This window comes from Thunnus albacares, chromosome 20 (assembly GCF_914725855.1).
Source record: "Thunnus albacares chromosome 20, fThuAlb1.1, whole genome shotgun sequence".
In the NCBI taxonomy this organism is placed as follows: Eukaryota; Metazoa; Chordata; class Actinopteri; order Scombriformes; family Scombridae; genus Thunnus; species Thunnus albacares.
Genome location: NC_058125.1, coordinates 3856858 through 3926497, shown reverse-complemented (window position 1 = coordinate 3926497; position 69640 = coordinate 3856858). Strand labels below are relative to the sequence as shown.

The window sequence follows — 69640 nt, the reverse complement described above, 5'->3', positions numbered from 1 at the left end:
TGGCCCGTGGCAGCTTTTAATTAATGAGCCTGACCATTTCTACTCACCTTCACAGTTCTGCATTATTTTAGCCGTCAGTTTGCTTGTAACCGGGTGGCAAGCCAGACACCCTTTGGGCCAAAAGGCGCAATTGCATTTTAATGGAACTCAGCAGTGCTTATTGATCCGCTGGAATGGAGTGCGGTAGGTATAAGGAAGTAGGCCTCCTCCAAATGCAGGGATCATATATAAGTCTGCCCTATGCACAGGCCCTCCATCCACCAGTTCCAGGTAGTTAATTTTAATAGGCCACAGCCTTGTTCTCTTATTATCTGACCTGACTAATGATCAAGAGATATGGAACTGTGTGAAATGGTGTGGTCAAAAGAACAAACACCTCATACTGAACAATGAAGCTGCACTCTTAACTGTAACTTTACTGTGTTACATTGGAGACAAAGGGGCACTGAGAGCAGGGCGGTATCAGGACACTAATCTCCTCTGTGTTCCTGAGAATTTATTCTTGTCGTAGTTTACAAGAAATAAACATACTTCATCATTTTATACTAGCAGAAAATACATATATGATACATGCACTGTCTGATGTTAAACAGATGGTGGATGTAGAATGCCACTGGAAAAGCAAAATTTTTTTCGGAACATTTAATACTTATTTTTTGTTATCCACAATTCTCCAAATTATTTAATGTCCCCCTCCACTCAAAAATGTGTATGTGAAGTACTGCTAGATAACTACTGTAAATTAGTTAGCCAGGCAGCGGTTTGCAGCTTACGTACGAACAAACAATACCTCAGGCTTTGACTGTTTATCTATATAGCCATCATGTGAATATTTAAAGTCCACCTTCACTCAAAAGTGTTTTTCTTCTTGTTCCTTCCATTGGATGTTTGAGTTTCACTATGCAGAGTGATGTTTGTGCAGAGTTTGACACTAGAAGGCTGTTTTCACATTCATCTGTTGAATTTAAGTGCACCTACGAGTGTGATTTGTGACGTCACTAGAATTTTGCAGGCCAATCATGATACATCCCATGATTTTTCAGTAAAGCATTTGAAATTGAAAATACTACATATTGATAGATTCTGGATTTTCCCATAATGGAGAAGTCATTTTAATGACTTTAATTAGGTAATTGGACTTTTCAAGTGGAAAAAACACATTAGACACAACTTTCTATTCAAAGCAGAGTATATATCTTAAAACAAGGCTGGAGGGGATCTTTTTTTTGCAACTGTAAGTTGCTCCACTGGATGGTGGGAGAATAGTGTACATTAACAGCACACTTATTATCGAGCACATCAAACATTACTTTGTATGCATACTGACTTTAGAGTATACTTAATTTTGTCATTTTCCCCACTATAAACACTCTACATACTCAAAACCTGCCTAGAATTGGTATGCAGTATATAGAATTAGGACACAGCTAACGTTTCAGAGCCTGTTTTTGGTTGGTCAGTACCGCAGTATTTATAAAATCTCAGCTACTTACTTACTGACAGCACATAATGTTAAGGGTTTTATCACTGGACAGGTCTCCAATGAACACAGGCCTCCACCTAAGGACAATATTGAAATTGTAGCGGCATTTGAGATGTTTATCACTTAGATTTGACAGTGGCTTGCATGGATTAATGTTGGAACAGTGAACAAAATGCTCAGGTGTTAAGCAAACACAAATTTCCTAACATGCATTAAATGGTGCTATTAACCATTGGGTAACATGGAGACAGATTAGCTTGACGGTTAAGTGATGATAGTCTTATTTGCACATGTATTCATGTTGTTGTGTAATGTCAATATAAGATTGTTAGCCGGTAATGATGGGTAGACTACTTACTGTAATGTTTCAATGCAGTTCAAATGTGAAGGAGGAAAATGTTAAAGGAAATGATTCGACATTTTGGGAAATGTATTTATTTGCTTGATTTATGAGAGTGAAATAAGAAGATTGATACCACACTTGCATCTGTGCGTGAAGTATGGAGCTGGAGTCAGTACATGGTTAGCCTAGCTTAGCATGAAAACTGAAAGCAGGGGAAAATACATTGTCATTTGTCAAGAAATAGACAGTTAATACCTCCCCCTAAAACTGGAAGACCTGGAAGACTAAGAATCTTCTACATTTGTTTTTGTACAGTTTAAACAAATCTTTAGAGTTGTTGGTAGGTGTATTTTTGAACTTTTGAAAGAGCTAGACTAGCCATTAACATTACATAAAGACAAAATCTCAACAGCACTTGGCAATTATGATTTTTTTTATTCAGCCTTTTTTTTTTTTTATTTATAAATAAAAACCAGTTTATAACCAATTTATAACCAGAGCTGAAACAAGAGTTGAGCAACAGAAAATCAATCAGCAACTACTAAAAATTGATCTTTAGACTTTCTGTATTTCTAGCCTCTCAATTGTGAGGATTTGCTGCATTTCTTTATCTCATGTGACAGTAAACGTAATAACTTTGGATTTCTGATTCTGATTTCAGCAACAAGCATTTTGAAGATGTTACCATGGGCTACCATTGGACATTTGTGATAGACAGTTTTTCCTTATATTCTGACATCTTATAGCCTCAAGATGAATTGATTAATTGAGAAAATAATGGGTAGATTAATCAATTATGAAAAATAATTGTTGAAGCCCTACGGAAGACACAACATTGGTTCTTTTGCGTTCAGATTTTCACTCATTGTTTAAAGGAGCTTACTCTGGTTTATGTGCTAATGCAGAATTGTTTAAAACGCAGTTTTCACTAAGACAATGTCTTCATACACTTTAATGTTCTTTAATCAATCCTTACTTCCCATACTGAAGCATAGTAGCCTATGGTTCAGTACATTTTCTACAACCTGAAAATATCCTCCCACAAAAAGATTTTGTTATAGTTGCATAAATCTGCTTCTTTATTTCAGGGATCTCAACTTGTTTATGTTATTGATGTTTTCCAATGATTTACTTTTATAAACACCATACAATTCAGAGAGGAAAATCCAATATCTCATAATTTCATGTAGTCTTTATCCTCCAAGCACATTACAAGAGCTGATTTTTAATCAGATACAGGGAAATGAATGGAATTACATCTTCCTGTAAGTCCTACAGAGCATATTAAAAAATACTTTAATCTCTGTTTTAATAATTGAGTTTTTCCTCTCCCTTATCAGTGATACCCATTGTTATTTGTGTGTCATTTGTTTTTAAACCTGTGCAAATAAGTTAAACCCTTTCTCTCTCTTCTTATTCTTTGCAGGTGAAGTCTGACTCTCTGGTTTGAAGGACGGGTGCTGCTTTCCAAAACTTCCAAAAGACTGAAAACCTTGAGCTAAAGTCACTTTTTTTTGAAAGACAATTTCTTAATCAGGGAAAAGCCCTGCATCCACTGTGGGCAGAAGGGCTGTGCACAGAGGAAGAAAAAGTCTTAAACATGTACATAGCAAATTTCTATTTTTATGTGTTGATTTTGTGGCAGATGTAAATTATTTTTCTTGGAATAAAATTTACAGATATTTGGACGTGGTGGTTGTTTGACTGTATTTGAGGGTGTGCCTGCACATACATTATAACTGATACTGTTTGATGCTAGATAACAACCCCACCTACAATACTGTCCTTCCATCCCTTTCCAGGAGATTTAACAACCGTTCACATTTGAGCTCATGTGAAAACTCTAATGACTGTCATTTACACTCGGCCTCACTCGGCATTCGTTACAACAGCCAGGAGCACTAATGAACCAAGTGGTATCATTGACCTTACCTGGGACTCCCCACCAGTCAGTTAGAACTGAAGAAGCCTCTTGAATAAGAGGCGTAACATCTTCAAGGATTTACAACCAAGTACAGTTGCCCTCGATTTGACCCTTCTTAGATAACCATGAACTGGATGACTAAGAATCTTCACAGATAACAACACCGTAACGCCCGTAAAATGAGTTGCGCAAGGGACAGTTTTCCTTCTCTTCCTTGTCTGGGTTCTACCTTTGTTGATATAGCTTTTATACACGACACAGGAAGTAGATTTTTCTCTCATCATCACTTTATAATGTCCATTTTTGTAGAGTGTACATAGCACCCTCCCACTGTATTATACCAAATCATGCAAAGAGGCCAAAATACAAGGCCAATATTTCTAGAAAATATTCCAAATCCACCTGTGGGCCTGAGATAAGGCCTGGATCTGTGGTTGCTGGAATGTAATATGTTAATGAAATGAAACCGTGTCAAAACACATCCAACGTCAGAGGCGGGAAAATCTCGAGTCATCATTAAGGAAACATATTTCTCCTCTGTCAGATGGTGTCGTGAAAAAAATGTGAGATGTAGATATAGAAAGGAATGTGACCTGAGTGTTTAAACTCTTCCTTGTCATCATCTCAGACTCGCAGGCAGCACCGAGAGGAGCAGGAGCGTTTTCTTCTGAATTTATTTCAACTCTGAATTATTTCAATTATTTCAACTATCATTTTTCATATGTACAGATAAAGTAAAAAGGTGGTGAATAATTGCTTAAACCTTAAGCACAGTCAACCACTCCTATCATGGATTATACTGCTTATCTGGGACGCTGCCTGCTGTTTTTCTTCATCGCAATCTTCCTGGATGCAGCAGGCCTCATCCTCTTCTTCGTGGGCGTCTTCGCTCCTATCAACTTCTGGGATTTCTTAGTCCTCACGGGACCCCTCCTCATCTTCTTCAGCCTGGTGTTCTGGATCTTCTGGTATCTGGGAAACCTGGAGGTGCCAGTGGAGGAGTTCCTCCCCAAATGAGACTTGTGGCTTCTTCATTTGCAGAACAAAGAACTTTTCTGACAACTAGTACTGGAAAGTGAAACCAAAGCTGCAGCAACAGGTGCAGATCTTTAATTTGAAATCATTAAAGTTGAGAGATTTTGTTTTTGATCATGTTTTCCTTTAACAAAGCTCTGTACTTTTCCCTTAAAGGTGATCATTCTCAGCTTCTGCTGGATCTCTCTGGTGAAGGATGACTGTATATTTGCTTCACCACCCAAAGAGACATGGTACTTGAATCTGATGGGCACCTGCACACTAAACACCTCAGACTGCTTTGTCATGATGATTCCATTCTGGGAATTTTGTGTGAAGATATATTAGAAGATATATTGTTATTTTGTCACCAAGTCATGTGAATTCTGGACATTTTCCCTGATCTGTTTTGTCACATTTTTTCCTTTCTTTATATTGGTTTTCTTCTAAGGTCGTTGTTCCCAATCAACAGTTTCTGTGGTGATTTTCCTGTTGTGAAATCTGAGTATTGCTCGTTCAGGCCATTCAGCAGAAAACCAGTTAAACTGGGTCCATTAGCTACTGGGACAGGGAATGCTCTCATTTTACAAGAATGGGTTAGTGTGAAGATGAAGGGAAAAAATGTTTCCCATCCATGAAACATCATAACGACATAAAAATATGGCGGTATCCAACTTTTGGAGGTTGTTTGTACAGATTTAGTCGTGATGCACGCGTATGTGTCTTGTGTATAATCTTAACATCAAGTATGTGGTGCAGCTGGTTTCTGTTACTGAAGCAGACACACCTTATTGACAGTGTGGCTGATATTTAAACTTTACACAATAATCCTCAGGCTGAACAATACCGACCACTAGAATAGATCTTCAACAAGATGAGAAACAAGGATACAATGGCGACAACAAAAAAAACAAACCATTTTCTAGAAAAAGTTTGACTTTTGATTGCTTTGAATTTACTAATACATATGCTTGAGATGGTGTGCAATGTTTGTTTTAAGGAGATAATTGATTTCAAAATGTAGTTACAGTGTCACTACCCTCATAAATGTCTTTGCCCAGTCCATATTTACTCTTGCTCTTCAGTTTCTGTTTCAAAAGCTCATGTGTTCTCAAGGAGTAGGCCCACAGATCCATTTAGCCTTGCACAAGACGAGTATTTGGAAATGTGTCAGCCGTACATTACTAATTCATAACTGCGTCCCCGCTGCTCAAACATCTCCACAAGAATTACTTGGTCGACATGTGATTCTGAGGTGTCACAATCCCTGTGCCTGGCTGTCTGTCTCCAGGGTTTCAGTTTCCACCTCACACCCAACTTGTCTTTCCATTACCTGTTGCCAGCCTGCTGTACAGTGCACGACCAACACGCACACATAAACACACCCACACCTGCCCTGGGTCAACTGAACATGACACTGTTCCACTCTGCGCTGCGGTGACAAAGGGGACAGGGATTAAGTTCTGTGAGACATGTCAGTGCAGTGTTTGGTTGTTGTGGTTCCTGCCAGCACTTCACACTACACACAACACAGGTCTGGTCTGATATTTGATGTGATGGTATTTCAGTCCAATGGTGGAAGAAATGCTGAAATATTTTACTTAAGTAAAAGCAGTGATACCACAGTAAGAATAATACTCCAATATTACAAGTCCTGCACAAAGTTGTAAAACTTAAAAACTTAAGTAAAATTACAGAAGTATTATGAGCAAAATTTACTTACTGTAAGCATCAAAAGTGCAATTATTCATAATGCAAAAAGGCTCCTTTCACAGTGTTAAATGTATCATATACTGTATATAATTGGAATTGTATTACTGATGCAGTAACATGTAATTTTGACTACTTTATACTCTGTTAGGTAGTTTAATCTGTAACAATGCATCATGTTACATTTGCTTATCATGTTTTGGATAAAAATCAGTTTGTCAGATAAATGTAGTGTAAAAAGTACAATATTTTATAAATATATTATGAAATTCTCAGATGGATTAAAAAAAAAGATGTTCAAGGCCTAAACAGGTGAAATTATCCAATATTAAACATAAAAGGTAAACATAAGAGGAAAGTAAAGGTTTGTGTAGCAAAATTCTGTTTTTTCCTCTCCCAGTAATCATCTCATGATCCTTCAGATTTATCTTGTGACTGTTTATGTTTGACCATGAGGTAGATAACCAGCTACAACAGACACACATCAATGCCTCCATATTAACAAACTAATCATATAACAGATACACATAATATATGTGTCACAGGTGACATTTTACTTTTAAGTTCATTTTGCTGAAAATACTTTTGTAGTTTTACTTAAGTACAACTGTGAACACAGGGCTTGTAATGGAGTATTTTTACATGAATGTATATACTTTTACTTAAGTAAAGGATCTGAATACATCTTTCACTACTGCCCTCTGAAATGTAGTGCAGTAGAAAAATAAAGTATATGGAAATACTTAGGTGAGGTACAAGTACCTCAAAAAGGTGCTTAAGTATAGAACTTGAGTAATGTACTCAATTACTTTCCAACAATCATAAAATCTAAATCTTTTCTCAGCCACACTGAGCAGCTAAAACAGGTTCAAAGGGACGTTAGCAGGCCTGTTGTGGTGAGTAAACCCACATTACTATTCAGGATCAGTCTTCTTAGACAGGTTTTGTTCTTTGAAATATCAGGTATCAGTTCTGCCAGTTTTGTCACCTGGTTCCACCCTCATCACAGCCACATCCAGTCTGTAAACCTGATATGGAAGTCTATTTTCTCTCCACATTCAAAATTCATTACTGAATTGTTCAGTTGTGTTTCCTGTAAATTAGCTCCTCATTTAATGATCTCATTTATCCACAGTTTCCCTTCCACTGAAGAGGTGCGAGGTTCTCAGTGGCTTAATGAGCTGCTAACTGGCCTAAAAGAATTTCATTAGTCTGGTTTCAATGGAGAGTTGTTGCGTGCTGTGCTGTTTTAGAGAAATATGTGCCGGAGGTCCACATGGATCCAAGAAAACCCCAGACTTTACATAAGTGTAGACCAGTGACGATCATTAAAACCACAATGAAAAGTTGTTGTTGTTTTTTTTACTTTGTATGATGATGCATGTTTACAATATAAATGATCTGACTTCAAATTTAGTTGAGAAGAAGTTGTCCTATTCTTACATAGATCAAATATCAGTATATTCCCTCCAGGGCAAGAGGACTGACTGTCATGCAGTTTGCAATACACATTGTCTGTTTACATAACCTTATATGATATGGGACCTGGAAATAATGCACCTGCTGTGTTTTGTTTTTTTAAGAGTTCATTGCTGATAGCAAAAATGAAGCCTCAGACATCCCTGCATCACAATATAAAAACAGCAGGTGGCAGCATTGGTCTGATGTTTCACTGCTGCCAAGAGCAACTCATGTAACACTTATACTCTTGTTATTTCTCCTACTATTACTCCTCCTTACAATAATAATAATCATAATAATAATACATCAGAGAAAGAGAAAGTTAGAATCCCAAAGATGATGGATACTTACTGAAATGACAAACATGCTGCCAATGTAAAGTATCTACATGAACACTTTGCACTGCACATCTGTCTGAGCTCACAGTTACATTTGACCCACATCAGTTGAAGAGTTATATATACAGAGGTTAAACCCTTAGTAATCTCTATCTGATGATGTCATATATCTTCCTCGTTGGAGATTTACCAGTCAATAGTAATATGAGAAGACTTTTATGTTTAATAGATCAGATGGAAGCTCTGTTTAAATATGTACATAATAATAGTTGGAATGTATTGTTTCCATCAGTCAATCGTTATACTATCCATATTTTAATGTGGTATGATTGGGATGAAATAATGTAATAAAATAATAAATGAAATAAATAGTTTTCCTTTATTTTGTTTGATAAAGTTTAAAGATGTAAACCATCATAAACCATCACACTGAACAGTATACAATACTGACAATATTACTATATATTATCTAAGATATATTTAATACATTGTATCTGTAATATTTATTATGTTATTTTATGTTATATTACATATAATCTCATATTGGCCTATATTTTATGGTATCAACTGAGCAAACTCCATTCCATGATGAGAGCCATGAAATGAGGTTGAAAGGTCTGAAAAAAATCTAGTAAATGGACCTTGAGTTAAGATTACTTAGCTAAAATTGAATTGTTTCACTCAAGTTTCACTACAGAAATATCACTCCACTCAGATGAAATTGAGAAAGAAAGAAAGAAAGAAAGAAAGAAAGAACGAAAGAAGCAAAACTTTGAAACACGTCGTTGTATATCTACTAAATCCGTGTGTGTTTCTGTGGAAGCAGCTGCACACGATCCATAACCATCATGTACACTGCATTAGTCCTGAATGTAGCTCAGTTAGATATGATGAAGTCACCGGCAGGGAGCACGTGTGACATGGCGCATGGGCTCTCTCAGTGCAGCACGTTTTGTGGAACATGGACGCTCGCTTGGTGAACACGCGCGCGCTGGCAGGAGAACACTGACAGCTTGTGGCGCCGCAGCACTGTGGCCATGTCAACACAGTCTGAGTGTTTTATATCCATTATTTAACACGACCTACACAAACACACACACACACACACACACACACACATACATATACACACACACACACACACACACACACACTCTGCGTTCACAGCGTGGTGGCTGCTGTACTACAGTTAGTAAACTAACCCGCTGCACAGAAACCCCGGCTGGACCTTTGAGGGGAGCAGGATTCATGTCAATATGAGTATCATATATCATTATTCTAACTACATTTTAACTACATAGAACAAATGTATAAAATCCATATTTCAAATTTAATACATTCGGATATAGGTACAACTATTTATTATACTTTTTTTTCATTTAGCAGAGAGGCTTTTGACCAAAGCTTCATATACAGTAGTTAATGAAGCACAGTCTTAGCCAAGTTCCATGTTCCACCTGCCACATGATGGCAGTCAGGAGAATGAAGTAACAAATAAGTGCCTAATATATTCTATTATCAATTGTATATTTTGATCTCTGTAACCTCTGTACAGGTAGTGGACATCTGCTTATTCTATACACTATATTCAGATCCTCTATTTAAGTAAAAGTAGCAATGCTACATGTAAAAATACTTTTAATTACAAGTAAAGGTCCTGCATTTAAAATCCTACTTAAGTAAAAGTACTGAATTATCAGTTAATTTACTTGAAGTAATATAAAGTACTCATGCAGAAAAATAAATACATTGAATGAAGTACAGTACATTATTAATGCTGATGTGTCAATAATAAATCAAATGTAAGCAGCATATAACTGTTGTAGCTGCTGGCGGTGGAGCTAGTTTAAACTACTATATATAGCCTACAGTTAGGTAGTGTAGTCCATGTGGTTCCCAACGTAAGGGCTGGGCCCCTCCCAAAGGTCACAAGATAAATCTGAGCCAAGAAGACAAAGTCCTGATGTACTCATTTGTATTTTCATTTTATGGACTTTTTTTTTTTTTCATCTGTTTTTTTGTGACCAGTCATTTATTTGAGACCATGTGAGAAGTTTAAATGGGATTGTTTTTGTTGAACTGTTAAGAACTTGTAAACATCTGAAACATGAGAATGAGCCCCAGCAGGCACTGAGTTTTTTGTAACGGGTCACAAGTCAGAAAGGTTGTGAATCACTGGTTTAATGTTAAACAATACAGTTTAATTTATAAACTCATCATATGATATTTCATTTAAAATTTCAACCTGAAATGTAACTAGTAACTAAAGCTGTCAAATAAATGTAGTGGAGTTTAAAGTACAATATTTCCCTCTTAAATTCAGCAGAATATAAGTATCAAGTAACATAAAATGGGAACAAGTACCTCTAAATTGTACTTAAGTATATGATATTAAGTACTTAAGTTAATAAACTTAGTTCCAACACTGGCGAAACATGTAAAATATGTTTTCACATGTTTTATGGATATTTCACTTGTGTTAGATGATGTTGCTTTTCACATATGCTTTTCAGATATTCCTCATGTGAGACATTACACATTAAAAAAACAAATTCTCATGTAATATCTCATTGTGAGACAGTATTTCAGGTTGGATAAATTCACATATAGGCAAATGTGGTATTTGAACATTTCTCATGTGAAATGCCATATTGATCATTTGAATGTGGTGTCATATGATATTTCACACATTTTGTAAGCTTTTCAAATTTGTATATTTAATTTTTCTTTGTTCTTTGGCTTTTTGTTGATATGTTGATATGTGAGATCACATACCATATCATGTCATATAATATATCATATATCATATCATAAATATACTGTATGTTTTATTTTTGTGGTTTAGTTTGTTTTAGTCTGCACTGTAAAAGCATCTTTGAAAGCTCTAGCATAGGTGGGTTAGTTCATTATGTTGACACATGTTGACCAAAGAGACCCATAACTACCACTGAGGACACTGAGGTCTCCACAATTAAAAACTTACATATGGTGGGTAGTTTATAAGCTGATTCCAGTACTTTTAGAATCAGTATGTTTATATTCGACCATTTTAGGCCAAATGAATAGTAAATAAATAAAGACTTCTATATTTTCTCACTAGAATGTCAGTCCTGACAGTGTTGAGAAAGCTTTGAAATAGTATTTAGACCTTCATGTTGGTAAATAAAATTTACAGAAAGTATAATCTCAATAAATAAAATATGAAAAATCATTAGAGGCCTTCTTTTTGGTTCCTGGTCAAACATTAACTGAGTGTGGTGGTGGTGGTGTGGGAGACTCATCACCTAAGAATGTCTGAAAAAATCCTGGTTACGACCATACATGGAACCTCGTCAAGGATTCCAGTTTGGGGACCAGTGATCAGTTCAACTGTCACATCACTTGTTCTGCTGTTGCCCCGTAAAATGAGACCTTTTCATTGGTACTGACAAAATGACAGAGTATGCTGTTCAGCCAGTAGTGTATATATTTGCTGTGGTGTTTAGCTTGCTGTTTTAGCTGTAGGTGTTCTGTATGTATATCTTACATTTGTATGCTGTTGCTGTTTGCTGCTGCTAGTCATCTATCTATTGTTGTTGTTGTTGTTGTTGCAGTTGCTGTTCTGCTTCTCTGTGCCCCACCCCACCCTCTTCCCTCTCTCTCTCAACCCAACCGGTCAGGACAGACGGCCACCTACCTAGAGCCGGGTTCTGCTTGAGGTTTCTTCCCGTTAAAGGGGAGTTTTTCCTTACCGTTGTCGCCAAGTGCTTGCTCATGGGGGAATTGTTGGGTCTCTCTCTCTGTAAATGAAAGAGTATGGTCTAGACTTGCTCCATGTGAAAAGTGCCCTGAGATGACTTTTGTTGTGATTTGGCGCTATATAAATAAAACTGAATTGAATTGAATTGAATTGTATGTGAGTACACTGAGAGCCACTTGAAATTGGAGTCAAATTTCTCGTGTTTTCAGACAATATTCTAATAAAGTCGATTCTGATTCTTAACTCTATTGGAGGGATGAACTGCATTTTTCTTAAAGATATTCCCTCATTTGGCGGTTTGATGATGGTGGTGAGAGCACTGCCAATCATGTCGCTCCAAAATTTGCCATAGGTGTTCAGTTGAGTTGAGCTCTGGTGACTGTGAAAAATCAATTTCCTAACCATCAAACCATTCCACCTGTATGGATGCATCTCCTTTCATTAACTTCTCATTGATTCAGATTTTTGCTGTCACCTGTCTGTATGACTCTTTACCTCTAAGACAGCTGTTTAATTAATTAAGTGTGTTTAAGTTAGCTGGCAGTTAAAAGGCCACTTGCCTGTATGGTCAAAGCTGTGTTGTGGGATTTACTCTGGGTTTCATGTTCAGGTCGGGTTTATGTCTTAGCCAGAAGTTATGAAAATGGGCTAAGACAGACGGGTTTCAAGGAGCTTTAATTCACTATGAATTATCACAAATCATCAAATCAATAATAAAAACATTTCTCATATCACTGTGGCAAAATCTGATCAAACACCAGCTTTTTATTAATGTTAGATGAATGTGTGCTGTATTCAATAAAATGCATTTAAATACTGACCCAGTTTGTCTGTTGTCACCTGATCCTAATATACAAAATCAACTCATCATTTATAGTCTGCTGTTTGGCCTGGAATTCACTTGTAAATTTGGAAATATATGTGGAGGGCACACAGAGCCGGTCCTGACTATGTTGGTGCACTAGGCAAGATTTTAGATTGGAGCCCCCAGTAAAGTGCAACAATAGTACCTGCAGTCCAGACAAAATCCTCCCAGTTCACCAGTCAAAAAGGCAAGTGGGGGTCAAGGTGCCATTTAGTGTTTAGTGACACTGCCTGAGATAGTTTGGTGGTTGTCGGGCAAAAACTGGCTGACCAGTACGGCTTTGAAAAACAAACCAGACAAAAGCCTGTGCAAGTCAGTGGGGAAAAAAGAGAGGATGTTCAGAAGGGTGAACAAGTGTGTATTTCCAAAAGCTGTATACAAGCATAAAAAAATGAAAAAGTCCCCCTCATTTGGTGCCCTAGATGACCACCTTTGCCTGGGTCCAGACCTTTGAATCTGCCCACTCCACTGAGTCAAGTTGACTGATTCTGGTCTGGCATCATGGCATGAAACAGCAATTTCTCGGTTGAAAAGGCGATCGATCCAGTGAGTGCCACGGGGGGGGGACTAATAATTAGCCAATCAGTGCCACGAGCGGGACTAACACCATTGTCAAGCTGTTGTCAAGCATTTGTCAAGCTGTGCGCTGGAACCAAGGAGGAGTAAAACTAGGCAGTGCTGATCAAATATGAGTCAAGATTGTGTTACTGCATTACCTATTTCTTGCCTCAGATGTTTTCAGAAACATATTTTAGTGTACTGTTTAGCTGTAATATGAGAGAGTTTGTGACCCGGCTGCCATGTTGAAAACAGACGAGCCAAAACCAAGCATCGCCCAACTCGCAGTTCATCACCCACCACGTTACCACCAGCCGGAGCATTTAGTGGTGATTGAATCGAATCCCCCTCCCCCACGGAAATCAGTTAGAGTGGAGGCAATGTCAGACTGAAGATGGAAACGCAGTGTAATGAGTTGACAATTCTGTCTGATACCAGGCAATGACTGCCTATGTGGCCTATGCCACGGGCCACCCCTGAAGGCACAGGCATTAAATCTATTAAAGAATTTCCAATTTTAAAATGCAAAAGAAGTTTAAAGAGAACTGTGACAACAAGTAGCAAAATGTGACAATCTCTGTTGCATTCTCTTTTGCAGCACCTATGGCGATAAGCAGTAATTGCAGGTGTGTTTTTGGACCTCATTTCCCAGAGATCCACACAGTGTCACTTGTGTGATGTCAGTCAGACACTTCACACACAAGTGAGATGAAGAGCGAGTCCCTCCCTGGTGGACCAACCACTGCTGGGTGATGGAAAATGTGTCACTAACTATGCACTGCTTGTGATTTTTCCAGGGAATGTCGCCACTGACAACCAGTTTGTAATACTCATGATACTGCAAATGCAAGGGCTTTCATCAGTGGGCCATACGATCAATCACCATTCTGTTACCTCTTTCAGTTATAGATAGTGACTTAACAGACATTTATTTAAATGAAAATCTTTGAGATAGCTCATTGCTGCCCAGCTACAGCGTGTTGCTCCCTGGCCACAGCTCATTGCTGCCCAGCCACAGCGTGTTGCTCCCTGGCCACAGCTCATTGCTGCCCAGCCACAGCGCATTGCTCCTCGACCACAGCTCATTGCTGCCCAGCCACAGCGTGTTGCTCCCTGACCACAGCTCATTGCTGCCCAGCCACAGCGTGTTGCTCTCTGGCCACAGCTCATTGCTGCCCAGCCATAGCTCATTGCTGCCCAGCCACAGCACATTGCTCCTTGACCACAGCTCATTGCTGCCCAGCCACAGCGTGTTGCTCCCTGACCACAGCTCATTGCTGCCCAGCCACAGCGTGTTGCTCTCTGGCCACAGCTCATTGGTGCCCAGCCATAGCTCATTGCTGCCCAGCCACAGCACATTGCTCCTTGACCACAGCTCATTGGTGCCCAGCCATAGCTCATTGCTGCCCAGCCACAGCACATTGCTCCTTGACCACAGCTCATTGCTGCCCAGCCACAGTGTGTTGCTCCCTGACCACAGCTCATTGCTGCCCAGCCACAGTGTGTTGCTCCATGACCACAGCTCGTTGCTGCCCAGCCACATCATGTTGCTCCATGACCACAGCATGTTGCTCCTTGACCACAGCTCATTACTGCCCGGCCACGGCTCACTGTACTTATCTGTGTTTAGTAAACATAGTTGGTAAAAAAAGTTGGCGGTTTGTGGGTCAGGTCAGGTTTGGGTGGTTGATGGTTGAATATTTGTGCAAGTTGGACAGTGGAGGTTGGCTCTCACCGGCCAGTGGCCACAGCACAGCAGGAGCCTCTGTGTGTGTGTTTGGCTGACTGACTGGGAGTGAGAGATGCTTAGCCGAAATAGGGTGCAAAACACAATGATAGAGATCTTTTATGTAATTATGAGAGGTGTAAGCGAGGAAAAAGACATCACCTGCAATGGTCTTGCGTCGCGAGCACCAGGATGTTGACTGCAGCTCATTTAACGTCCACAGATGTCACCAATATGAAGGAATTTCTGATACCTACATATAAAACCTTTAAAAGTTTACCTGAAGCTTATATGAGGTTTCGTCAGTCTGAGTTAGTCAAATCGAGTGGATATCTGCCACATTTAGTCTTTTTAGCATCAAATTCCCTCTTTGTGTTTCCTCATACAGTGTTTCCCTGTTGAGCTGCAGTGGAATTATAGTAACAAAAAGAGGGACTTTGCCACTAAAAAGACTGTAACGTTGAAAGACATCTACTTGATCTCAAGCTTCATATTAACTTTTAAATATGTTTTGTGAAGGAGTACTGTGGATTTTGGTCCCCATCACTTACATTGTAAGTGCATTATGAAGGGATCTTCTAAGGGTCAGTATGAACAGGAGGAATGATTAGAGCAAGAAAAAAAGTCAATGATCATCTCCTGACTGTTGTTTCAAGACACACTTGACAATTGTGAACTTATCCTACGATGCAAGTGGACTAAATCTTCCTCTTGTGTTGCCTACATCACAAACTCCCCTCCCTCAAATCACTGCTCCGCATCTTCCATCTATCCTTCCATCTGCGTGTCAGCCTGCACTGCAACCCACCACTATTTTCTAGGGCTATTTTTATTATTGTTGTCATTGGTAAACACCACACATCTGCCTACCCAGACCTATTTCCCATTGGTTGGACTATATGTCTGTTACAGCACTTCCGTCCGTTTGGCTGCTTTTGATTGGCCGGAGTGCCTCTTTTTTTTCCTCTTCTTCGCGGCGGTGGGTCGGAGCCGCTGTATCCCCGGTCTGGCACGTTCCTAGCCAAATTCTCCACGGTGTAAAATTGGATCCCCCCTTTTCACAAAACTAAAAAACAAATCCCTGTAACCGCCCGTACGTTTGCGTTTAAAAACACACCTCCAAATCTCCACCAGATACCTCAGAAGATGGCGGTGGTGAGCGGGATGTCGGGGTCGGCGGTAGCCCGGCTGGAGGGCCGAGAATTCGAGTATCTGATGAAGAAAAGGTCGGTGACCATCGGCCGGAACTCCTCGCAGGGCTCGGTGGACGTCAGCATGGGACACTCCAGCTTCATCTCCCGGCGACACCTCGAGATATTCATTGCGGGAGAAGACGGCACCGGCACCGGGGAATTCTACCTCCGATGCCTTGGAAAAAACGGGGTGTTTGTGGATGGGGTGTTCCAGAGAAGAGGGGCTCCACCTCTCCAGCTACCACGAATGTAAGAGACTGATATAACGAGTTGTGTTTGAACTAAAACAAAAAAGTATCTGCGGATTGTGGGTTCATGTGTTGTTATTGTTGTGTTGCACGTGTTGTGTCAAGCAAAGACGAGCCGGATACGTGCTGTATGCCGATAACGTCACGCGAAAAATCTCCATGCTCAAATACGCTGCTGTAATCATGTCATTGCTTACTGACAAAAACAAACACACGAACAACTTCATTCATGACCTCATGTAAATCATTTTGTTATGCTGGTCTATTCGGCATACATGTAGTCCACCAAACATACGTCAGTGAGACGTCAGACAGTCATGCTTTAGCTAAGAATCAGTGCACTGTTATCTGCAGCTCAGTGAAGGTTAGCATTTCACGTGAAAATGATGCATTCAGTTGTGTTAATATTATCTTCCCGTTGTGTTTGACATATGCCGAATTGCGGAGTGTTCCCTAACAACTCAAAACTAGTATGAGTGTTCTCAAATGTTGGTATTTATAGGTAGCCAAGTAAAAATATCATAACATGGCTGTTTTTTTAATGGAATTTGGTTGGAGTTGCTTTAAATGCCAGAGAACTTTGTGTATTTTGTTTTGGCTAACACTCAAGTGCTGCTGTCTCACCTAACATGCTAACCAAACAGGCTAAAAGCTGCTTGCATAGATAATATTTCTGACCTGATGTAACACAGGCTGCAGTTTATTTTACTTACTAAAGACAATGATGATTAATTATTGTTATATACATGGTACAACACAATTTTTTACGTGTGGCATAGTGTCACAAGGGCGGCCATGAAGTTTTGATCTGGCTCAGTGTCAACTTGGCCTCATGTTTCCCCTCACTATGTTTACACTACGCAGCTTGTTTGTCTTTTATCTTTTGAGGTTGTAGAAAGCCGAAAACACCACAGTCAGCTGTGTGTGAATTCACATTTCACATTCAAACATATGTTGCAGTAGGATATGTTAACCTTGCCACCACGCTAATGTAGTAATTCATTCAAAGGTGTCTGCAAACCAGTCCAAATATACCCTATTAAATTAGGAATGGGTATGTTAGATATGATGTGTTACATAATGGTCATGGTGGACGTCCATATTTAAACTGTGTGAAGCTGAATCACAGTGCTTCTCTCACTTAGACCTCCTCAGCCTGCTTGTTGCCAGGCAGAAGGCTCAGTGACACTGTAATAAGCATTGTGGTCCTGACTTCCCCAGCAAAACTATTTCTCATGTGTGCATGTGTAAACAAACATGCAGCTGAAAAGTAAATACATCGGTGTTCAAAAACCAAAGTCAACCTCGCTTAAAGGCTTTTTTGTTTTGCAGGTGTTGTTTCCGATTCCCCAGCACAAGTATAAAGATCACGTTCACAGCGTTGTCCAGTGACAAGAAGGAGCCAAGGAACGTGCCGGAATCACCGGTCAAGCCCGTCCAACCTCAAATTTCCCCACTGACCATCAACATTCCTGACAACATCGCCCACCTCATGAGCCCACTGCCTTCACCCACAGGCACCATCAGGTGATTTTATTATTGAATTAGTCGCTTTATCAATGTGTTCATAATGTAAGTTCCGAATGCAGCAATGTTTTTGTTTATTTCACAGTGCGGCAAACTCCTGTCCATCAAGTCCACGGGGGGCGGGACTCTCCAGCTACAGGACAGGCCGTGTTCTGGCCTCTGACCTAATAGGAGATAACTCCCAGTCGGAAAACGACAAGGAGGCCTCTGGTGAAGACAGCCCTAAGGTGAGAGTGGGACAGTGCAGGTCAGAGGGAGAAGTGGGCAAAATGTGGATGAGTACTGTGTTTGTGTGTGTGTGTGGGATTCAGAATGGATACAAGGAGGATTTTTCAAAGTGTACATGATGAAGGCAGCAGGCATCAGAGACTCTCTAGTGGTGTCTGGGTGCTGTGAACATCCTTGGTTACTCATTGAAGTCTAAAAATTGCCCAACGCTCACTACAGCGTAGACTTTGGAGCACAGACAAGGTTGAACTTTGCAAAGTGTGAGTCTGTTTATGCACGCACTAGTGTGTGACCAAACCAGAGAGAGAAAATGTACGGCTTGTTTCAACTTGCCTTGTGTGTATTTCATTAGCAAAACAAACACATGAATCATAATTTGTCTCTTTCATCTTCCGCAGGACGACTCCAAACCACCGTATTCATATGCACAACTAATAGTTCAAGCTATCACCATGGCCCCGGATAAACAGCTGACACTGAACGGAATATACACGCACATCACCAAGAACTACCCCTACTACAGAACAGCTGATAAAGGCTGGCAGGTCAGTGTCTTCACTGTTTACTAGCAGTGTTTATACTGTCAGTGTTTTTCTCTGGTTAAATAAGTAATTCATACATAGTTGAGTCACGCTTCCTCGGCTCAGCACTGACGGCCATTCTAGCATCATCAAGGGCAATGCACCTGGAACAAGCAGCGGTCTGTTTACCAGTGTTGCAGAGATAATTATCATTTATCACATTCTGATATCTGGTGGGACATTTCAAAACAGACCAGCACAGCAGAAACGCTTGAGAGACTGTTACTACCTATATATGTTCACACTGTACAGAACCGAGCAGCCACCCAACCCCTGGTTGGTTCTAGAGCTGCAACGATTAGTCAATTAATCAATTAGTTGCCAACTATGAAATTAATCACCAATTGTTTTGATAATCGTTTTAAGAACATTTCCAAATTCTCTGATTCCAGCTTATCAAATGTGAATATTTTCTGTTTTTTTTCAGTCTTCTATGAGAGCAAACAGAATATCTTTGGGTTTTGGAGTGTTGGTGGAGACCAAAAAAAGATATCTGAGGTTGGGTCTTGGGGTTTGGCAAACAGTGATCGAGATTTTTCACTGTTTTCTGACATTTTACGGACCAGACAACAAATCTATTCAATCGAGAAAATAATCAACAGATGAATCGATAAAGAAAACAACTGTTAGTTGCAGCTCTAGTTGGGTGAAAGGTCCAATAAAGTTGATTCAAACAAGACTACCGCATCTTCAACAGTATTGACAGAGAGAAAGGCAGTGTTACTTTGTGCAATTCTTCTATGAACAGAACAAAAAAGAAAAATATGGAGCCACATGCCTTTTTAAATATACTCCAATTTTATCATTGATCTATAGACAGCAGCTATGTTGGGAAATCTTCTCAAACTGCAGACAGCCGACCAAAACGTCTGAGCTGCCATCCAACAGTTGTTGGACGTGCAGATTGTTGATGGTTCGGGCGATGAACCAGGCGTCTTGACATCAAACTGCACATCCAACGACAACCAATCGTTGATAGCTAGTCCGGGGGGACCAATTCAGGTTTAATCTGACCGGCTTAAGTCATTTGACAGCATATTAATTAACAACAGTTTTGATAATTAATTAATCTATCAAGCAAAGATGCAAAACATTCAGCCTTTCAGGAGGATTTGCTGCTTTTCTCCGTTTGATGCTGTAAATTGAATACTCACGGGGGTTTCGGACTGTTAGTCGGTCGATATGAGAAACTTGACGACGCCATTGTGGGCTCTGAGATACGGAAAAGGATTTTTTTTTTTCATCAGCCATCAGCTGGCTAACCAGCAGCTCCTTACCTGTGAGCTCATACCCTATTCAGACATAAAACGTGTCTTAAATGACTCCCTGAAGATAAATCGAGAGAAGGAGAGAAGAAAGGAGGGAGAGAGAGAGAGAGAATCTAAAACACACACTCGCGGTGCGGAGAAAGAGAGGGAGCGTGACATGAAACTGAAACTGAAGCTTTTATTCGGTAATTATTCAGCATAAGTCTGTGGAATGACACTGCAGACTAGAGTCTCCGCTGACAGTGACGGAGTGACAGCTGTCTCATATGAATGGGTCTGATGTGGGTTGAGTAAACCTGCGTCATGCTGCTGTCTGAAAGGTATCAGAATGTCAGGAACTAGTTTCTCTCTGTGGCTGCTCATCTGGAGCTGAGGCTGCTGTTCAAACACTGCCTGTGTCCTAGTTTCATACTACAGATTTTTTTTTTCTAAGCAGGCTTTGAGGATGTAGTGTGTTCACGCTGGCAAAGTGACAATTTAAGTACACTCACACCAGTCTGTAGGAATACTACTAACTATAGACTGTGACTGAAAACCATATTTGATTTTAAAACATTGATGACGATGTATCTGTCGCAGATGCCTTTAGAGGTTTTTTTTTAAAAATATTAAGATGCATACGGGACATTTTATGACTGTAAAATCAACTTGTCAGTGCTCTTTGTCAGACAAATGAGATAACAGAGACACTGTTTCTAAATGACCTCAAACCTAGTTTGACATTTCTGCAAGTTCTAGTTATTTATTGGCCAACATATACACCAATACTTATATACCTGCACTAACCTGATATCAGCTGATATATCTATTTGGCTCCATTAAAAACTCTTTCAGTGTGCTGTTGATGGACATTTTTCTCCCACGTTGCAATGCACAAAAGAAATGGAGGAGCAGCTCACAGCTGGAAATAAATAAAACTTAATGGATGGTGGTGAAACAGCTCAGGAACGTCTCAGAAAGCAAAAAATAATCATAACTTTAGGAAAATATTTTGCTTTCTCTCTGAACATTAACTGGCTGCAGTTTGCTGGCACAAGTGCTGTATCATTTCCTGACAATAGAAACTTAGATTGGTATCTAGTACATATAGTACATATTGTATACAGTAAGTGTGTAGTGTAGATAGTGGGGAGAAAAAAGCAACAATTTTACAATATTCACTATGCAGCTGAATCCACACTGACACACTGGAAAAGAATTCTTGCTGTGTTGCACCATTTGCAGCCTTGATTGCTGTTTGCACCTTGTTACCATAGAAGAAGAGTGATTTTCCTTCTCTCTCAGTCACAGCACAGAAACAGAAAGAAATGTGTGTTGGTGTGTCTCCAAAATGTGTTGTCTAAACATGCTTGCGGTCCTGAGAGGCCTCGCTGCTCCTCACACTCAACCAACAAGAGCTTGTGCAACAACGTGGGACCTCTCTAGTAGCTGGGGATGTAACGTAATCGTTTCAGACTTGTACAATTTTTTTAGTAATTCTCAACGTGTGTCTTGTATATATTTGTGTTTTTAAGAACTCGATCCGCCACAACCTCTCTCTGAACCGGTACTTCATCAAAGTGGCCCGCTCTCAGGAGGAGCCGGGCAAAGGCTCGTTCTGGAGGATCGACCCCGCCTCTGAGGGCAAGCTGATAGAACAAGCCTTCAGGAAGCGCAGGCCCAGGGGAGTGCCCTGCTTCAGGACCCCCGTGGGACCGCTTTCCTCCAGGTAATCTACATCACACAAGTGTTGTCCTTTTAAATATACTACTCACACGGTTCATGTGTCAGATTTTTGTACATGTCGATAATCATTTTCCCCGTCGCAGGAGCGCTCCAGCTTCTCCGAACCACACAGGGGCACTGTCTGCCCACTCCAGTGGAGTCCAGACCCCAGACAGCTTGTCCAGAGAGGGGTCCCCAGTCCCCATGGAGCCAGAACCAACCCCACCGCCCGCCCCCGTCCCTGTCACCTCAGTCCAGCCCAAACTCGCTGTCATCCAAGAGGCTCGCTTTGCACAGAACTCCTCTGGTAATAAAACATATAGTGACAATTTTTTTCCATTCATTGTGTTCCAACAAAAAGCAAAGATTAGCTAACAATGGTGACCACCAGCACCTCATTATTGGATGTTTTTTAATAATAGTGCATAGAGTGTATAGTGTACGTGCTGCTGTCTATGTTTACAGTAGTGAATGATGGTTGACATGAACTTTTAACCCTGTCTGCTGATAGGTTCCCCGCTCAACAACCAGCCAGTATTGATCACCGTGCAGCGGCAGATGCCTCAAACGACCATGAAGCCTGTGACCTACGCCATGGCAACGCCAGCCATAGTAACGACGACAGGTAGCCCCGCCCCCGTCATGCAGACGGTGCACGTCGTCCACCAGATCCCAGCTGTCACCATGGCAACTGTTGGCGGACAGCCCACTGCTACAGTGAGCCCAGAACCTCAGGAGAACGGAGGAGGGGACCACCAAGAGATCAAAGGTGAGAACTGATTCATGTTGTTCTCTCATGGGGCTCACATGTTGGAGCTGCTGCAGCCTGCAGAGTCACATAATGTCATTCTGTGAATCTATATGTGTGTCGGATTTGATTGTAAATGTGTCTCCCTGTGTGTAGTAAAAGTGGAGACGGTCCCGTCCATCACAGCCTCATCTATAGGCGGAGTCAGTCGCATCATCCAGAGCTCTCAGGCTGCTCCCCTGACAACAGTCACCATCGTGCAACAAGCCCCGCTCGGCCAGCACCAGCTTCCAATAAAGGCCATCACACAAAACGGGACTCATCTGGTCCCCATCAGTACTGCTGCTAGCACAGGTGACACACACACACACACACACAAACATTCACAGACACAAATACCAGATACTGAAACCTAAGGTATGCCTCTGCCTTTGCAACTGTGCAAATATACACAAGCAGTGCACAGACAGTGTCATAGGCTACCAGCAGACTGTTGCATTGTGCTATGCTCTCCTCCTCTCTCCCTCCTCTATCTCTCTCTCTCTCTCTCTCTCTCTCTCGCTCTCTCTCCCCCTTCTCCCGCCCTCTCTCAACCTAACTGGTGGAGGCAGATGGCCGCCCACCCAGAGCCTGGCTCTGCTTGAGGTTTCTTCCCATTAAAAGGGAGTTTTTCCTTTCCACTGTCGCCAAGTGCTTGCTCATGGGGGAATGTTGGGTCTCTGTAAATAATATTGTAAAGAGAACAGTCTAGAGCTGCTCTTTATGAAAAGTACCCTGAGATAACTTCTGTTATAATTTGGTGTTATATAAATGAAATTGACCTGACACATGTCTATACAACACTTCACTACTTTTCAGTCTTTTTGGTGTTGAAATGACAGTATGTATGACCAGTAAAAGACTCTGGGCTGAACTTTAAGCTGATTGGTTGGTTGAACAAACTGTTTGATTTCATCGGTTGTTGTAGCAATCCCCAGTTTAATTAAAAGGAATTCACACTACCTATCTTTTGAAGACTGAGATGAGTACATTTTGGTCAGTAAGAGATTGGCAATGATGGTAATGTGATAAATTCTGTTTATTGTCCAGTTAGGAATGAAGGACATACTGCTGTTTTAAGACACACTTGAAAAATTATGTCCTTTAAAACCTCTCTCCCAGTATGTCATTTTATATCACAGTATTGATATACGTATATTGTAATGTAGCACATTTTCAGGAAAATCAATTGAGACACTGTTAATGGATAAAATAACCAGGCATAAATGTGTATTTTCAGCTCTCTCAGCAAATCCCAGAAATACCTGGAAAATAAGGTATTTCATCACACGGATGTAAAAATCCTATAAAAATCCAGTGTTGGCATAAAGCAGTGCTGCTCATTGATTTGCAGCATCGTCCATAACGGCCTAATATACCCAGAGATACAGTTTTATACCTCAGTATATAACAGTATGGCAAATCTCTGAGAGAAGACAGATTTATATAATGTCCTGGTAAATAGTGTCATATTTCCCAGCCCTATGTTCTGCCCTGGTCTTTATGGCAAACTAAAGTCCAGCCTGTTTAAATTTGTAAAAAGAACCCTCTCCTCTTGCCTGACAGATGTACACTATAATATTATAAAATATACAGGAAATATAAGTAAATATTCAGTAAATGTATTGTCATTTAATATTTAACAATATTACACTGTACACCTTTTTTTCCACCCTTTCTGGAGTCTCTTGCTCTTGCTGCTATTGCATCAGGAGCTGCAGTGTGAACTGTAGAGCTACAGTCTGTAGTTTCTGTATCATACACTCATTCCACTCCACTGAATTTGAATGTAGCAGCTACAGGCTAGTATTTGGCTTTAGGGTAGTTTTTTTTAGATGTGTATTTGCAGAAGCATGTTTCATCCTTAACTCATATGAGGACGTCTGATTATCAAGTCTTTGAAAGATAGTGTAATTAATATTCTGTAAACAGTGTACATAGCGTATAGCACTGAGAAGCAGCAGAAGCAGCAACAATGTTATAAAAGTATAAAACAAAGGTTGACAGTTGTAAGTGATTTTAAAAGGTTCAGATCCAAAGTTGAAACTGTGATGCCACAGAACTGAGCATGTCTGGCTTATTATGTATATTTCTGATTGGCCAATAGGCCTGTTGCTGTTTTTTTTAAAAAAAAAAAAATATATATATATATACTCAGCCAACTATATATAAACAGTCAACAGGAAGGTGTTGTTCTTATTTAGAATTTGTAAGAGCTGATGGGAACCTTGTGTTTGAATAGACTAGTGTATTCTTGACGGTGAGTAAGAAATGAACCAAAGACTTCAGGTTATGATATTGTGGAGGAATATTATCCCAGCATTATATTAACCGCCACGTCAGGAGTGTATGCAGTCTGGAACGTTTGTGTGTTTATTTTAGATTGCTCAGTGAAGTGATGTATTATACTGTAACTGGTTATCATGAAGTGATCGATTAAATTTGCATTTAAATGATGCATTAATAAACTAAAAGCAAAAAAAACAAACAATGAATTATTTATTGGATCTTTGAATGACAAATAAATTGATAATTGAATTTTAAAATAGAAGAGCAAAAACAATTAGTAAAATTGTCTTTTTTTGTTCTTCAATTTACTAATGTGTCTGCCAGTCATATTCTGTCTAAATTCATTTGTCTCCCAGTTTAACATGTTCACTATCCATTTAGTGACCACTTAATTTTTAAGATGTGTAAGCAGTGGGTCACCTAAAAAATTAAATGAAGCCCAACCCACAGAGCAGCAACAGGAGCTCTGATTGGCTGGCTGTTGCATGTTGGCTAGAGTCATATGTTTAGTCAAGCCAATCAGCGGACCATCCGCCAAACCTCTCCCCCAAACAGTAATTATCCAATCACAGCTTAGGAACTGTAACTAGAAGAGTTGGGGGGATAATGGGCATAAAATCTGCCCTAATGTAAGCTGCAATAGTTAGCATTTCTGGTCAACTAGCTTAACAAAGTATTATTTCCAAGGCCAAGGAGCACACCTTTAGCTAACTACATTTTGTGGGTGTACAAATTATGTGTTTTTTAAAAAAGCTCTGTTCAGGACTGGAACATCCACAGTGTATCATCTCCTCTGTAAGGAAGTCAGTCCTGGATGCTATCAGAGTTTAGGCTAAAGTTAGCAGCTCTTTCCTGCTCTAATGAATTTGGCGAAGTTTAAACTCCAGTAAACTCAGCCAGCGTTAGCATTACTTTTGCCCAACATGTTGGAAAAGAAGCTGAAAGCCGTTTCTTTTTTACCACCAAAAGTAAAAAATAGTTTGAAAACTATGAAAAAGTGAAAAAGTATGTAAGCTAAGCAGCTAAACAGGGTTATATTAGAATGAAATAACAGTTAATTAATGAAACTAGGACTAACTAGCTGTGGAATATAAGAACAAGGCTGTTTCTTTATTTCAATGTCTTCTAACATGGAACATCAGTTGGTGAGGATGCTAACATTTAGCCTGGGACCTGTTAGCTTTAGCCTCAGTCTTTGGCATGATATTGCGTATGTAGCATCAAGTGTATATTTAAAACCATTTTTACAGGATCCTGCTTTTAAAACAAGTCAGCTGAAAACATTAAAAAGTTAGCTGGAGCCTGTGTTTTCAACTAACTCATGGAGCTAACGTTAGCTTAATTAGCTATCCAGCTACACCTGATAAAGTCAGCTAGCAACATTTCATTTCAGCCAACAAATCGGCAGCCACATGCTAGAAATGAGAAGCTTGCTTTTGTCTACCTCTGCCTGAAATTAAAGGACCCATTTTTTAAAAACGGCGACCATGAATTTTGTGTGGTAAATCTGCCACAGTTAACATTGTAAACTATGTTTTTCACCATTTGAGAATAGAAAGCTTTAAAGGTGTAGCGACAATGACTAAGGGAAGTGTGGCTTAGCAAATGGTTAATTATTAATTAACTATATTGTAACAGTTCATAATTATTCTGGTGGCACACTCCTACTCCTTACAGTAGCTTCAGCCAAAGTAACCATAAAATAATACTTCATTTTTAATAAATCTGGCCTTTTTGTTTTGTCCTGTTTTGTTTTTAACCAGCTGTTGCGAACCCTCTCCATCTCCTGGCGACCCACGCTTCGGCCTCCGCGTCCCTCCCTACCAAGAGGCAGAACGGAGAACTGCAAGACCAACCCGAGTCGAAGAGGGTGAAAACAGCAGAGGAAGTGGAGGGCGACGCAGCAGCTGCAAACAACAACAACAACAACAACGGCACCACGGACACAGCCGGAGAAGGAGGGGTCAGTGAACAGGTGGGCGACAAGTAGCCCCCCTGTGTGCACCCTGACCCCTCTGCTCTCCTGTATGCATTGAGCCTCACACCTTCCACACTCTCACCCCCTCCATCCTTAACTGGTTTATCATCTACTCCAAGGTGCCAAAAAGAGAAGAGATGTAGAAACACCTACGGACTACAGAATGTTCAAAACCTCCTCCTCCTCTTTGTGTATTAAAGACCATGAAATACGATGCAAAAACTAAAGACCAAATTGAAAAACGAATCAAAGAAGAATATAGATGCTGATGACTGTGAATCCCCCTTGAAGTTCGAGACCCAGATGGCACGAAGAAGCACAGGAAGTCTTCACTCTGAAAGAAATACTTATAACTACAGATTTCCAGATCAGACTTATCGGACAAGCGAGGGAGCGCTTAAACACGCTCCCCAAAAAAGAGGGAAAGGAGCCGACAGCCTCATCCTGGTAGCATTACAGACAAGCGCTTAACTGTGTGTCGGATAGAAAAAGCAAGTGAAATCACCAGTAGTGTATTCCGCAAAGGGAAGTGTGTGTACGTGTGGACATTCCCATCTTCGGCAGCTAGCCTCCATGTCGACCTACCTAACCCAGTCGTGAGTAGATATGCAGTATTCCGTTGTACAAGTGTATCTTTGGATCTTTTTGAGTGTTTCTCCGTTTCCCAAGGCACAGATACTATCTAGTAATAATTAAGAAACTAAAAGCTATAAGTGGGGTCTTTAAGAACATTTAAAACATCACCTGATATTTTGGGAATCCTTTTGTTTGTTTTTGTATGTGGACTCTTTGTTCAGTGAAATGAATGTAGTCTCCTTTTCCTTTTTAAAGAAAACACTATCTATGGAGTGGATGTTCTTTTTTTCTGCTCATTCATGCAAATGAAATTTCTTTACCACTGTACATCTACAGATTTTTTCATATTTTACAAATATCCTATGAGATAAAAAAGTATATTCCCATGCGTATTTGACCATATGCTTCATCGAGCTTGCATGTTACGGATCTAGAGACAATGTACTTGAGCAGATTATCTGAATATGGAACTGAAGAAAACTTAGACTGAATCTACGCTATATGATTCTGACCAGTGCTGCACTTAACCCTCTTTAGTTTTTCTTTTTGTAATTTTTCATTTGCTCTCCCCTGTCATCATTGGCTGTTTGTTATCTTTGTGTTGAAGTTGGCAGTCTCTTCGCTTGGATTATTTCATTCTGTTCAGGCTACTAAAACGTCTATTCAGATTGTATTCTATGTTACACGAGGAAAAACAAGTGATAGGTGTTTGTTCTGCTTCAGTGGGTAAATGCTTTTTTTATAAATTTATTTAAAACACATAACCTCTTAGTTTGTATTTCTTTTGAGTAAAAACCTTCGCTGCTGGGCAAACGCAAACTCAAGAGTATGTCTGTGTGAAGAATTCTTTCTTTTTGTTTTATCAGAGAGAAGATGTAATATTGAAACTAACTGAACTAAATCTTCCAGGAATCAGAAGAGTTAACATGTGAAACGGAGTAAAGTGGGCTTCACCGCACATTCCACACAGTTCAGTTAGACTGTTCCAGGAAGCCTGTGTACCCCAACCAGTGGAAATACTTCCTCTGAACACTATCAGCTTCCTTAAGGGACCAAAACAGCTTGACTCTCTCATTTCTAGTACTGGACCTGACCACAAGAGTGTCAGCACAGTGATGTACGGTGGTTTCATTTAAGATGGGAAAAGAATGAAGAAAAACAAAACTGCAAATTCTCTTTTATTTCACAGCAACATACTGCTGCTACCATGACAAAAAATATTAGCTCAGTCTCTCACTATAACCAGAAAACATTCTTGTTTTACAGCCTTTTTTCACATTATATCAAGATATTTTCATGGTGTAATGACATAATTCTTCTTATAACACACCAAATTACTCCTTTTAATCAAGAAACATTTCTTGTAACAACATGCCACTTTATCGCAAAACTTTATTACATTAACTTGAAGCTTATTAAAACAAACATCTCAAAGACATCAACTTATGTTACAGTGAAAAAAACCCACTTTCAGTTAAATTTATGGTAGAATGAATTCTACTGAATTAAAAAATGTTGAGTTTTTGTTGACACTGTCAGAAAAGTGATAATTCTACATATCATTAAGGTTGTAGTGGGTGGTCTTGCACTGGACTACATTATATTGAAAGGTGTTTCTAATATTTTGTCCACTCCAATTACATACATGAAGGGCGTATCTTCTTTTTTTGTCATGGTGGCAGTAAGCAGGCTTAATATAAGAGTCAGCCCTTGTTTCTAATTCCTTGCTTTATATCTTATATTTTAGTAAAACGCCTCCTTGTTTCCAATTGGCTCCTGTTTCAATTATGTATGTCTATTCCACATCACTTCCACCAATCAGGGCTGCTCTGGGCTTTATTGCTCTAACAGCAATACTGATTTCATTCACTGGTTTTTTCCTGTTGTCTCTATTTTACCATCTTTTTGATTGCTGCTAAAGTACCATCAATGAAACTCAAACTTAATTGAGCTTGAAAAACAGCAAAGTAGAATCAACTGGAATTAATGAGTGAAAAAAAAACAGTATTTCTGTTAAAAAAAACAAACTCAAAGCAGCAGATTGGTGAGTATTATCCGACTCTGTTGTGCTGATGGAATTGTACATTATGCTGAATTAACCAGATAAGCTGTTAGTGTACAGCTAATTCCAACCCTCCAATGCTTCCTCCCTGACCTTTCTGGCCATTTGAATACAGGGTTTTATTAGAGAATGTATGATATGCACGTACACACAACTGGAGTTACATCCAGGTAACTAAACATTTACTCACAGTGGAGGAAGAAAGCTATATCAGATTTTATCATGCATGTAGCTTCACAGTGCAATAGGTATGACAGAGCTCATAAAGTTTAACTGTAAAAGCAGATGTTAAATTTTATTCACAAATTTAAATGCAGGTTTTTACAATCATTCCAAATGTGTCAGAAACAAGTTGGCTTTTCAGTTTGTGCAGCGTCCCTCCTGTAGTCAGTGACCACCAAGTGCTGTGTATGTTGAACCTGCAAATGTACAATCTGATGCAGAAAGCAATACAAATGAAATGTGTTTTTGCACTAAATCAACAAAACTGCCATCAAGTAACATGACAAATGAAAAAAAAATATTATAAATTAACACAGTTCTGCGTATACGCAGGGTCTATTGTGGTGGATCCACACTGAGCAGACCTGTTTATGGCGACAGGTTTCAACAAAGCACTTCAGATTCCCTGATTTGCATTAGCTGAATTTTATCTATGCTGTTAGGTGCAGGATGAAGCAGTTTACAGAGATACACTGACAGACGAAAACACTCACAGTGATGAGTGTTGCCGGGATTTAAACAAAAATGTACCAAAGAGCTGTGACTGGAGAGCCACACTGGCCGACAAACAGGATGTGTGCAGCGAGCAATCATCCTTATGATTATTTCAGATCATGTAATCATACGGGGTTACTAATGTCTTAACATTAACCATGAAGTGCAATCTTGAACCAAGTTCTAAATATTCACATTTTTACAGTTGATCTGGGCTGTTGGGAACAAATTTACTGACAATCTCATCTTAAAATCGACTTTGTCTTTATGATTTAAAGATGGAAACAGTGTGTTTGGTTAAGCTTTCTTGTTCAGGTGTGAACACTCAACTTTCACAAACACAAGAAATAGTTTGACATTGTGGAAAATAACCTTATTTGCGTTCTTGCAGAGTGTTAGACGAGAAGACTGATCCCACTCGTGTCTGTAGGGTAAACATAAAGCTAAAACTAGCATCCAGTTAGCATAGCTTAGCATAAAGCAGGGAGGAAACAGCTAGCCGGGCTCTATACAAATCTGCCTACCAGCACCTCCTAAGATCACTACCTTACATTTTGTTTGTATAACATGGCCAAGAAATAGTCCAGCACATCTTTTTTTTAACTATTAACTTTTTGTATGGACTGAACAAACAATATATAACATATATAATTAGTGAGCCTTACAAGTGCTGATGGGCGGATTTTACCAAGCTAGCTGTTTCCTCCTGTTGCCAGTCTTTATGCTAAGCTAACCACATGAAGGTTAGCTTCAATCATCTCATCTAGCTCTTGAAAAAGAAAGCGAATAAGCATATTTCCTGATAAATATCCAACTATTTCTTTAAGCTTTCTTGTTCAGGTAGAAACTCAACTTTTACAAGCCCTTTTACAAAAAAAAAAAAAAAAAAAAAAAAATTAGGGAAATCATATTGCACAATGTATGAAAAAGGAAGCGTGAAACAAAAGTACATGTTCAGATTTTTTTCTTGCTACTATTCTGTACAATTCTATGTAGTTAGAAGTTCAGTCTGGCGCTTTGTGTTTATACAGTGAATATAAGAAAATCTAGTAATTCTAAATGTGACGTTTCACAACACAGGATCAGTGTCTTCAAATGTTTCAGATGTTACTTCACTGATGTTCACAGCTGGGAAAAAAAAACATGGCTGTGTGTTAGGTAGCTCATTCTGATCCTGCTTTGCAAACACCGAATATGGTACATTTGTATATACACAAACACATATGTATACATGACAACAATAATATGTGCACACATACAGATTCTCTCCAGTCTCAACTCAGTTCAGAGGCACTCCCTAGAGTTAGGTTAGGTGGTGTTAGTTGACAAAAATCTCAATATTTTCAATCCGTCTAACTATCAGAATCACCTATGTGATTAAAAATAGCCATCCATTGTAAAGTCCTTGGAAGACGTCTTAAAAAGCGGCATGTTGTCCTTTCAAAAAAATAGCTTTCCCTCTTTTTTTTTGTGTGTGTTTGGTTTGGGAGTCAAGTCAGCGTCCGAATCCCTCTATCCACCGACGGTCCAGAGACGATCCTCAGGAGTCTGTGAGACATTAAGTCTGCTTCCATTCATCTGTCTTTGCTGTGAGGTTTTCCCCCTCCGAGTCTGTGCTTCTCTTTCTCTGTCCTCCCTTCATCTGATGCTCTTTAACAAGAGTCTGTCAAGATAAAGACAAGTGCAGCATGGGACCTCTCCTACCTCCACAAAAACAAAACAAAACAAAAAAAAAACAAAAAAAAAATAGGCTGTGTGATAAGTGAGTCTGCAGCGGGTTCAAAGGTCATATTTTCTCATCAGTCATCTCCAGGAACTGGGCGTAGACGTCTCTGGAACACTCCCCCTTCTGGTTGAACAGGAACTTGTAGTAGCTGCCGTCAGCACAAATAGCTGAGAGGTGGAGGGAGAGAAAGAAGAGGTGAAAACTCTCAGTCAGCAAACAGGACCAGCCACAGAAAACCTCACATTTCTGTTACTTTTATGACATCCTAGCAAATAACTTGGTGACAATTATTATTACTGATAGAAATGAGGGGCAAGACTATAAAAACTAGAAATACTGCCTCACAGATGTATGCCTCCACCAACCAGTCAAGTTGCAGACTCATAGAAGTTGTAGTTAAGACTTTGAAGGGGTTTAATTAAAAGGTATTAAGTGTATTTTCCTTGTATGTGTTCACATGTTTGGTCAATAAAGTTGATTCTGATAGAACACAAAGTTGTTGCCATGACAGCAGACAAAGCTTCAGATATGGATGTTACTGCAAAGAAGCTACAAATCCTAAATCATGGATGCTTCACACACATCTTCAACCCGGCAGCACCGAAGATCTAAATCACACAGTTTCAAGGTGTGAACCCAAGATTAGTGTCACCAGTTCAGTATCTGACCAAATGTGAAATATGGTCCCAATCTCTCCTTCTGTTCCTGAGTTAAGGTGTTGAATAATGGCCAGAGTATTAAGATGTCACATTGAAGTTGACCTTTGGGATATAAAATGTCATCACTTCATCATTTTATACTATTAGACATTTGTGTGAAACTTTGTCATAATTAGCGTATGAATTTTAATCAGTTCATCCTTGAGTCCAAATGGACATTTGTGCCGAATTTGAAGAAATTCCCTCAAGGTGTTCCTGAGATATGGCGTACACGAGATCAGGACGGATGGACATACTGAATACATAATGCCTCTGACCATGGCTGTCGCTGTCGTGAAGACATAATAAAACCCAGGCTGTAATAGAAACAGAATTAACCCCAGAGTGACGACATAAGTCACCAGTGACACCTTGTGACTCTGGTCAATAAGAGTGACATGATGAGACAGTAATGTATCCAAACTGAACTGAACTTACCTATGACAGCGTTGGGCTCTGTTCCAAAGGCACACAAACATGGAGAGCCTGAGGGGACCTGGAACTTGGAGAAGCTCCACTTGGAGCTGAAGTATTTGGGAAGAAAGCTGGCTGATGCCAAGCTGCAGCGAGAGGGACGCACAGCCAAGACACACAAAGTCAAAAATTACTTCTACATATCAACATTTCACTTCTGTATTGATCTTAATCCTGCTGCAGCTTTGAATTCATTATTATTAATTGACATCAACTTGTATAGAAACAAGGCTGAGGCAGCAGTGCTTTGCTAATGTGCTAATATCAGCATGCTAACATAATAATGTTAAGCAGATATAATGTTAGCCATGTCGACCATCTTAGTTTAGCATGTTAGCATGCTAACATTTGCTAACTATCAAGTGAATCAATGCGATAACTACTGCAATATTTCTGTCTGGACAAAAGCTGTGGACTAACCAATTGACTCACATTTCCATCCTTAGAACCATGCTGCTAACTTGGCTACCTAGAAAACCTTTGAGAAGAGACTCACCTTGACTGTTTGTTTCTTTTTGGGTCCTCTGCTGCAAAGATGTGCACTGTTCCATGGTCACTGGACACACAGATGAGGGACGCATCCTGGTTGAAATTAATGCTGGACGGGACAGAGCAGAGGGAAAGTAATGAGAACAAGAACATCTACTGAGCTTTCATCAGTCATTGACCTATAACCCATTCAGACACACACAAACACACAGGGACACAAGCTGAAACTTCATGAGGGCTTCATGAGTGCCGCACTGCTCACCTTTAGTATGAAATGAATACTGTAGGGTAGAGTTATTATAGAATTATCATTACTCTACAGTGCAGTGGTCCAAACAGACAGCAGCTCCATCCTGAGTGGGTCAATTTGATAAAAAGTAAAACTTAGAAGTGTAAAGAATTTCTGGAACAGTGCTTTTATTTGAAGTACTGTTCCACGCAGCTTGGTGGGTCATGTGACCCTATAGTCCATTGACTATATGGTCCTTTCAGACTCTCAGCTGCTGGTAGCAGAGATGGACAAGCTAGCTCACACCACAACACGACTAAACACAAGTATGACAAACATTTTCAGCAAAGGCCTGTTTACATGTTATGCTGTAAAAACCTGCCTGAATCAGTTGGAAGTGCTGTTGCCGTGGTTTTAACATTCTGTCAGTCCTAATTGCACCATATTGTTGCAAAGCTTCTTATTCCATGTGCCTTTTTAAGCCTCAGTTGAACTGTTCACATTTGCTTTCATTTTGTGTAAATTGAAGGGTTGCTCAGTGGTTAGTACGGTCTCCTCACAGCAAGAAGGTTCTGGGTTTCAGTCCACTGACCAGCAGAACTGATGAACAGAAATAAAACTGAAGGTGTTAATTTAGCCTCTGTGTGGACTTCAAGTCTGATGCTAGAACCAACCTCGCCCTCTCATCCGTTAATCCTTCACTCCTCGGTCTCACACATACTTGATCATGACTGTAAAACATGCAGTGTTGTATTAACCTTTCATGAGGCGACCACATGCAGAGTTCCTCCAGTTATACTAGTCAACCCACATTATCATACTGACTCAGCAACAAAGTGGTGTAGCATAGCGGAGACAGAGAAAAGCACTGTGGTCCAACTTTCCATGAGTCTAATGTTGCAGTTCACACAGCATCCACAGCATGTGTATATACATATTTATATAGTTACATATTTATGCTTGTGGGAAGAGCACATGCTTACCAGTAAATGTTGGCCGCCTGAGAGCCTCGTCTTAGCTCTTGTATGAGCTGACCCGCAGACGTGTCGAAAATTCTAATAAGAGTCCCCTGTGGAAACAAAAGATGGATTAATCACACGTCGCACTTCACCCTTCCCTATGACATTCTCATTTCCTGACAAAACAAGTAAAGAAGTAACATGTTGGCTTACTTTCTCTGATGCAGTAGCTATTCTTGTGCCCTGCAGGTTCAGGGCGATGCAGCACAGCGCCCCCTCGTGGGCGGGGATGTCAACTGGAGGCTTCTCTGTGTTGGCCAGGTCCACTATCTGCACATGGCCTGAGTGAGTTCCAGGGAACGCCAACAGAGAGTTGTTGCTGTTTGGACACAGCACACACAGACCTGAGGAGAGGAGAGCAGGTGGTATCACACACACATACACACACATCAGTCATTTGTATTTGATTGTTCCAGAGCTTCACTGAAGCTTTGACACATTTATACGCAAAATTACATCAAATCTGCAAGTTATTGTCCCCCGCTTAACATCTGGTGGGAGATGTGAACAGAGTGGACTGACCTTTGGGGTTGTAGCAGGTCTCAAACACATGCAGCTGATGGGGGTTGTGGGTAAAGGTGAACACTTTGATCATTGAGTCCAGGACGACCACGATCCTGAGCACAGAGGACACACAAGTTAACATTTACGCTCAACTTAATGCATCTACTCTCAAATAGAAGTCACAAGACAGTGAATAGTGTCCAGTGATAAAGCCACAGGCAGCTCCACTAACTATGAAAGAAAAGATAAATTCTAAAGATACTAGCTGCTGAGACAAGAATAATACTACGGCTGCAATGTAACAACATCATAACAAACCCCTGTCTCACTACCATAGTACTGCTGTGTAATTACGTTGTTCTGGTGATTGACATGTGCCTGAAACAAATATAACAGGAACACTTATTCAGCATTTATAATCGGGCTGTTGGAATGAGTTCTGGGAGTTGAATATGATTCAAATAGTAAAAAAATGATACTAACCAAATGCTGAAATGACTATTCTAATGTGTATTTTTTAAAACTTTTTATACATGTGTTGGCTAATGTTAGCAAATCTGGCCCTTTTAGCCTTGGCCTACCCACATGTGAAAACAAAATCTCACATTTGATAAACAATAAAGTTTTCTGAGTCTGACTGAATCACAATTTCACGTTAAATGTGCTAACGTAACATCACAATATCAGAAAAGGCAGAAGGCGATGCACCCACAGAGATCACTACTCCTGACCATCTATGAAGTCATGTGTGGAAAGTTTTTGGATTTCTGTTAACAAACGGAAACATTTTTTAAAAAAGTAGGCCCACAGGAAAAGACGTGATCAGTGCTGCAGCTGCAGTGTCATTTAGACTTACACTGCATCCTGACCCATATAACATGTCACATATTAACTTAAACAAGCACATACTGACCTGGATTTACTTATATTTCAGTTAAGTGTTTGGTTTAATTACTATGATCCACTACAGTAAAAGCTTATTTAATATTTAAATTTTAGTTAACCTTATTAATTTTGTGCATAAGCTCAGTTATTACTGAGCAGAAAGCTATCAGCTGTTTATAAGTAATGTTGGAAAGCTCTCTAGTGGACAGAATGTAGAATAACAAGTATATAGGTACTTAGTTATTAATAATAGGATACATTTGAGCATTAAAAATGAAAATATAATTTGAATATTAAAAATAATAAGGAATGAAATTCGATTGCATTAGACTAATTTATAAGCAGTATACAAATATTTGTCAACAGTTATAACTTCTCTTATGGAGACATATGTTATATTATTACAACTGTGATATATAAAAACTACACAGTGATGCTTCTTTCTTCCAGCACACAGCAGGATATTAGGATTGACACTATTTTATTCATGGATTACATTCAATCAAACGGAGCGACCTGCACATTTGGCATATTGCTTAATCAGATTCACTCTGTGCTTTATTACCATCATGTGTGCCTTGAAATAATCAGGTGCTGATTAGCTGAGAATCCAAAAGGTTCACATTCATACAGCATCTCATTTTCCAATACTAATGCACTTCAAAAAGGCAATAATATTGATACATAATATAATATAATCACAAACTACTGTACAAAATTAGATCTAAATACTTCCATATGCATTCTGGATGTATTCATCCTCTGCAGTATTAGAGATGGGATGGCCTGACTATGTATTTTGTACTCTTGACATTAATTGTATCTCATTATCTTATGGAAATGTATATTTACACCTAATTTTGTAGGGTAGAATTATAGTTGCTATTGCTTATTGTCAATAGATGCTTTACTCTATACTGAGCAGTAGATTCAGGATGTTGGACACTCATGAATCATAATCATTTAGAGAAGACAACAGTCATTTTCGCATCAATAAAATGTGACGCATTGCATTGTGGGGTTAATAGCTGAGAGTAGTGTGTATGTGAGGTTTTGAGGGCGCTATATTGTAAACACAGCCTCTGACCCATGAAGCAGCTTCAAAAAGTTGTTTTCAAAAGTTGATTTCAGCTTTCAGCTTTCAGCGGGGGATTTTTTTCTCCTACCTGTCACGCCGAAGCTTCACCGCTTTGACTTCTGTTGAGAACTCGATCTCAATAACAGTCTTCTTCTTCAGATCATCCCAGATCATCACTGCAGTGTCAGAAAGACAACACACTCATATGAAAAAAGAAAATCTGCCGAGTGTGATTCAGCATTTTACAGAAATTGAACTGATAAGAGACAATTTGTCAGAACAGACGACAGCACTTACAATATTACTGATACTGAAGAGGAAAAACTATCAAAACTGCTCACTTGAGTAAACAAAAACATACCTTTGTTGGTTGGGTATTTGGGTTTCTTTCCTCCTCCAACTAAAGCTAAATAGTTACACCTGAACAGCATCTCCACGTGGCCGACCCCGCCCTCCAGGAACTCTGAAAGTCAAAGTCACTGTCTGTCAATATTCAGTAGAACTTTTAACAACAGAGGGGACATAACGCATCCCCTTATTATCACGACTGACTGTGCTTCTGATCACTACTGCTTATTTATCTGCTACAGCTCAGCTCTTCTAAACAGACACACCAGACCACAATGACAAGAAATTCTCTGCATTCCACTCAGTGAGCCTGGCCTCCCTCCATGTACAGCTTGTGTTACATCAGCAGGAAAGTGCTGCTACGTGCTTTAAAGACTGTCATCACAGAACTGCGCACGGACTGGCACTTACAAAATAAAATAAGATAGAACTTAGGGCATGGCAACGCCCGGGCCTGTGAATGAGTACTTGGCAAACTCCTCGTCCACAGCAGTTAAATCCAATGAGTTTGAGATGTAACACCGGAGCGGGTCATGTGCTGAGTCACATTTTTCACCCTCTTTGGGGAACACTTCCTCTTATTTCCCTCCATATTTTAGGAGTTGCAATTCTGTCACAATACCATTTTCCTGTTTGCAGCAGGACTGCTTGGTTTGACTCATTATTCTGCAGTTATAGACTAAATAAACTCTGAACAAAAGGAGCTCAGTTTGTTGTTAACTACTAGGAATTTCTCTATTATCATAATTTGAGATGCAAACACTTTCTCTAATCAGCCATTGACATGCTAGTAATCTACAATAAAGTCATCATTATAAGCTTATAAAACACAAAATGCATCTTTTTCCTGCATATTTTTTATTCAAACAACTGCCTGGAACATTTATACAGAACAACTCCAGTAAACTTTAATCATTAATAAGCACAGGTTTATTATTCCTGCTCCTTGTCATTATTCACCAAAAACAAAATTCTAAAGATTAAACATGACAACACTGCACTGCTCATAGTCTTCTCTGGGAGAAATAATTTTGATGAAACTTAACATCTGGGTGCCTAAAACACAGCCTATAAAACTCTTGGAACAACACCAAGTGCTGTACCAAACAGATACAGACATCAGGCAGATAAGTGAAATTCACTGCTGTAATATTTTCAACTGTCCATACTGCAACCCATGCCTAATGTGATTCCAATCTGCTGTATGTAGGTCTACACCCTAACAACCAAATGTTTGACCAATGATATTCTTTCTGCCGATTATAAATGTTACTATCTCTAAGGCTTGTTACCTTGTTTCTCCTTCTCTTTAAGAGGATCTGTGTTGTACACACGAAATCCATTCTCCATTCCACAGGCAAAGCATCCTGGAAAAGAGATGAAAGAGCTCATCAGAAAATCAATCAACGATTAAAGATAACATGAATCAACCCATAGCAGGGGCTTTTCACAAACAGGACTCAGATGGAATCCCCCCCTCCCTCCTCCACCACCATTAAACTAAACAGTAATGGACCCAACACACAATATCAGGACACTTAAGTTGGACCGTGCGGCCTTTTGTACGGTGATAAAGAGCAGATCTTAAAGAGCACAGAGCCGACGTGTAGCATGAGACAAATGATTAACCTCATGTAAAACTGGCATACCGTTTACAGATGATGACGGTGATGTAGGGTGCAATAGTTCCTTACGAGGTCATGTGAGGTCTTTGGTCACTTAGCCTTTATAACGTTACACTGCATTCAAGTCTGACAAAACTAACAAGTTGACACCAGTACTTTCATTAAATTAATGTTAAGGTAGACCAACTGATTAAGAAAAAGTATTTCACTTTACGCCCGTGTAAATGTGTGTGTGTGGGTGGGGAGGAATGGAAGGAAATGTTAATAATGCAAGGTTTTAATGTGTTCATAATAACGAAATACTATCTTTATTTCTGACAACTGTCAAACTAGCAACAGACTGGGCTTATCTTGGAGGGACTTAACATAAATCAACCCTATAATGCGTTAATAACTGTCAAACTTAGCTAGCTGTTTCGCCACTGAGTTCACGGCTCGTATGATTGTCGATGGACATTCAGCTAACGTTAGCTTTTAACGCTTAATTCACCAATACATCATTATGATAGCTACCGAAACGTTGTTCTTATTTGAGTGGTTAAACTTTAGTCTCATATTTGTGTCTAACTAAATAACCCCCGTCATGTTGACCTAACGTTAGCTGCTAGCTGACTAGTGTGTTGGCTGAAAACAAAAAAGCTACGTTAGCATTAGCTGGAGGTGGGCTAGCGTTAGCTGAAAACATTAACTTAACGTTCGGTGATTTTAAAGTTTCTAGAGTAACAAGGGCTACAGCAGCCTTACCACTAGACAATTTCAAGCTCAGAAAATATAAACCTATTGCTGTTAGATAATGTTATGGTTAATTTATGCTCTGGGAAGACATCGGTTTAGCAACGTTAGCTTAGCATCCACGACGCTGCCAATTTCCATTTGGGAAGAGGAAAAAAAAAACATGACAGCGCCGCGTCTTACCATGATCCTGGTTAAATCCAGCATAAAGGAGCCCGTTCCCATGAGGATTAGACGGTAGTAAATTCATTATTTTAACTAAACAACCGAGTGCCAAATGACGTTAGCAAGTTAATCCAACAACTACTGCCTGGAGATCTAGCCGGCTACCATTCCTCTGGAGTCTGCTGGGCAGAAAGGCTGGTTCCTGCTGTCAGTGAGCTGCCACCAGGCAAGATCAAAGCGACTTTTCACTGGACTTAGTTAACGTATGTGAACAAATATTTAACCCTGAAATAACTTCCTTATTATTATATTCATCAATTGTTTTAACTAAATCTAAAAGTAAATATAACGTTATCTCGACGCTCATGTGACGAACACTGATCAAATAAGCGGTTTAATCATTGAACTTCCGATTTCAGTAGCGTTAACCGTTATATTGGTTTGATTGCGTGTTAATCATGTCATCATACTAAATACACGACTATACATGATGTTGTCACCGTAGTGAAATCTAGAAGTTGGATTTGCCAGCGTTTTAAAGACTAAAAGATTAAAAAGATTCAAGTGAACAGCAGAGATAGAGCCAGCAGCGGTTGACGTGACATATCACAACCTGTCACGTTAACAAACACTACACTATTGTAGGTAGGTATTTACTTTAATAGTATACATTAAAAGAAAATTCAATTTGCGTGAAAAACATTGTGTACTTATTGAGATAATCCAACATTGTTTTATGTGTAGCCCCAGTGGCCTAATGGATAAGGCACTGGCCTCCTAAGCCAGGGATTGTGGGTTCGAGTCCCATCTGGGGTGAAATGTTTTTGGCGTTTCACATAAAAGCTGCTAAATGTGCTGAAAAATACATTATATTGTGAGAAAAATGAACAAAATATAATGATGTCTATTTATTTAATCACTTGGGAAAAACAAACGTTTTATTTCTCATTAACTCAGCTATGCATTCATTCGGTGCTGAAACGTACTTTTACACAGCCGTTGATGCGCCCTGATTCTCAAGGTCTTCAACAGCATTAATTAAATTAAATACCAATCGTAATTAGTTGTATAATGAAATTTGAGGCTCCTTGTTTTCAGAGGGTGATGTACCACTATACTGTCTTTCAAAATTTACCCTGATCATTCTTTACAAATCTGCAAAATGGTCAAAAAATGTATTCATAAAAGGTGTTCAGACAATATTGTGCCCCCTGGCCATGTTTAGCTGATGAAATTGACTATACTGTAAGTAGTTTAAAAAAGGGGGTTGAATAGCATGTTTTGCATATTGTGGTTTCATCATTTTTGCACAGTTAAACAACTTTTCACGGTAGAGTACCTGTCTTAGCAGGAAAACCACAGGTGTTGCTAATTAACTGTTTAATCAGTGTCTCATCATATGAACTTCTTGTGAAACAGCATCTATTTAGTGGTGACCATATTCTATAGAAACACCTGTGTGCATTAAAAAATATTCTAATGCCACAAATTGTTTTAACAGTCCCATCTCTTCCACACACCACATTGCCTTTCTCACTGACTCCCACTTGCTTATGCTTTTGAATGCTACCTCCTTGTAATACATTACAAATGGAAAACATTTAAATGCTCAAATGCCTTGAGTTTTTACTTTCTATGTGACATGAATAACAGGACTCTTAAGTAAATAAAATGACACTTGGAATCCAATGTTCAATTTATTCAAGAAAAAGAAATTAATTCCCAAAGGAATTATGGTTTATATCATTTATACATACTAACCTTATGTAGAACTACAGCAAACATTTCTGTAAAAATACAAACTTACATTTTTATAATGCACTATACAATTCCAAAAGTTCCTAACAATCCAAGCTGTGATGCCACAGAAGAAGCACTGTGGCCTGTATGTTAAGGAAACAGTCCTTCAACTGGAAACCTGCTTTTAATTCCCCATCTCAGTCAGCATGCATACTTCTGAAGTGTCCTTGAGCAAGAGGTTAAATCCTCAACAGTCTCTCAAGTCCTGGTCTACATCTGATGCTGACCTCGGACCTCCTTCGATAGAGGACAATTAAATGGAACATCCCTATGGTAGTATCATGTTAATATTAACTACGAATGAACAAGCCGCCTGTGTCTTTTTAGGCCATGTAAGCTTGAAAAGCCCTTGCTACATACATTACAGACATATGGCCTCTCTCCAGTATGGGTTCGCATGTGTAAAGTAAGAAAGCACGACTGGACAAAACCTTTTTCGCAGACGTTACATTTAAACGGTCTTTCCCCAGTATGGTATCTCCTATGTATCTTAAGTTCTGCAGCGGATCTGAAAGACTTCTCGCAGTCGTCACACTTGAAAGGCCTTTCTCCTGTGTGAATCAAAGTGTGCCTCACCAATGCATCTTTGCCAAAGAATCCCTTTCCACAGTGCTCACATGGGAAACGCAACCCTTTGTGATGGAAATTATCGTGTTTCAGAAGGCATCTTCTGGAAGTGAAGGTCTTGCCGCACTGAGCGCAGGTGAAGGTCGGCGTGGGTTTCTCAGTTATGGGTTCACCAGAGTGATGGACGCGTTCGACGTGTCTCGTCAAAGTTACGCCATGTCTGAATTTCTTGCCACATTCCCAGCAAAGGAACGGATACGCTTTAGTGTGTTTTTTCTGATGCTCTACGAGGTCAGAGTATGATCGGAATCTTTTCGTGCAATGAGGGCACTGAAACGGTTGGTAACCGGTGTGTTTCCACTCGTGTCTGATGAAACGCTTCAAACTGGCGAAAGTTGTCTGACAGTGGGTGCAGGTAAACGGCTCGGTGGGATTATGGACGTCGATGTAGTGCTTGTGAAGGGCCTTGAACACAGGGAAGTTCTCCTCGCACTGGTTACACTGAAATGGCGTGTGTGATTCTTTGTGCATTGCCAGTGCTTCAGAGTCCCGTACCAGTTTCATGCACACCTCGCAGTAGAGCGGGTTGTGTGTTTGTTTGTGGGAATCCAACGTTGATTTGTATTTGAAGGCCTTGTCACATTCATCACACTGGAAACAATGCTTTACGTCCTCGGGCTTCTCGGGATCCACCTGTTGCTCATTATAGCAAATATTTCTTAAGTGGAACCTAAATGTTTGTTTGCACTTGAACTCGACGCTGCAGTGAGGACAGTAGAACGGACCTTCTATCACACTTTTGCTTCCCTCTGGGCTTTTCTGTCCAGATTCTTTGGAAGACCTCTTTTCTGCAGAAGGTGAGTAATCAGGGTCCTGACCAGTGTTGTCTTGCAGCTGCTCTTCATTGGTCGCGTCGTAAGGAACCCCACTAGACGATTGCTCGCCCTCATCTGCTGCAGTCTCTTGTTCCTTAGCTTTCTTGCCACCTTTCGCTTTTGTCACACTTTGACATTTGTGTTGCTGCAAGTACCGCAAGCTTTTGTAAAATCTTTTACACGTAATGCAAGAATAGGGCAGTTCTTCTGAGTGTCGAGCCATGTGTCGCTCCAAGAATTTGGCACGACTCACCACCTTGCCGCATACTTTGCATGTTCTCTCGTCCAGGTCGTTGCTTTTGGTTGAAGCTTGGGATCTGGCAAACTTCTTAGGGTTACTGTTACTGTTAGTGCCCTGTGTCTTTGGCGATTTCCTCCACTGTGACAGGTACCCCTTCATCCTGAGTCCGCGGTTCTTTCGTACCGGTCTTTCCCACAAGGTGTCAAATTCTGAATCTGCTTCTTGGTCCCTCGCTCTGCTTTGCACTTTAAAGTCTTCATCTGCGGGACGTTTCTTTTTTCTCCCGCGTTTGTTTGGCTTCTTTTCTGCGCCCTCAAGCACCGTCACCTGGCCGTCCTCCCCGATGATCAGAGTTTCTGCTTGGCCGTCAGGGTGGTCGTCTGCCATTTCAGTCTCACTGGCCTCGGTACCTTCAACGGGATCTGGAACCACCTCTGAGACGACTTCTGCTTTCACCTCACTGCCGAGACCCAGCCACTGGGTTTGCACACATTCCTCAGAGTTCCCAGTTCCCTCAATGTACACCTCTTTGTTCTCAGACTCCACCTCCATCTCTGTGCAGACTGTATACACGAGGCCGCTCTCTGCCTCTGTTTCTGTTTGTTCATTGACAATCACAACTCTTTCCACAGGAGGGAGACACAAGGCTGACAAGATTCCACTATCAACAATGTAAGACTCTGAAAACAAAAGGAGATTACAGGAACCGTTAAATTGACGAATAAAACTGATTCAGAATAAAATTCAAACTAACATGCACCAAAACCATTCTAACAGGTGATAACATTCAACTGGGTGAACCCTTGAGCTGAATAAAAAAATGGTATCAAATATGTTACTGCATAATTACTGTATAATATAATATTTTGTGAATAGGTCATTGATTATTCCCAAAAGCTCACCGATGTCATCTAACTGGTTAAGGTCTTTGTGAGAGTCCAGCAAGGTTTTGAGCTCCTCAGGTTCAGCAAAAGATCCCATGCATTCACTTAGAATAGAAGAGGCATCGCTGAGCAGAGAGGCAATCTGACAAAAAGAATATGACAACTAATGTGAGACAACAACACTGGGTTTTACAAATGATGATAGTTTAGTAAAAAGAAAAAAAGAAGAACAGTCAGCGTTGTCTGAAATTGAGAAGACTTCATGGAGAAATACTGGTTTACTGTTTAACATAACATTGATAACTACAACTTCTGAGGCAAAGGGGAGTGAGGCCCCTGTGTGCTACACGTAGTCAATCATCTGTTGGAGGATAGCATGTTCAAAATAAACAGAGACACTGCCCAGAAGCAGAAATACACTACACATTATAACATATTTTTGAAGTGTTATTTTAAATCTACCTGTTGGAGAGTTTGGGTGGGAAGAAGCTTTTCAAGTCTAGACAGAAACAGCCACATCAATGTCTGGATTGCTTTGTCATATGTTGGGCCGAAGTCTCCTGGGAAAACATCCTGGAACACAAAGAAATTCAAAACTCTCAAATTTCTGAGCTGTCCAAACAAACCAGGATTCTCAAATAAAAGCAAACTATTCAGATGAGATAAATAAAAAACACTGCAATTAGCTGGGAGTTTGAATTATACATACGAAGAAAAACACAAAGCATAGTTCTCTTACTTGTAAGATAATACAGAAAATATTAACTGTCAGAACTTCACATTTGGTCAATTTTAAAAAAACAAATGAAAGGTTTACGACCAAACTTACCTGAAAAAAGTTTTTTCTCTCTTCAGAATCTCTCAGCAGATTTTGCACAAGGCCCATAAAATGTGAGTCAGATACTTCTTGTTCTGCATTATCAGCCTGCAAAAAAATATGGTTTAATATGGCAAACGTCACTACAGAGCATTATAATAAAATAATGTGCCCTAGGATGTGTAATTTTAATGACATCTCTTAGAATAATTACAACAGCTGACATACAACAAGAAACATCTTTACTACACCGAATATTGATGATGACAACAAATGTAAACCTTAAAAAAAACCAACCACAAACCACACAAAGCCCCTCAAGCTTTCTTATGTTCAGCTCCGGTTTAGACCCACCTCCACGTTCCACAGAGCTCTGAGGTTCTGCATCCTGTCGAGATGGGGTTGTATAATCTGAAGATCAGCAGTTTCCTCAGAGCGACACAGCTCCAGGATCAGCTGCAATCAGAGGACAGCAGCAACAATGAACAAATGATTCTGAGCCAAAAAAACAAGAGCTGCTCTTCTGCCTGCTGTTCTGCTCTAAAATGACCATCTGCAAAGTACTAAAGCCAAGACACATTTCTCTGATTAATGAATCTGTTACATGACTGCAAATGTTTTATGACGGATATTTGAATGCTTCAGTTATATACAGTCTAAGTGCGTTGTCTTTCCTCAAATTAAAACAAAACTGTAGTGTGGCTTCCTGTTAAGACACAGGTTAGCTTGTTTCACAATTACAGCGACAGGACTTCTGTCCTTCCATGCAAGGTGATCCCTGAGCAAGGAGACAGTGGTTGCTGTATTGCTGCAACAGATTAGGAATATGGATGAGGAATAGAATGTGTCAGCCAGTTTGATGACCTTCCAAAATTATGTGTGGCCACTTTAGTTTAAAACCACTCTGTTCCATCCACCGTGTTTAAAAGTAATCCATAACACTGGAACAGTAAATCTCATCTGCAGTACAGCATGTGCAGAAAACTGCATGTGTTCTGTCTGAAGGCCTGCACACAAAGCAGAAATAAAAGCCCCATGTGAGGTTTGCTTTGAGTCTCAAACCCACCATATAGCCTGTGACAATACACCAATTTCAATTTAGAATTTATCCTAACAAAATTGATTTAATCTTATGTGGAAAATTTTTCAGTGGCTCTGAAAAACAGGAACTTTAACTCTTCCTTACCCGTGCTCTGAGACCCAATATGAGTTCAGCCCTCTGCCTTGTGGAGAGGAGTTGAGGAACAATCTCCGTGACCATGAATACAAACTCCTCGAGCAGCCCATAATCCGACACGATCTTCTGCTCGACTGTCTGCCAGATTGCTGCGGAGACCAGTCGAATTGGTGGGACAAGCAGACGCAGAGCAGAAAGGGGAAGCGAGGGGCCTGGACATGAGGAAACCAATTAGTATGAAAATGTTGAAAAAGATGACATGTTAATACTTTCACAAATAGATTAAGACTGACAACATTTTGTAGACTGGACAGAAATGTTGCTATTTATTTGGATGATGATTAGAGTAGTCGAGTAGAGTGAACCAACCCTTTAAACGACCTTAAAGCCATGGACTGATACATCAGAAAGCCTGATGGTTTACGTTAGCTCAGTGACTCGGCTATAACGGCGTGTACAATGGATATATTCAACTTTGACAGCTCTACTTTACACAACTGCATTAATGATCGGGATATTATTGATGTTCAGAAGCAGTTCATACCAGAGAGAGATAAATGTAACAAACATAACATTCTCCGTTATTGAACAAACCTATAAAGCCAGAGTCTAGCATCTTCTCGTCAGTATCATAAATCCAGAAACTGATGATGAAACTGTGGCCTAAGTTAATGTTAAAGGGATGCGTTTTTTATGTAAGTACAAAGTGCTGGTTGAGGTGGACGTGCCTCCGTTTCATTTCCGTGATCCAACATAGCTCTAATATTTCATTTCGATAAGAGGAAATGCCATAAATGTTGCACACGTGCATTGTAAATTTGTATATACAGACTCAGCATGCAAACATGTTTGTTTTGGGTTATTGGTTAACTCGAAAGCAACAGAAACACTGCCTGCCTCGCCTGCAGCCAGTTTAGCTGACGTTAGCCAAGATAGCAGAGCCGATATCCTAGCATTAGCAAGTACCCTGAAACTGCCACTTAATTCATGTGTTGCCGTTAATGTAGCTACCCGTTTCCACAGTAGTATGAGGCGATGGATGTCAGTATGGCAGCACAACCTCGATTTAAATGCGTTGAGGTAGTAAATTATCTAAAAAACAAACAGCCATTTCCCGACAAAGTTAGCTATGCTATTCCCGCGCTCCGGCTGTGTTGCGGCCTAGCGTTAATATTTATGTTTATACTGACCAGCTAACTCAGAAACACCTCCGTCCATCCTCTGTACTGCAGTCACATCACAGTCAGCAGAAATTATGTCCGTCAGCCGACCGAAGTCACGCTAATGATTCAGCTGAAACTGTTTCCAAGAGACCGAAGAAACACCGCAAATCTTTGTGCGTCAACGGCTGCCGTTACGTTCCGTCCGGAATAACAATCCGACGGAAGGCAGCGAGGTTTCATGAGTTCCGCATAGTCTTTCCTCTTCTTTTTTCCTGTTTTATTGCGGTTGGCAACCAGCGTTAAGGCGCATTACCGCCACCTACTTTGTTAGAGAGTGGGCCAGAGTTATGTATTACCACAAACAAACACCACAAAATTATGACTCCCTAATCCGATGGCTTCCTGATTTCCCTTTTTAATGTTTCTCGTTCTCGACGGTATTTATGGCAGTGAAAATTTACATGCGCCACTGATTCCACTATTTGACAGAGCTCACATAATCCTGAAGGATGTTTGTTTATAAAGTGCAATGTTTTATGAAGTCTGGTGTGTTGTACCCTCAACCCTGTTAAGATGTTCTCCTCTTCGATACTACTTTTAACATGAGTTTCGCATCTTCATCTTATATATTTTTCCACTCTTTCTACCTCTGTCACAAAATCTGTATTTATATTTAAATAAAAAAATACACCCAGTGATGTACTCCATTGCTTTATTCAGTACTATTATATCAAAACCTTTGTAAATGCATTCAGTCAAGAAAATTACATATCTAGCTTAAGTCTGGTTATATTTGTCCAGTTCTCCAAACGGATTACCCAACTCATTGTTGAGAAACAGCTCAAGTCCACTTAATAAAAACAAAACTTCCCCAATTGCTAAGAAACACATACAACATCAAAAAAAAAAGGCTGAATTACACATTATTTTAATCTTCTCTTGCAGAAATGCATAGCGCATAAACATTGAAATTAATAAAAGAACAGAAAATGTGTATTTTATTAATCAATGAAGTAATAATAAAAAAAATACAAAATAAATAAAATACAAAAAAAAACTCTTTTTTACCTTGTGGGTACTACAACTATTTTCTAATTAGTAGGAGGGTTTTTTTTATAAACCCTATATTGTGAACTACACTGTTTCCCATTAGCCTCATATGACATATGGAATCATTTTTGAGATCAGAAAATAAATCCATCCAAATCCAAATGACATACAATATGATTGGATGTTTCCAGGGAAGTGGAGGTGTATTATACACTCCATATAAATAATTATACCTGCTAACACATCTAATTCACCCATTTTCAGATATCTCAGTGTGTATGAAAAGCCCAATAGTATCCAGAAACAAAATAATGCATCTTTAAACAAGGTATGAAGGCGAGTCACTGATAGAGCATGGTGCTGACTCGCATCCAGTGCAAATTCCATGAATAGTTTTTCTCTATGTTAACAACAAATTTGTTAGATAAAGCATTTGCCAACCGTTACATCTGAACCTCTCTATTGTATCTCAAATCTTCGATGGGTGGAAAAATTAACTTTACTTGTGAGCTTTAACTGAGCATTCCTTCTACATAGGGTTTAATTTGATATAAATGTATGTACAAGCTTTTTGTGTCTCTGCATGCCGTAGAGTTTATGGAAAGCCTTGCCACAGAAGTGGCAAACAAACGGCTTCTCTCCGGAATGTATTTTAGAATGTGTGTTGAGTAAACCCATTTTAATAAAGCCCTTTCCACAGACATCGCATTTATACGGTCGCTCTGTCGTATGATGTATAAGAACATGCTTCTTCACCTCAGAGGTTGACCTGAAGTACTTTTCACATGCAGGCACGGTGCATTTGAAAGGTCTCTCTCCCGTATGGATCAATTTATGTCTCACGATCGATGACGCGGAAAACATCTTCCCGCAGTATTGGCACGGATGACGGAACAATTCCTTATAGTGTTTGCTCTTCTGGTGCTTTTTCAGGGCTCCTTTCTCTTTAAAGGATTTCCCACACTCGGAGCAGGAATGCTTTTTCTCATTTCGAGAGTCGCTATGGATGAAATGCAAGTGCCGTACCAGGTTGGACTTCTGGGAGAAAGTTTTGCCGCACTCTGCGCAAAGGTAAGGTCTCTCTCCTGTGTGGACTCTTCCATGAGAAAGGAGATCTGCATCGGATCTGAATCTTAAACCGCAGTGAGCGCACCGGAACGGTAGGTGACCTGTATGCTTCCACTCGTGTCCGATTAGAATGCGCAGCCTGGAGTACGTTTTCGGACAATGGTTGCATTTAAACGGTCTGCTGATTTTATGGATGTTTTCACAATGCTTCAGCAGGGGCTTATACAGAGTGAAGGTCTCCTCGCAGCGGGGACACTGCAACACGGTGTGAGAAGCATTGTGCCTCGCCAACGCTGCTGCATCTCGTAAAACCTTCCTACACACACTGCAGTAGAGTTCGTTGTGGGTCTGTTTGTGCACTTCCAGTGAAAGTTTGTACCTGAACGCCTCCTCGCATTTGTCACATTTGTAAAGATTCTGGGCTTCGTCCGGATCTACCTGCTGCTTACTATGCTCGAAGCAAGTTCTTTTCAAATGCAACCTAAAAGACGTCAAGACTTTAAACCTGCTGTCGCATCGAGGGCATGCGTACTCATCGTTGGGGAAGTGGGTTTTCATGTGAACTCTCAGTTTTGTCTTCACTTGCTCTTTGCAGATAAAGCATACAACTTTACGAGTCTTTTTCAGAGCGCCAGCTTTGATGTCAGGGGTGACCTGGTTTCTGCTGGTAGCTGATAAATCTTTATCTTCATAACGACCTGTGAAAGAAAGGTCCTCATTTGAAGAGCTAGACAATGAATGATCTGGATTGGAATTACTGACAGGAGTCACACAAAAGGAGACATCATCTGAATAGTTAGACCATGAATCAGTCATACTGGGACTACTGTTAGTGCCCTTATGGCAAGAACCCTGATCTGAGTAATAAGACCATGAATCATCTTCACTGCAATTACTGATAGGCGCCATATATGAAGAGTCTTTGCTTAAGCTGCTTGAATCCTTGTCAGGTGGAGTCACACTGGATGGTTTTGTTTTACTAGGAACAGATTTGCAGGTAGGTTGGTCCTTTTTATGACATCCTCTTTTCTCTTCCAACAAGATCATTTTCATCCTCAGGCCTCTGTTTCGTCTCACAGGTCGAGATTGCGAAAGCGCCGGGTTGTCAAGTCTTTTTAGCTGAACACTGCATTCTTTTAGAGGGCGTGAAGCATCCTTATCTTGACTTTGAAGAAGGCCTACATTTTCTTCATGGCTTGTGATTTCTCCCAAATGCACAGCTGTTCTGTTTTCCCCGAGAACCCAGTTGGTTTCGTTTATCTTGCTTGTCTGATCCTCTGTGATTGTGTCAGGTTTTGTGTGTGTTATATATTGTAATGCTAAAGATTCCTTCTCCAATTCTGATGAACATGAAAGCGCATCATGCGAGCTGTGAGCTTGTGATTGTGGCTTTTCTGTCATTGTTCCTTCCACAGAAGGAAGTTTAAGAGCTGAAATAATGCAGGTACCATCCAAGGAACCATCTGCAAAGACAAAAAAATTCACATTTTACTTCAACATAGCAAGCTTTTGGAAATATGCTAAACACTGAGTTCTCTGATAAAGAGACTGAGTTATTGAAAACAATCAGTAACTATAAAGGCTTGCCATTGTGATCCAGTTGGCTGAGGTCTTTCTGATACTGCAGCAGGGTTTTGAGCTCCTCACATTGAGACACAGACTCTATACAGCCCTCCAGAACTGAAGACGTCTCACCAAACATGGCAGCAACCTGAACGAAAATGAAATGAAAAAAGCTAAAAAAACAATGCAGCTCTGTCACTAAAACATCCAAACTCCAAGCTCACTTAAATTGATCTCCTTTTAATGTTTTATATTTTCTTAATGTACCTGTTGGAATGTTTGAAGAGGAAGAAACTTTTCAAGTCTGGACAGAAACAGCCACGTCAAGGTGTGAAGAGAGTCGTCATATGTGGGACCGAATTCTTTGATGAAAACTTTCTGAAGGACATCAAGTTAACAGATTTTTACAAAAACTGAAAACATACAGATAAATCCTTGCATCCAATATATGTAAAATCTGTAATAGTGATGAACAGAACAAGATCAAAGTGCAACATTAACACGGACCTGAAAGAATCGTTCTCTCTCCTCAGGATTGTTCAGCAACTTCTTAACAAGATCCACAAAGTCTGAGTTGGGCTGTTGGTCCATGTTTGCAGCACCAGCCTGCAACACGACAGGAACATCATAAAATCTCACACAGTGGTCATCATAAAAAGGCATTCATCTCATCTCCTACAAAGTGCTTATTTTTATCTTCTATTTAAAATGGAATCACTTTAAACCCACCTCTGTTACCCATGCCTCTGTGAGGATGTGCATCCTGTCCAGATGTGGCTGAACAATCCCAAAGTCAGCTTCAAACTGACATAACTCCAGGATCAGCTAAAAGCACAAACCACAGGTTTTTCTTAGAAGCAGCAAGAGACCGAAACACTCTTTTTGAGAATCTATTTTAGCACAGTTAGCTGAAACGGATGTGGCCAAGTTTAAAAGCCCCATGACTAAGCATCTGTAAATTGATATCTCTTTTTTGAAACCAGTGTCATATTCCAGATAACATTTAAGTTAACTCTTCAATTCTTAAAATGGACTTGTCTTGAATGTATTCCAATCTTGTATAATTGGGACACCAAAGCCACCTCACAGGCACTAGCCGTTATAGTAATTAATGTCATTATGTGTACAATTTATAAATCCTCAAAATTTCCCAGTGGTAATATTTTAAAAACAGAAAATATCAAAGCAAAATTCACAGCAGAGTGACTACATGTTAATTATTTGTGACTAATAATTGACTACTGCTCCTCCTCACCCGTGCTCTGAGGCCCAGGGTGAGCTGGGCCCTCTGACGACTGGTGAGCAGCTCTGGGACAATGTCTGTAACCATGGAAACAAACTCCTCAAGCATCCCATAGTCAGCCACAACTCTCTGCTGGACAGTTTGCCAGATTGCTGCTGATACCAGCTGAATTGGTGGGACCAGCAGGCGCAGAGCGGAGAGAGGAAGAGGTGCACCTGAATACAAATATAAGTAGGTTATATTAACACTTTATCTTACTTTATTTTCACCATGTCACCTAGTATGTTGCCTGCATTGAAGCAAGACTTTTAAAACTGTTTATTACTAATTACTAAAAATATACTGTGCATAGTGTCTTTCCTATGTGCATCTTAATGCATAAAGGCTCAGAAAAGTTCCAGTTCTCAGCATCTTGGTGGAACAGGTTCTGATAAATTTACATATAAGAATCTATGACAATTTACCAGCACTGAACAAGGCCTGATTACCAACCAAGCAAAGCAGGTACCTGCCCAGGGGCCCCAAAAGTCCAGGTTTACTTCATATCATTTGGGTCTACATAATTTGATTAACTGCAATTTGCATTGCATGATTTAGTGGCATCTAGCGCTGAGGTTGCAAATTGCAACCAACTGAACATCCCTCACCTCACCCTCCCCTTCCAAGCGTGTAGGAGAACCTACGGTAGCCACGAAACTCATGAAAAATGTGAAAGACCCTCTCTAGAGCCAGTATTTGGTTTGTCCATTCTAGGCTACTGTAGAAACATGGCAGTGCAACATGGTAGGCTGCATGGAAGAGAACCCGCTCCATATTTAGATATAAAGGGCTCATTCTAAGGTAACAAAAACACAACGATGTTTATTCTCAGGTGATTATACACCAATTAAATCATACTTATGAATATTATATTCCATTTCTGTCAAGTCTGTTCTGCTAGATACCGCTAAATTCTACACACTGCACCTTTAACTTCTTTCAGTAAATCTATCCATGTTGTCCCTTTAATTCATTTCAGTGTTTCTACTTAAAGTACAGCTTCTTTTCCTTAAATATCTTCAACTTTAGCTATTACTGCCATACAAAGACATTAAAATAAACTCCCATATACAGTATATATCTTTTTGATGTTATGATATGAGGCTACTTTATAACCGTAAAGCTAACAACCATAAAGTGAACTTATGCAAAAATAATCTGGCATCGGATTTCTAATCAGGTTTTCCACAAAGAGTAAGTTTTTCCATTTACTTGGACTGCCCAAGAAAAAGGCGTAGCTGTACATAAACTGAATGTATATTAGGTTATCTCGCTATATGAATTGGAAGATGTCTCTCTGTCCGTTTTACAACATGGTCCAACAGTGAAGCGGGATTTGAGACTGAAGTGAAGAGTTGTAACCATTGATGTATGATAAGAACAACAAATAAATATAACAACAGTGACGCTAGCTAGCTCTAAACTTCAGTGACCGTTGGGTGAAAAGTTACTCACAATTTCCCTTTGAGATATAATCTTCCATCCTGTTTATCAACTGCACTCAGCTGCGGTACGCTATCACAAGCTTAGCGTAAAATGCTAGCATTACTGAAGGAATTTTCCGTCTCTACTCTGTATACATCCATGGGTGAGAGTGAGGCTTGACTCTGACTGAGTCGTCCGACGGTGTTTTTGTTCCGGGCTGACTGGTCGACGGTTCCCTGCCCAGAAATTAAAAAGTCGCGCGACGTTTTCAGTTTGTGCTTCGGCGAAAGGTTTCAGTTGTCTCCATTGTAGTTTAATTACATTGTATCATCCGGGACTAATTAAACTGGACGTCACAAGTTATCTAAAGATACAGACCAAAATATCAATAAGGAAGGTCAGTGAAAAGTACAATCTCCATGGCGACGTTAGTAACACTATCCAATCACACTGTGCGACAAAATGTGACGGGTGCGCGACATGAGAGGAAAGTGTCGAGCGCCACTTTTTTTCTGTCGAAAATACGTCATTTCTGTCGAGCGACACTTAGGAGCAGTGTCGGGCGACCTACCATAAATCAGCCTTAACGATTGTATCCAATCTTCAATGTCTAATCACAAAGTGTTTCATTTACAAAGTTAAGCAACAGCGTTGTCTTAATCCCTGTTTCTTTATGATGGAAGACAGAGGTGTTCATATGGAGGCTGCATGAGGCAAAAGTGACAAATGGGGGCAGACACCCTGCATGTCAAACAGCTTGTCCCTCTCCCACTCCACTCAACAAATGTGTTTTGCTCACTAACACTTCACTTGGATGTTTGAGCATCACTGTGCAGAATGATTGAGTTTGACTCTATTTTCACATTCATCTGCTGAAAGATAAAAGTTTCTCTGTGCTCTAGGCCTGTACCTACAAACATGATTTGCATTTGTGTCACAATATCACTGTGACCAAAATCCCAAATGATTTACAATACAAATATCATTATACCTCAGATCTCCTACTGCAGCTTTCATAGACAAAAAAGCAACACTGGAGGATTGAGCAAGAGATTGAGAAAAAAAACAACTCAGCATTACTCACAGTCCCAAGGCTCTTAAGTTTGGCCAACAGTAATTCAGCTACAATGGAACCACAAGCGTATCTATGTGAATAACAGCAGATTAAAACAATGTGTCTGTGGCTGAATTTAGATTATACCATGTAGGTAACAGTTACATGAATAAGCAAAAACTGAAACAAGTCTTTCCTCCCCACTGCACAAATGGAAGCCAAGCAGATTTCACAAATAAAACTTTATCATTCTAATCCACTGCTATGCTAAACTAAAGTGTAGAATGGCCAGATTACACTGCTAAATATGACTAGCCTTAGCTATGTGTAGTAGTAACAGATTCCAACAAGCTGTGTTAGCAGGTGCAGCCTAACTCCTGTACACAAGTCCACTATTGGTCATATCACAATTGAGAGCATGCACAAAGACATTGCTTTAGTGGAATTTGATTGTAAATGAAATGATACTCACCATGAAAACATCCTCTGTATCCCTGTGTGATATCTCTTCAGCCTACAGCTCCTCTAATACACACTCTGAACTGTCTGATGTTGTTAAGTTACACGCAATATAAGGTTGATGTATGTCAACACAACTCTTTAAAATATTTGCAATTTAAAAAGCTTCTTGAAATCATTAAATTCAAATCAAAGTTTTATTTTGCAACTATGCATTTTATTAAGTATTGGGAAAAGGTCTAGCATATATTGTGTTAATATGGTGCATTTCACTAAATAAATGCTTAAACACATTAAAGGCGCCCTTTAGTTTTCTTGTAAAAAACAAAACAAAAACAAAATTCTGTTTACATTAAAAAAAAGACATTGTGTGAATCTTTGAGGCCTGACTAACAGCATTTCCTTCCCCAAAAAAACATTTGAAGAGTCGATTTTTAAAATATTTTGTCAACATTTGTGTTTACCAGCTTCTTCTTCTTCACTGCCTTTGTTGGTGCATTGTTTCATTTCTTTGCATGTCACCGCAGCCAGCTGAGGATCAGTGGAATGATGAGTACAAAGTACAAACAGGGACTCACTTGTAAAAAAGTTTGATCCGTAGAGTTACTGGTGTTAAAACCAACAACAGGGTACCTTTAAGATTAACTAATTCATTACTACTGTTTATTATCCCCAAATAGTGGGAGAAACAGCAGGTCCTCAGGGGCCCAATGCATCCATTACTCTGTCGCTGGGCCACACAGCACCTTGATCAGATGTGGGAGGTGTGCACATCTGTTCCTCTGCAAGCCTCTGACCTACGGTTATCTTTGTAGCAGTATAATTCAAGCATAAAGGTCAGGCTTCATGTTTGTGTCAAACCAGAGCGGGCTTTGAGCTAACCACAGGGGCGTCTGGACTGTCAGTGTGCTTTATGTTCTCAAAGCTCATTGTAAAGTATCTTAAAGAACACATTCAGAGCCCCGGAAGAAGGATGAAGAAATATTTTGAAATGTTTCAGTGTATTTTTAATTGAAAATGTTTCAAGTTGTCAATAAAGCTGCTACCTAAACACTTATAAATCATTCCAAATTGCATTCATACAACTGTGATTCCCATCACGTTACTATAACCACATCAAGACAAAAGTTTCCCATAAACTCTTTATTCGTGGTGGCAACATCATGCAAAAGCTCCGGCAAGAAATGAAAAGGAATGACCAGCATGAAATTAAAACAGAAGCAGATATGTCTCCAGAACTACTGAGAATTGAGTGGAACAGCGTTCGTAGGATTGCGCTCATCTCCCGAGACAGACAGGAAGATTCAGCTCTTCAGATTAAAATTATACACAACAGGTGGACAATTCTACGGACTCTGTTTATTGGAAACCAGGAAGAAGATAAAAATAAATACATCTGCACCTAAAAAGAAAAGTGAAAGACTTCCATTTCTGTAGTGATACTTCACTTACAGCACATTACCAGTGAATTTACTCATCGTCTCAAACATGTAGTGAAGTCATCTGATAAGAATTAGCTAGGCAACGGAGTAGAATAACAGGCGATATTGGGTGATGAGTGGGCTATTCGAATGAAGAAAGCCATTTACAGTGATGAGAGTTCATTTCCCTCCTTTTCAGTCATTTGCTTTCATGTTGCGTTGCACTTCTGTTCAATATAATGAAGTTAAATGACACTCATACTGCTCAATTTTGAAGGCATTTAAACAACAATACGCTCCCGAGTTACATCTGAATTCCTTTTTTTTTTGACAAGAGAACTTTTAAGTTATGGCATCTATATTAAAATCATTCTACAAAGGGAGTGGAACTAAAAACTAAAAACAATAGTCTGTTTACATGGGAATTCATTCTGGTCAAAAAGAGGAGAAAACGTGATTTGCCCAAAATGATGAGGATTCAACTAATTCCTCCCCGAATTGATTCAGGAAAAAAAAAAAAAAACAATGCACATTTATTTCAATTGCAAATACTATTACAAACAATTGAGTCAATATTATCCCACCACAAGAAGTCCGCTTCAATATCATACAACGCCAAATCATAGGCAGTTTTTACATCTTCAGCTCTTATGCACCGATGTGTCAAATCTTCAGCGTACACATTTTTATTTATGTAGAAAACTTTTCTCGCTTTTTTTTTTTTTTTCCTTCCTTTATACAGAGTAATAAAAAAGTTAAGGCAAGATGCGTCAAACAGAAATCCGACAGCCGCGGCGGACCAGCTTCTGTTTCTGATTCCGCTGATTCTGGATCAGAAGGAAGGAAGGAAGGTGCGGCCAGCAGCTCCCGCTCGCTCTCTGTCTCAGGCATCTTACTCTGGCGGGAGGGGAAGAGGAGGAAGCGGGCGGTGGATGGCGGGCGGGGGGGGGGTTTGGGGGGTGGTGGTGGTGGTGGTGGTGGTGGTGTCAGAGGTGTCCACTACCTCTCCTCCCCCCCTCCGATCCCCCTCTTTAAGTCTGCCAAAACGCTCCTCTTTGGCACTTAGGCTGGCAGACTCAGCTTCTTTCCTTTCAGTACTGAAACGAGACGGGACGGGTTTAACTTTTAAAAAAAAAAACACACACATGGTCCTCATGACAGATGGACAAGACTGACATTCCTTTTCAGATTGTTTCATTTGATTTGTTTTTAGAGGCCTGAAAATGTAAAACTTCATGTATTAAATCATGTATAGCAGCAATGTTAAGAGAGAGAGAGACTAGTAACTAGGGCCTTGAAATATAAAGAAGAAGGAAATGAGGTTGTTGAATTTCTTCAAGGATAACTCAACACTCGCTGTGAATCTTGTTTTTCTTGTCGGACTCCTCGCTATGCTGCAGTGATGTAAAGGTGTCTACAGAAGGTGAACTGACATCACTGTTGGGTGTGGTGACGGGTGCAACAGAGCGCACTCGTGCCCACACCCCCGGCACAGTGATGCTGGCTGTTGTCAGGAGGTGAAACAGGCTTGAAACTTTCACTGCTTTCGCTACTGTTGCGGCTGTAAAACTGTGGATAAGCTGTTTTGAGCGTCACGCAGACGAAATGAGTCGTTTCACTATCAGATTTTGATCCGTACTTGCTGTAATCACAGCAAATGAAATTCCAATTATTACTTTTTTTATACTTAATTTTTTCCTAATTATTTTCACACATGCACATATACACTGGTGTTTCTGAATGTACGATTCATGATAAGGAAATGTGTAATTACTGAATAACAAAAGAGCTGAGGGTTACATTCAATTAAAAAAGGAGATTCCATTCAGCTGCATTGTATTGGAGTGGAGGCAAAACCTCTGGCAGATGTGAAACTACAGTATTTGCATAGCTCAATACACAAACACTTTTTGTAATTTGGGTGAACTGATCTTTTAACCACTGAGGTATGCAAATGTCCTTTAAATAAACCATGAGAGTAACTTTCAGTTCCATATCTCAATATCAGATGTATTCTAGATCTGTTTACTTCAACAGTTCACTGAGTCAAGTATTCAAACCCCAAAGACTTATTTTTAAACATCTGCAATATTACATCAAATCATCAATACAGTTTAGTGTGTCGTGCATCATTTTACACACATTTCCACAAAATTCAGCCTGACGATTCTGGTATGTTTGGAAACTTTAGGTTTCTGACTACAGTTTATGATAAAGATCTCTGGGTTTGAGAACAGCTCAGACAAACACGTCTGTAACAACAAACTAGCTCAATGTTTTTGTTGTCAGCCAGCAAAAAAAACCCAGCAAATCTGCCTGTTGTCCAACTACAGACATATTAATGAACTACAAATATTAATATACTACTGGAATCACATCCAATCACATGTCTTGGGTTATATTAAAATGCTGACGTAACTCTGCCAGTTAGAAGAAGATGACGATGATGAGCAGGAGCATTATTTAACAGCTGAAGGTAACCACTTAAAAGAGGAAAACTGTTACACGGTAAAAAAAAAAACGCAGCAGGACTCACCTTTTGTTACATACAAATAGAAGAAATCGCAGTAGAGGATGGTCTGCACCACCCCGGCGACGATGGCGATCATGTCAAAGAATCCCTCAAAATAGAACCTCCATATCCAGTTGATGAGGTAGAGGGCTCTGTAGAGTCCCAGGAAGAACAGGTAGTGGGTGGTGATGGTCTCGGCCTCACCCGTCTTGCTGATCATGAACAGCTGGGGCAGGATGGCCACCGACTCCAAGTAGATGGAGAACGTCCACAGGATCTGGAAAGAAGAGAGGAGAGGATAGAGTTGGTGATGCGGTCACAATCATTCAGGTGGAATCTTAAAGACGCAGGTTTGAGTCTATGCACATTCATACCGACAATGTGGTGTATGTCAAACCACATGTAGGCCTTTTACACATCATGCAGCCCTAACTGAACTATTTACAACAATACTGCATATACACACGTACACGTTTAAAAACAACCTGTCAGTCTAAAAATACATATTTACTGGTCTCTTTACATTTTTGCATGTGTATAATTGATGTGATCGGTCACAAGCAGCAAAAGTCAACCTACACAACTTGACACATTCCCAATTTACTGTTTTGTCTTTAAACCTCCTGTCAACACGTGGAGCACCTCCAAATAAGGGATGGACATTAACTTATATAATACTGACATTTAAAAGTAATTTAACCAACTTTTAGAGAAGTGGTAGAGAGAAGAAGTTGAGAAAGAATGAGAGATAATAAGATAAATGCTGGTGTATGTGAGCAAGAGAGTGCAAGAGTGTAGATAAGGAGCAAAGATGAGAAGTGAATCTTTGTTTGGTAGTGACATGTTGTCGTTCAATGGTTTAGCAGAGAAGTGTAGGAACTACACTGCAGCCTTGAGGCTCTGTTAACAATGACAATCTGAGAGGAACCTGTGACGTCTGTCTAGTATGAATGGCACAAGCTGAATCATCGGACCTGCAGTATAGAAGTGTGTTTGTGGTGTGTTTCTGACCTCCAGAGGAGAGAAGTCGTGGTTCACCAGGAAGGCCAGGCCACCGACAGGGACCACCAGGAACTCCACTCTGAACGTGTCGTGGTTCCCATCGTAGGTCGCCTTGAACTTCACGTAGATCAGGTACACAGTGGCGTATGCGCATCCGATGTAGATGATCTGAAACACAAACACACACACACAGGACGCCGTCCAAACATTAAAGGTGACCATTCACTGGTGCCATACTTGTACTCAAGCATCAGCAATGACACACACCTCTAGTCAACAAAGGAGTGTCAGTCAGCCTTAACAAACTGTTTGTTTAGTGCTCAGAAGCAATGCTACAGGAGCAAAGTGTGAGTGTTTCACCTTCATGGTGGTGTTATAGAGAGAGATGAAGGAGGTGAGCAGGTCCAGGTAGCGAGTGGTGAACACCAAGGCAAACAGGACCTGACTCTTTCCAGAAATACCTGCGGAGAGACAGCAGAGGGCATTCGAACATTATTTACATCCATGAATTAGATTTGATCTCTTTGCATTTTTAAAAAAAGGGACAGTTTGGGGAATGCACTCTCTCCATGCACACACTTCTGATGCAATGCACAAAATGACATTTGGTCTGTGGGGTTGTAAACGCCGAAGAATGATATTTTAGAAGCGAACCGAAACATCTCAAACCAAATAATCAGATTTCCTGAATAGATAAAGCTTCACTCACTGACTAAACACCGTAACACCGACCCCCAACAGTAAACCACAGACCTCTGGCAATGTTTTGCAACTTACATCCGTGCACATGAAACAGAAAATGTCATTTAAAACCTGATCATCTGCTTGTTAATCTGTTGATGACATGTAGTTATTTTGAGGAACATGTGTTATTACAAAGTGACACTGCAGCCCTCTAATGAGCAGTTAGCAGGATGGGTTGTGTTCTGTGCAACGCCACAGTCTTCATGCTCACCTGCACCTGTTACACGTCTCTCTATCTACCTGGCCTGTTGACGAAAGTGATGACACGTTTCCCTTCAGTCACACCCACTGTGAGACCACAGGGGGGCTGTGATCAATGCTTCATCATTAGCAGCCAAACACAGCCTAGTGCTGTCTGTTATAATACATTAGCTACACAGCATTAGCTGCTGGAAGTCTAGTATTGATGACTACAGTCTGATATGCAGCTGACTTGTGTGCAGCTCTATCTGGTTTAATCTCAAGCAAACAGCAGTAATGACAAAACTCCTGCAGTGATACTGCCCCAACCTTTGACCACTGGAAGAACAGCAAAGCATAGCATAGCTCAGCATGAAAACACAGCAAAGTTTCACCATGATAATACAATCTGCAACAATGAACTGTTCCCCTGCAACAAGCACGTACTCAGTCACTGACTTTGCATCTCCAACTACTGTTTGCTGCCACGTCAGAGGTCACACCGAGCTAACTAGAGGAATAACAGGGGGCCAGCGTCAAACGTGAAGCTAGCTCAATTTCCCCCAACAATTGAAAACGACGAGGCCCTACATGCTGAAACTAACAAATGCGGCGGCTCTCTGGTCCCCAGCTCCAACACCAGCTCATTCAGGGGCCCGCACCACTGTCAAAATATGCTGCTGCTAGTCAGACGTCAATGTTACTTCTCCCAACAGGAAATGTACTGTGTCTCAACTGACATTTGGCCATGTTGGTGACCGTAACTTAACAGTGTCAGAGTCCGTATTTGATGACAAGGCATACCGGTGAGATGGACAGCGATACTAGCCAGCTAAGTTAGCTAACGTTAGCTGGCAGCTGGCTAATGAGATATAACTACAGTGGAAGTTAGGCAATAGCAGCCGTTTTTTGGCTGGTTTAACTGCGCCTTTACATGACAGGTCACACCCTGTGCAAGCTTGTACAAACTGTAAGTGAAAGTATGCGGCTACTCACCGGCACAAGACCTGGTTTTCCATATTTTTAGCAGCAGGATGATGATGGCTGCTAGGTGGGAGAGATCGCCGGTTAGCCGGAAAATGTTCATATTTCTGGGAGATCCAGCAAGATGTAAACCGACTTAAGACTCTAAAAAGAGCTCAGTTCGTCTCCGGTGATGGATAATTTGTGACCTCGCAGTGTTTGAATGACACCGTGACACGAGAATAGACTTGATCCTGCTTTCAGAAGATGGGAAAATGGCGAGTAAAAGCGCGACGTGGCTCGGGGACGTGGCCAAGGCGACAGTAACCAATGAGAGACGGGAGACGCTCGTGTCCCCAGCCAATCAGAAGAGAAAGATGCGTTGTTTGCATAAATTATGTTTTCCAAATGCTGCCTCTAAGGTCAGCGGAAAAGATCGTAAATCAGGATTTCCTCTGTAAGCTCTAAATTGCCAAGTACAAGGAAATTCACCAGGAAATTAATCTTACATATGTCGTGAAAATACTTAGCAGCTAGTCATACTTCTTACATTTTGTTCTGTGGCTAATTAGGCAGGAACATTATGCATTATATGCATGAAAGATCCTCTCCAGACATGTATTAAGACTCTACTTGAAACAAAAATGTATGATATGGTTTATCCACAAAAAAGTAGAATAACCACGTTTAAATCCTTAATCTTAACCTAATTTTTTTTTACCATTTAATATTTATCTCAGCACTCTGCACTATTTTTATCCTGTTACCAGTCCAAAGAAACAGCTTCACCTGTATATAATCATTCCTTGTGTATATTTCTGAAGATTGTTGCAAGATGTCTCCTACTTCACTGTAAAGTGCATTCTCAGTGTTTGTGCACTGGAGGCTTCAAGTTTCCACATCACACTTGTGAAAGTTGAACATTGGACCAGGATTGGCTTCCAAACTATTCGTGATGTCACAAATCATACTAATAAGCCCAGCTGATTTTCAATGAGCACAGATACACTTTCTACTTTCAGCAGATGATTGTGAAAACTCTGCACATACATCATTCTGCACACAGAAGCTCAAACATCACACTGTAGGAACAAGAAGAAAAACATAGTTTTGAGTGGAGGAGGACTAAGTGTGAAACAGCGAACAGGAACAGGAAAAAACTCACACAATACATATTGTTGTGTCTTGGCAGCACCAAGTGTGGTTGGGCTCTTCAACACAAAACATTGAAGTTAGTTAGTCTATCTCTTCCAGTACAAACATGCTGTGAATTGAAGTAAGGAGAAACTAAACCCTATCTGAGAGAGGGGAACCCTCTGTAGTGTCCCTTGAGCTTGAGTTGGAACCACTGCAACAAACTGACTGTAATTCCAACTGATCACACACCACATTCACAAAAATTAGGCTTAGAAAGGCAGAATATTTATTCTGGAACTCATTACAGTATTTCATTACAAATATTGCATTAATTGTGGCACATTTTAAATAGACCATTGTGCAGTAACATCCTCGACACCCAACATTGATTTAAAGCGAGACCATGTAACTTTTCAAAGAAGGAAAAACCATTTTTCTCTTACAAATGAAAAGTTGAATTCATACACAATAAAACACACACTCTTCGATACACTCAGGGCTTTTGCTGCTATAGTCTGACTAGGTCCAGTTGGGCCACTAGTTTATTGTGCATAACATTAGCTATTGTTAGCTAACTCTAGCTAGAAATTACTGTGTAAGTGAAATTTCCGAGTGAGTTTAACTCACTTTATGCTTCTTCTCTAGTTGTGCAACTATTTTTTAGCATTAAAGCTGCACCAATAAATATTTTTTATATAAACAATGGATCGGATGATAATGTCTAATGTAAAAGGGGTTCTTGTTGTGACGAAAACCACAGAGAATCGCTCAACACTGTAGTCCCCTCAGCTCTAGGGAGCCTTTTAGTCTATTTTAGGTCGTTGCTTTAGTATTTTGCCACAACAGGCAGCTGTTTTCAGGAAAAAAGCTCTTACAAACTAACTGTATACGACCTGTCCAGCACTAAACAGCAGACAGACACAGTTAGAGATGAACTGGTGAACATAGTGGAGCATTTAGCAGCTATAACGACAGATATTTTTCTCAGGTGTTGGTGAAGACCAAAATGGAGCTAAAAGAGAGTGAATACTGGACTAACATTCGTCAAATAGCCAGAGGCACGACTCTAAATGAATGCCAATATTGTCGGATGTGTAGATAAGTAAACTGCTTGCTTACACAATTACCATAAAGTTGCTTTGGCAAACATGTTGTGTTTTGTTATGTTGGCCAAAAAAACTTAAAATCGATGAATGCAGCTTTAACTGTCATCCCGTTGTTCAACTTAAGTTTCATGTGCTCGCTTTAAAAAGGCCTCATATTACCCCACCCCCCCAATCACTGACCCCAAGTTAAAAAAAGTACCATTAAAATATAAGCAGCCCAATTCAGATCGGTTAAATCAGCAAGTATGTATAAACTGACCATTGGCATGACACACAGAAATAATGAATGTACAATTTCAACAAAGATTCAACCATGATTCTTCCCATTGACAGTACAGAATGATGAACCACTGACAGTAAACACTTCCCACAGATAACAGACTTTACAGAATGAACACCTACAACATGTATGTCTTAGAAGACTTGATCTTCTGCGGCATTTCAACAGCGGCAGACTGCCATTCGGATATTTTTTGCTTAAAAGTAGAGGTATCGACGTCACACAGGATGGCTGGTAAATGTAGGAACCACAGTACCTGAGCTTCACACCTGACTCACCCATTCTAAACAAGTCAGAAATACTGTGTTTTATGCATGAAGCTTATGAAAATTGCACCAAAAATCCAACCAGGAGCAACCTACCGTGATAAAGATAAGTTAGCAAACTAAGGGGCTCCGACAGTCCCACAGGGCGTTTGTTATTCAATGAACAGACTTGTCACTACCATCTGAGGTCTTGAGAACAAACACAGCATCATCGAGAACGTAGTAATCGTTATACATGTCCCCTTCACAGAGGTATGGCAACCGGGTCACAGCCTCCACCTCGAACCCTGCCCTTTGGAAAACCTCATTGGACAGGTTAGTTACTTGCTCCTCCCACGCCTTTCCTTTTATTTTTAGGTGTTCTTTGGGACGCTGCCATCTCCCTCCTGAGAAGAAAAAACACAGGTTGGTTTAATTTGGTATTTTAAATCAACAGAGTGTAGCGAATGATATTCCTTTAGCATACGAGGCAACGATTCTCAACTGACCGACTTCCACGTAAGGCTGGAAGGGAAGCACCGCAGCCAGGATGAGTCTTCCAGTGTTGGGAACAAGCGACCGCCTGATGTCCCGCAGGAGATGTAGAGGATCGTCACAGCGGTCCAACAGGTTCAGACAGCTGATCACATCATACTGGAAACCAGGCTGCTGCCACTCATCTATACCCAGCAGTCTGAGACATGACAGGAGGGCACAGAGAGAAAGAGAGGCGTACAGTATTTGTTCATTAGTGTCCTGTATTTTAAAAATCACAAGAGATCAGCAAAAACAGGATTTTCAGATGAGGACATTACTTTCTATTTTCCTGCACTATAAAGGGCTCTGCATTTAGTCAGCATAATGTACATTAATACCCCGGCACTAATTCAATCTGAACAACAAAGAGCATTGAGTAGGACTGTTGTTGTAATGTTTATTTTTATGATTGATCAATCTGCAGATTATTTTCAGGACAGTTTCTACTGTTAATGAAACTCAACAGAGAGACCTGCTCACCTGTAATTCTTCCTCTGGAGATGCCATTTCATGGGTGGTGAGACCTCAGTGGCATAAACCTCTCTGAAATGGACTCCCATCACCTCTGTGACGCCTCCATCCCCGGCTCCCAGGTCCAGGAGTCTCTCGGCCCTCCACTCCGGACCGATGTGGAGCAGCCGCTGGAACTGCTCCCCAGAAAATACAAACATAGATCCTCGACCTAGAAACCTGAGACAGAGAGCACGTCAGAGGGAGATACGCTACAGGTGAAACAGAGGCAGAGACGTATCTGTGCTAATGTACTCACCCGTTAATGGAAGTGCGTGAGACCAGAGGGCTGAGGACAGTTGATACGAAAGAGTGGTAGAGCTGAGTGAACATCCAGCCAGACTTCTCCACGCTCTGCTTAAGAAAAGCCTTAGTGCCTGAGTCCAAGTGGCTCTGGACGAACAGGTGTCGCACTGATTCTCCGAGCAGGTCAGGATTGCACCGATACCACTAGATTAACAGGAAAAAGAGAAGAATAGAACAATTCAAATTTACAGTCATTAAGTGCTTCAATAGCCCTGAATAATTCTGCACTTTGAGCAGTTTGTCACTAAAGAAGACGGCAGTGTTGTAATTTTGTGTCTTCAGTGAACAGAACGGAGGCAAGACCAATCAGAGAGGGTTTACAGGAGAATACAAGGGAAAATTGGCTGACAGATCTCTATCAGTTCTTCAATTGATGGGGTTACTATGCCAAACACTAGCTCACATGTTGCAGAGTCAGCAAAACAATGTATGTAAATGTCTGTATGAGTTCCAAGTTACGTGAACATGGTATGAGCAGAGCATTAGTTATATACAGCTAACGTACTTTGTAAGATAAACCTTTAGCAACGATAGCTTAGTTGTGCCTCCCCTTGGCTAGCAACACCAAACTAGTTTAGTCTCGTGTTAGATCTTAACCATATGTCTGTTTCCCTTCTTATATGGCAACATATAGCACCTATCTTCAATTAAATATTCTTGATATATTTGGGGGATTTTTTGAGATCTGCTGATTGAATGACTGTGTTTCTGAATGATACTTGTACATTTATTCATATTAATGTTTACTAATGTCACAAATAAAGGCTTAAAGGAGCTCTAATTCCAGTGTGCAGATACTTTTCTATTGTATTCTCAATGATACATGTGGTTTTGTGATGTGCAGATGACTATTCTAATACAAAGATTGCAAAGATGTGGTTATGATTAAATGTCATCTTATTATCCATTATCCCAAATATCTGTAGCTCTGAGCCTCTTTAAAACAGCTGTCAGCCCCCTCTTCAGCTGTCTTACATGTGTACTCTCTTGTACCAAACTCCATTTAAAAATTGACAAGTTTAACCTGTATAGCTTGATTACCGGGAAAAGGTGCACACATCTGAGTCTAGTCTTCACAGGCGCATTTAATATTGTTAGTCTGTCAAAACTGGCACAAAGTATGACCATGTAAAGTTACAGTTATCAATAATTCATACCTCTTGTGTCTCCATCGCGGCCGCCTCGCTGTCGCTGACCATGTTCACAAACAGTGAACGGACGAGCGGACTGCGCACGTACTTCCCGCTCCACATCCTCCTGATGGAATGCAGAAAGGCGACGTAAGCCAGCACCCACGCAACAAAAACCACTGTCCTCAGCTGTAGGTGACACATAATGGACAACAACTCTGAGTGGGACGGCTGACAGACAGCTGACAGACAGCTGACAGAGCGGCCAGTGAGATGTTAGAATTAGATGATGGTTAAGAAGGTAACGGCAGCCAGCTGTAAACCGACACGCCAGGACAATAAACAAACAAACCTGAGGGTGCGGTGGATTTAAAAAACCGGCTGCTATTTACTCGCCATCTTAGTCCTGTGAATCCATTGTCTGACCATGTGTTAAAAGTATCCAATTAGTGTTTCACCTGTGAGGTCTCTACCCATTATGACAACAAAAAGTCACATCCGCAAATTCTTCCTGAGTAACCGTTAAATGTGTCCGGAATGATTTAAACGGAAGGTGAAGTTAGCTTCCGATTCGTAAACCGTAAAACATCGTAGCGAAAAGCCTTAACACCGTTTAAACTCACTTTCAGATTTTTTAAACATTTATTTTGCTTATGAAAACACAAAAAGGACGATTTCACTTATTTTCCCCACCCAGACCACACAAGACAGATTAGAAGATTAACTCTGGGGAGATATGTAATTCTATTTCAAAAGGTAAAAATAACTTTTCTACCTTTGTTTTTCAGTGAGGAAGAGGAGCTCTACTTGTCCCTAACCAACGAAATGAGGAGACGTGGGATCGTGCTGTGAATTTCTATCAGTAAGATTAGTGGAATCGCCTTTTTCAGTTTTCACAAATAGAATAAAGGTTTCACAAATCTGAAACTATGTTTAATGACTCTCTGCAGCCCTTGGTTAATACAGTCCAGATCTGATAAGTCTAAAAATAGTTGGTTTTGGTTTATACTTGGTCAAATGCAGTCTGGATGAAGTAAAGTCGCCCTTTTTGTGTTTTCATGAACAAAATAAAGGTTTAACAAATCTGAGAGCGAGTTTAAACAGTGTTAAGGCTTTTGCTACGATGTCTACCACTCCTTCATAAGTGTAAGTGGTGCAAAAACGGAGAACCAGCAGCTAAATACCATTATTTATGTTTCTCACAAACTTTTCCTTTAACTCCGAATCCGAGGCTAACTTCAGCTTCGTGTAAAGGCAGCCAGCTGTAAACAAACACGCCAGGACAACAAACGAACAAACAAACCTGAGGGTGCGGTGGATTTTAGAAACAGCTGCTATTTACTCGCCCGCTTAGTCCTGTGAATCCATTGTCTGATCATGATCGTCTGATCAGTGTTTCACCTATAAAGTCTCTGCCTATTATGACAACAAAACTCACATCCGCATATTTCCTTGATATTATCCATGCACTTTCCTGAGTAACCGCTAAATGTGTCCGGAATGGACTCCATCGTTCAAGGCTTTTTTTGGGGGGGGGGTTGAGGACAGAACATAAGTGTGGTGAAGACGAAAGTATGCATCATATTTCTGAGAGGAAAGGTAGCGCTCGGATAAATAATTATTTTTTTCTTATCATGTGACATCAGGATAAGGAACGTGGCCTCGTTCCTTATCCTCTAAAATATCTCGTTGACTTAACAGCGTGTGTGAATTTTTTTTGTCCTCTGTATCTGCAATGTGACATATTCGAACACTCGAAATATTTATTGCATATTACTGTCTTCCCGAGTTGAGAGTGTTTATGTGTCTTTCAGCTTGGTTTGTGCAGCACAGTTCTGTTGCTGTGCAGTG

General features: G+C 40.2%; 6 protein-coding genes, 1 long non-coding RNA gene and 1 other non-coding gene across 13 annotated transcripts in view; 2 read left to right on the top strand and 6 right to left on the bottom strand.

Annotated features, from left to right (window-relative positions):
- LOC122971988 overlaps positions 1 to 2263 on the bottom strand; it is a 7586-nt gene extending 5323 nt beyond the window's left edge. Inside the window, exon 1 of the long non-coding RNA XR_006399611.1 lies at positions 1 to 2263. This exon is cut by the window's left edge and continues 311 nt beyond it. This is a non-coding gene — a long non-coding RNA (uncharacterized LOC122971988).
- A 13860-nt stretch (positions 2264 to 16123) lies between these two features.
- On the top strand, positions 16124 to 28304 carry foxk2a (forkhead box K2a). Its single transcript, XM_044337031.1, has 9 exons — positions 16124 to 16603; positions 17935 to 18129; positions 18215 to 18356; positions 18756 to 18902; positions 21721 to 21914; positions 22015 to 22217; positions 22422 to 22679; positions 22815 to 23012; positions 26750 to 28304. The coding sequence occupies exons 1-9, from the start codon at positions 16308 to 16310 to the stop codon at positions 26974 to 26976; spliced, it is 1860 nt and encodes a 619-aa protein (XP_044192966.1). The 5' UTR covers positions 16124 to 16307; the 3' UTR covers positions 26977 to 28304.
- Positions 28305 to 29870: 1566 nt separating this feature from the next.
- wdr45b (WD repeat domain 45B) lies at positions 29871 to 40721 on the bottom strand. Of its 2 annotated transcripts, none has more exons than XM_044337032.1 (10): positions 40310 to 40721; positions 39062 to 39136; positions 37783 to 37884; positions 37510 to 37597; positions 35477 to 35571; positions 35108 to 35298; positions 34919 to 35004; positions 33714 to 33815; positions 33182 to 33303; positions 29871 to 32212 (listed from the first exon to the last, which is right to left on the bottom strand). In XM_044337032.1, the coding sequence occupies exons 1-10, from the start codon at positions 40374 to 40376 to the stop codon at positions 32106 to 32108; spliced, it is 1035 nt and encodes a 344-aa protein (XP_044192967.1). In that variant the 5' UTR covers positions 40377 to 40721; the 3' UTR covers positions 29871 to 32105. The 2 variants fall into 2 exon arrangements, with proteins under 2 accessions (XP_044192967.1, XP_044192968.1); XM_044337033.1 differs by lacking the exon at positions 40310 to 40721 and adding an exon at positions 39419 to 40261.
- A 313-nt stretch (positions 40722 to 41034) lies between these two features.
- On the top strand, positions 41035 to 41107 carry trnar-ccu. The gene has a single exon. It is a non-coding gene; the product is annotated as a tRNA-Arg (tRNA).
- Positions 41108 to 41975: 868 nt separating this feature from the next.
- Positions 41976 to 48041, bottom strand: LOC122970989 (zinc finger protein 271-like). Its single transcript, XM_044337410.1, has 7 exons — positions 47843 to 48041; positions 46662 to 46864; positions 45830 to 45931; positions 45488 to 45583; positions 45121 to 45231; positions 44677 to 44800; positions 41976 to 44454 (listed from the first exon to the last, which is right to left on the bottom strand). Exons 1-7 carry the CDS (start codon positions 47868 to 47870, stop codon positions 42386 to 42388), a joined length of 2733 nt encoding a protein of 910 aa, XP_044193345.1. The 5' UTR covers positions 47871 to 48041; the 3' UTR covers positions 41976 to 42385.
- A 461-nt stretch (positions 48042 to 48502) lies between these two features.
- On the bottom strand, positions 48503 to 54728 carry LOC122970990 (zinc finger protein 37-like). Its single transcript, XM_044337411.1, has 7 exons — positions 54234 to 54728; positions 52752 to 52954; positions 52226 to 52321; positions 52004 to 52102; positions 51764 to 51874; positions 51521 to 51644; positions 48503 to 51396 (listed from the first exon to the last, which is right to left on the bottom strand). Exons 1-7 carry the CDS (start codon positions 54259 to 54261, stop codon positions 49406 to 49408), a joined length of 2652 nt encoding a protein of 883 aa, XP_044193346.1. The 5' UTR covers positions 54262 to 54728; the 3' UTR covers positions 48503 to 49405.
- A 2116-nt stretch (positions 54729 to 56844) lies between these two features.
- Positions 56845 to 62858, bottom strand: kdelr2b (KDEL endoplasmic reticulum protein retention receptor 2b). The gene is made up of 5 exons (XM_044338248.1): positions 62572 to 62858; positions 61012 to 61112; positions 60661 to 60819; positions 59674 to 59926; positions 56845 to 58234 (listed from the first exon to the last, which is right to left on the bottom strand). Exons 1-5 carry the CDS (start codon positions 62660 to 62662, stop codon positions 58200 to 58202), a joined length of 639 nt encoding a protein of 212 aa, XP_044194183.1. The 5' UTR covers positions 62663 to 62858; the 3' UTR covers positions 56845 to 58199.
- Positions 62859 to 63941: 1083 nt separating this feature from the next.
- On the bottom strand, positions 63942 to 69261 carry mettl9 (methyltransferase like 9). Of its 5 annotated transcripts, none has more exons than XM_044338349.1 (6): positions 69093 to 69261; positions 67817 to 67916; positions 66613 to 66803; positions 66324 to 66533; positions 65816 to 66000; positions 63942 to 65713 (listed from the first exon to the last, which is right to left on the bottom strand). In XM_044338349.1, exons 2-6 carry the CDS (start codon positions 67910 to 67912, stop codon positions 65484 to 65486), a joined length of 912 nt encoding a protein of 303 aa, XP_044194284.1. In that variant the 5' UTR covers positions 67913 to 67916; positions 69093 to 69261; the 3' UTR covers positions 63942 to 65483. The 5 variants fall into 5 exon arrangements, with proteins under 5 accessions (XP_044194284.1, XP_044194282.1, XP_044194283.1 ...); XM_044338347.1 differs by having other exon boundaries at positions 67817 to 67978; positions 69093 to 69260; XM_044338348.1 differs by lacking the exon at positions 69093 to 69261 and adding an exon at positions 68142 to 68411.
- Between the last annotated feature and the right edge of the window lie 379 nt (positions 69262 to 69640).

What these genes read in the sequence shown, in the direction of transcription:
- foxk2a (XM_044337031.1), top strand. Translation starts at nt 16,308, where the DNA reads ATGGCGGTGGTGAGCGGGATGTCGGGGTCGGCGGTAGCCCGGCTGGAG. An exon ending in GTGGGACCGCTTTCCTCCAG is followed by an intron (nt 21,915 to 22,014) that starts GTAATCTACATC and finishes TCCCCGTCGCAG; the next exon opens with GAGCGCTCCAGCTTCTCCGA. An exon ending in CTTTGCACAGAACTCCTCTG is followed by an intron (nt 22,218 to 22,421) that starts GTAATAAAACAT and finishes GTCTGCTGATAG; the next exon opens with GTTCCCCGCTCAACAACCAG.
- wdr45b (XM_044337032.1), bottom strand. Translation starts at nt 40,376, where the DNA reads ATGAATTTACTACCGTCTAATCCTCATGGGAACGGGCTCCTTTATGCT. An exon ending in TAAAGAGAAGGAGAAACAAG is followed by an intron (nt 37,885 to 39,061) that starts GTAACAAGCCTT and finishes TTTGACTTTCAG; the next exon opens with AGTTCCTGGAGGGCGGGGTC. An exon ending in AGAGCCCAACGCTGTCATAG is followed by an intron (nt 32,213 to 33,181) that starts GTAAGTTCAGTT and finishes TCCACCTCTCAG; the next exon opens with CTATTTGTGCTGACGGCAGC.
- LOC122970989 (XM_044337410.1), bottom strand. Translation starts at nt 47,870, where the DNA reads ATGGACGGAGGTGTTTCTGAGTTAGCTG. An exon ending in GAGCTCTGTGGAACGTGGAG is followed by an intron (nt 45,584 to 45,829) that starts GTGGGTCTAAAC and finishes ATTTTTTTGCAG; the next exon opens with GCTGATAATGCAGAACAAGA. An exon ending in AGAGAAAAAACTTTTTTCAG is followed by an intron (nt 45,232 to 45,487) that starts GTAAGTTTGGTC and finishes TTTGTGTTCCAG; the next exon opens with GATGTTTTCCCAGGAGACTT.
- LOC122970990 (XM_044337411.1), bottom strand. Translation starts at nt 54,261, where the DNA reads ATGGAAGATTATATCTCAAAGGGAAATT. An exon ending in TTATATCTCAAAGGGAAATT is followed by an intron (nt 52,955 to 54,233) that starts GTGAGTAACTTT and finishes ATTTGTATTCAG; the next exon opens with GTGCACCTCTTCCTCTCTCC. An exon ending in CTCTTCAAACATTCCAACAG is followed by an intron (nt 51,645 to 51,763) that starts GTACATTAAGAA and finishes ATTTTCGTTCAG; the next exon opens with GTTGCTGCCATGTTTGGTGA.
- kdelr2b (XM_044338248.1), bottom strand. Translation starts at nt 62,662, where the DNA reads ATGAACATTTTCCGGCTAACCGGCGATCTCTCCCACCTAGCAGCCATC. An exon ending in GAAAACCAGGTCTTGTGCCG is followed by an intron (nt 61,113 to 62,571) that starts GTGAGTAGCCGC and finishes GTCTCTCCGCAG; the next exon opens with GTATTTCTGGAAAGAGTCAG. An exon ending in CTATTTGTATGTAACAAAAG is followed by an intron (nt 58,235 to 59,673) that starts GTGAGTCCTGCT and finishes GTCTCGTTTCAG; the next exon opens with TACTGAAAGGAAAGAAGCTG.
- mettl9 (XM_044338345.1), bottom strand. Translation starts at nt 67,993, where the DNA reads ATGTGTCACCTACAGCTGAGGACAGTGGTTTTTGTTGCGTGGGTGCTG. An exon ending in CCGCGATGGAGACACAAGAG is followed by an intron (nt 66,804 to 67,816) that starts GTATGAATTATT and finishes CTGTTAATCTAG; the next exon opens with TGGTATCGGTGCAATCCTGA. An exon ending in CTCCAGAGGAAGAATTACAG is followed by an intron (nt 66,001 to 66,323) that starts GTGAGCAGGTCT and finishes GTCATGTCTCAG; the next exon opens with ACTGCTGGGTATAGATGAGT.